The following is a 72,089-nucleotide window of genomic DNA, read 5'->3' on the forward strand; positions in this document are numbered from 1 at the left end:
CTAATAATTCAAAACAGAAATTCCCTAATCAAATGGCAAAATCAAAAGCTCAAACACGTCTAACGAAAGGATAACAACTGTCATATTCCTGTCTTGGTTTATGTGTAATACCACCAAATCATGGTACGTCACATTCGGTTGTATACGAAAGAAGGTAGAAACAAATATTCCCTTGATTTTGACAGTTGTAGGTAATTAATCATTCATCTTATTGCAGTAAAAACATTTTTGTGTCCATAAACATATGTTTTGAGTATTTCAAAACACCGTTATTTTTTATTTGGGAATTTATAGAACACTTTGTAATCTTGAGGTTACATGGTGACTTAACCTTGTAAACAGATAAAATAAGGGGAGACATTTGATTGGTTAACTTCCAAAGATGTTTATTTTCATATATGCAATGAAATTTTATGTGAATTTTTTTCTATAGTTCTTGTCAGGTTAAACGTTACTCATGCCAAGTATTTCTTTATTTGAAACAAAGATGAATTCTGCACTTTTCTTTGAAAAATGCAAATTTAACAAAGACTAAAAGGGGGAAATCAATGGTGGTATATTCACCTACAAGCCCTTTCCCATATAGGATTGAACTTGGTTTTATAACTAGCTAAACCTCTCACTTGTATGACAGTCGCATCACAAAAACAAGCAGCAAGATAAATGAAAACCATTCAAAAAATAAAAAGCCGTAGAAGTCGAAAAATATCTATAACAAAAGTGTTGGACAGTACGTGCTCCAAACAAATAGAGTTTGTAGTTAGATGCTCAATAGAAATTTACTGCAGCGTTCATATTAAACGGTGGAAAGAACATGAAGAACTTTGCAAAACATGTATGTATTTTGAAAGAACAAGATAACCCTTGTGTGTAGCTATCATTCTTTAAGAGAATAAAGTAAGCAATAAATTTAGTAAAAAACTTAAATCAAGGTACATTTGTATTAGTTTTTTTATAGATAATTTATTGCTAGGCTCTCCGAATCATCATACGTGTTGCCTTCAATGAATAGTTATGTCCTTTCCAATGTTTCCAATTGATACCAATAGCAAGACCACTGTGTTTTCCCTTTAGGTACATTCCGTTAAGATTTGAGCTAAGACAAGCACTATACCACCATCCTCCCTTAAACATCTCAGCACAGTTATGAGGGTAAACATCATTATCTCTGTCCCTTGTAGTAAATTTATATCCATTATGAATGCCGAATGAATCACCTGCATAAAATAAAATGTTTATGCTTTAAGGATGTATATAACACTACAGGGAGATAACTCTGTAAAATTCAGCTTTACGTTTTAAGGGCATACCATACAGTTTTGATCCTGTATTTACAAGTTCGTGAAAATTTGCATATAGGCTATTTTTTACCTGTTTAAATGAAATTTGTAATAAAAAATATACCTTCATGTGCCACTTTTTGAGTAAAATGAGGTCGGAATTTTGTATATTTGCTCAAAATTCAGATCTGTGACCGTAATTTCTTTTTCGCAAGAAAGACATAACTTTTTTTGTTATAAGAGATAAACACAAATTATTTTTGTTTAATAATCGGTAATTTCTGTATTTTATAAGTTTCCTACATAATTATGCATTTTTTATTCAGAAATAACTCATATTTATCAAATGTTCATGAATTGAGGATAATACGTCCTTTTTTTCGATGCATGTTTATCATAATTAAAAAAAAATCCTCTATTCACAGTTTTATAAAATTTTGGTCACATAATCTCCCTGCAAAATGAAACAAATTGCTGTTTTGAAAAATAGGGATCCATGAACTCGTTTTAAAATTAAATCAGTTTGAAGGATAAAAATCAGTCGAAAAATGCATCTTTTCCCGATATGTCACAGTTTGACGTCGCGAAAATACCATTTTACGTTAGCAACGTCATTATCTCCCCTGTAACTGTATCGTATACCCTTAATTATGTTCTATTGATAAGGAAATAAGCTTCTAAATTATTTAAATAAGTAGTTGGCAAACTGCAATATATCCAATGAAATTTAACGAAAAAGTTTGTCAAAGTAAATATTTGTAAACTTTTATGAAAATTAAACGAGTCAACTTAATTTTAGTTAAGGTGTACCTCCTTAACTAGCTAGTTGGTGCCTGAAAAATATTTTTTGAACAAATACATTATGTATTTATATACAAACCTGTACCGTATTCCTCCTGAATATTTCTAACTGATAATATAACGTTAAGGTCGTTACAGTTAAAAAATTGTAGTGTACACTATAATTACAATTATTATAACTAGTATCCTCTTTTGAACATATACAAGATTACAATATGTGAGCAATAGAAAAGATTTACTGTTTAAATGATAATAACGAAGAAAAGAAAAAGAAAAAAACTAAGAAGGACATTGAATGCCATAATGTAGTTAGTTTAATACATTAAAAATGTTAGATAAAAGCAAATTAGGACATTCGAGAAAGTAGTGTTTACATAGGGGGAATGATTATTTAAATTTGGGTAAGGTAGGGGAATCGTCTATTCTTTATTTCAAAAATGTTGTTCGTATCACGCAATTAACATCAAACTCTTTTTTTTCTCTCGCACGATTCCCCCTCCCCAAATTTTAAAAAGTGAATACTCCCAAACAAAAGTATTGTTTTTCCATCTCCTTGCTAAATATATTTCTTTCCTTCTAAGTTGAAAATATTCTTTTCAAAAATTACACAAACAACTCTTCCCCTCAGACTTAAATGCTCATTCCCAAAGTTTTCTTCTTTAAAGCTGAAAATGTGGCCTATACATATCCCAGTTAGTATACTACGTACATGCATTATAATATATATAATTTATTTACAAAGCTGCGAAAGCAATTCCCTTCAGCAGGTTTGTGCGAAAGGATGATTGTAATTTACACTTCACAGATTTTCGGTTCACAATCATGTTTCATCAAATTTTTAAAATGACTTTCAGCAGACATGCGCAATTTAAAGCAACATTATGCCAACAAGGAATATTAAGTTATTTATTTAAAACTTGTGTCTACCATATATTTTGAAATACATAATACAATTGTCAGTTGAGAAAACTGCAATTTTACCATTGAATATTGTATAAAAAAATTTAATTACTTTGTATTGTTAATTATACTTGTAGTATCTATAACGTTGTATTACAAATTCCAATATTATTCTACTACACTCATCATGAAGTTAATTACCTGCGTTTCCGGTGTAACCTGTTACCTCCAGCTTGTATCCTGACCTCTCGTTCTTAACAACAAATGTATTGTAGATGGCATATCGATGGTTATTATCAAAGTCCCACATATCTATTCTTAGTTTGTAATATCCTTGTTCTGTCATTTTGTTCAAATATTCATTCCCTATGGTAAAAAATATACAATTTACTGTCATATTACAAAAAAAAAATGATAAGTGTCATGCAGTCTTACACAGATTTTATTTTATAGCTGACTATGTGATATTAGTTTAGCTCATTGTTGAAGGTGGTTCGGGGATCTATTTCTGTGTCATTTGGTCTTTTGGCAATCCTATCACATTTTCTTTTTCATAGTTAAAAGTTTTACAAAAAACATTTACTTCATCAATTAATAACTTATAAGAACATCGCAAGAGTGTTAACAGATCACTTACATCTCCTTGTTATTCATATGCAAGAAACACTTAGATATTGTTAGAAGTGTAAGAAGCATAGAATATTATAAGCAATACGAGTTTTACCTTCGAAGGCATGAATGGCATTACCAATATTTTGTACATTTGTTTTGGTTTTCAATTACACTTCAACGTCGTACCTGATTTGGCTTTACACCTTTTTTTATTTTCAATTTTAGCGCCACTGATGAGTCTCGTGTTGACGTAACGTTCATTTAGTCTTCTAGAATATGAGCCTGGAATCTTTGATGAGGTTTAAGATTTGTATCTAAATTCATGTGTCATATTTTTTCAGTCTGATAGAATGTTATCAATTTAGATAAACCTTACCCAACCAGAAATCTTCTTTTAAATTCCCAAAACCATTTTTATACGACTCCCAGTCTCTGTAAAAGCCAACAAAACCATTTGTTCTTCGTTGGAATAACTGTAGAATATAATTCTTTTATATATCATTTCAGAGATGAATAGGAAAACGCTTAATAGTCATTTCAGAGATGAATGAAATTTAACTTCGTTTCATCTATCTCTATTACTCGGGGAATATTTTCTATATCTCCAGGGAATACTTTCTTTATTTCTTATGTTCTACAATAAATCTGTTTATTACTATCATATCTCAACATAGCATGTCATACTCATAGTGTGGTTGCGGTGATGGTTACATTTGTTAAATATATAGCAGTCCTTTCATGAAAAGTGTTGTCGTTTATCATACCGGTATAATGAAATTACATTGTAGATAGTTTTTCTGAGATAAAATTTCATTTTCATTTTGCTTTTTAAACTTTATTATAACATGTATAATGATCGAAATCTAAAATGAGGAGAACTTGATTCTAAAACAATAAAAACCACAAAAACCACACAATTGTGTTTAATTGGTTGTCTTAAGATTTGTTGTGTTTTCTTTTGAATCTGTAGGTGTTTTATATCGATATGATCTTATGCAGTCGTTCATTGATTGAGTTGATGCCTTCTTAACGTTTATAGTTTATCTGAATTATCATAACATAAACTTATTCGTGTATTTTCAATTTTTAATGACATTTCGAGAACGCACAACTTGTAGTATATAGATATAGGAAGATATAAAAGAGAAGATGTGGTATGATTGCCAATGAGACAACTATCCAAAATGACACCGACATTTACAACTATAGGTCGCCGTACGGCCTTAAACAATGAGCAAAGATGCAAGGTATGCATGCAAATGAGACATGGCTCCATCCAAGTCACAATTATTAAAAGTAAACCACTATAGGTCAAGGTACAGCCTTCAACACATAGTCGTTGCTCACACCGCACAGCAAATTATAACGGGCCCAAAAAATTACTACTGTAAAAACCGAGACACGAGAAACTCATCAAGGACTACTTCAACAGACGACAACTACTGAACATCAGATTCCTGACTTAGGATAGGTACAAACAATTGCAGCGGGTTTAAACATTTCAATGGTACCAAACCTTCACCCTTATTTGAAACAACAGTATAAGACCACAACATTGAAAGATACACTATAAAATAGTAATCGAAATCGCTTAACTCAAACAAATGACATATTAACACAAGTGAATATACACTGATATCATACGTACCGTCCAACCACCCCCGAAACTCTTCATATCACAAAAGACGTTGAAACCGGAACTGCCATCTGGGTATATCTTATAGACTCCACTTTTCTTTTCTGATTTTCTCAATTCACCACAGTCGGAAGGCCGGGCGCCAAAACCTATATAGTATATCAAAACAAAGAATAATGATGATATTACGCTATAATATTCCCTATTTTATGTATTTAATAATTCATAAACGAAGGTTTCAATCCCCTCTAGCAAAGTTGAACTTACATGCAGTTGGTTATACTTTCTCTTTGGTCATATAATATAGCGTCCCTGACCAATCAAAAATGTCTGTCCTGATGATGGTAAATCCAGTGAGCACTTTAGACGCACACAATGTAAAATTTCTACAGTTCATTTTCAAAATTATAAGTAATTTTGTTTTTAACACCTGGCAAAAACTGTTAATTTAAAGTAAAATATTTTTCAAAGACGGAGAATATTTATTTATCCATAGACTTCAATTTATCTTTTTTTTATCATGCCTATAGTTCAAGCTGCAAAATAATTCATTTTTTTATAAAATTTGACAAAACCAACCCAAATAAAACGTGCAAGCTTAGTTTTAATTGTAGAACATTACCTTTGGAAGGAGAAACTATACACTGATTAGTTGTTTCTGCGATAAGTTTAGCCACTTTATCGGCTACTTCCCTGACACATTTCTCTACAATAAATGCATGAAGACATCTTACTCAATTTTAACAAAAAAGATATACTAGAAATGAACTCGAAAAGTTCAAACATTTTCGATGTAAAAATATTTTTATCAAATTTTCATAGAATAAAATATTTCAAACATGTTTTATTTATAATGTGTAAATATTTATTACATCATATATTTATATTGAATAATAACTTGCTACTTTTGTAAATTTTTGTTTTCTTTGTCAATATGTGTATTGATTTCAAATCAATTTGTTCATAAAATCAAACATTATATTGCATGTTCCTACCTTTGTTAATTTCCTTGCCATAGGTTTGTGCAAAAGCGAGAAGAAATGAAATTAACAATAATTCCATATGCATTCTATTCCGATATTGATTGCTGAAATAAAGAAATACATGTGTATATAACTACTACTATTTTGACTACATATACTGCCATGTAATTATATTATAGACTTTTACAAATGTTGCTGCGTGATGTATGTAATACGAGAGGCATCGTTTTCCTGATCATTAAATCGACTAAAATCAGTTTTTCCAAAAACAGGTTTGGCATTCTAAAACATTCTTATATGTTTAACATGTCATTGACTCTTCATATAACTATGTTAATTCAATACATGTACCAACGAAAAAAAGAGAAGTTTGGAAATGAAAATTCTAACTAAAAATTCGAAGAAAACAAAATAACCATCAACACAACTGGTTGTAATGTATATTCGTATTTTAGTGCAAGAAAATTGGTACAGTTAATCTTATTAGCACTTCAAATGTAAGTAAAAAAAATATGTACGGAAGAAAAATAAGCCATGTGGCACCGTTAAAGTCGACAATTCATCTTAAGTCCACAACACCGATAAAGTTCACAACAATTTTCTTCTAATTCAAAAGTACAATATCTTTCCGCTTAAGTCCACAACATAAGCTCTGTTAAAGTCCAAACAATTTTCTATTTATTTAAAAAAAAAAAAATGCGCCTTTTTTAACCCGGTAATGTCATAATACGCATGGTCTTTTGTTCTTTTCAGTTTGAATTATGTTTGATAAATTACAGTCGATTTTAACCCCATAAATTAGATCTTTGTGTTGTAATTTTCTGTGAATAAAATAGGCAACGTTTATGAAAGCTTGCTCACTTTTTGAATTCTTTATTGACTATTTGTACACCGAAAAGGAAGTAGTGTTAATTCAGGAGCCTGTAATTCAGTGGGTGTCGTTCGTTTATGTGTTACATATTTGTTTTTCGTTCATTCTTTTACATAAATTAGGCCGTTAGTTTTCTCGTTTGAATTGTTTTACATTATCTTATCGGGGCCTTCTATAGCAGACTATGCGGTTTGGGCTTTGCTCATTGTTGAAGACTGTACGTCGACCTATAGTTGTTAATGTTTGTGTCACTTTGGTCTTTTGTGGATAGTTGTCTCATTGGCAATCATACCCCATCTTCTTTCTTATATTAACTTTCTTTTTGCCCATCTTTCTACAAGTTTCGTTAACACTTTTTCAATATTTAATGTTATACACCCTTTTTTTGTCATACCCAAAATATATTCCAAGCCTTTTGATTGGTTTGTTGGTCCAATTTATATTTTCATATTTATCTTTTAAACTTTTTAGTCTTTATAACCATACCCTTCCGTTTTATTTCTATTAAGCTTAAGTCCTGAAAGACTTCCAAATGGTTCTATTATACTGAGAGCTAAACTTGTTTCTTTAATTGACTGCAGAAAATGTGTTGTATCGTCAGCTAATTGACAAATTTTTAAATTACAAGATTTTCCATCTAATGTTATTTTTATACCTTTAAAATCTTTATTACTTCTAAGTCTTATTGCCATCAATTCTACTGTAATAACAAAAGGTAATGCTGGAATCGTACACCCTTGTCGTATTCCTCGATATATTTTGAACGGACCATTATTTAAGATACATCCCTTAATGTCGTTATACATAGTTTTTACCCATCTGTTAAAGCTACTTTTAAATCCAAACCGTTTCAGTGTTTCTGTTATGAAAGTCCACTCTATTGAGTCTAAAGCTTTACTTTTAAAATCTTAGAAAAGGTTGGTCTTCTATATTAAATTTCTCAGAATAATCTATTATGTCTTGAATTTGTCTGATGTTAAAACCTATGTATCTATTTGTAACATATCCTGTTTGATCTAGACTAATAATAGATGGTAGTACTTTTTTAAGTCTCTGAACTTACACTAAAGCTAACAGTTTAGTATCAATATTCAATAAAGTTATGGGACGACAATTATATAATGAAAGAGGATCATTCTTTTTAAAATTAGTAAAACTGCACCTTTCTTTTGTGAATTTGTAAGTTCTTTTTTATAATTATAATTAAACACTTTGACAACAATATTTTTTAGACTCGTCCAAAATTGCCTATAAAATTCCACTGTCAGCCCATCAAGATCTGGGGATTTATTAAGCTTCATTTTAAAAATTGCATCAGTGCATTCAATTTCTGTTACTTCCCCTGCACATTGATAACTAACTGAATCTTTAAGCCTTTTTGTTAATTTTGTTTCATTAATATATATTTTAACTTCATTGTCACAAGGATTAGTTTACTCATAAAGTTTTTTTTATAATATTTCACTTGTAGATTTAGAATTTTATCTTGATCAGTTGTTGCGAGCCCATTTTTATCATCCTTTTTTTGTTTGACGACTTTTTTTTTAGTTCCAAGAAGTATGCACTATTTTTTTCTCCTTCTTCAAACCATTTAACCCTTGATCTTATTTTTTGTCCTTTAATTTTGTCTTATATAAACTCTCTAGATCATTTTCCACATTCTAAATTTGTTTTGTAATATATGATTTATATCTGTACTAATATTTGCTTTATTATTGAGATCTTTTAGCTGTTTTTCTAGAATATTTATTTTATCTTTTTTTTAAATTTGACGTTTCTTTTACAATAGTATAAACTTGCATCTCTTTCCTCTATTTTCAAATTGTCCCATAGTATCCCTAAATCATCACAGTTAATTGATTCAATTTTATATTTGTTTATTAATTTATTTATTTCATTTACATAGTCATCACTATTTAAAACACGTGAGTTTAATTTCCAGTATCCACGTGCACGCCCCTTTTTTCCTCTTTCAATATTTTTTTTAGGATACTGCATTATGGTCAGGTACTATAGGTCTAATATCGCAGCTTTTACACTTTTTTTTGTACTTTTGAAATCAGAAAGTTATCAATTATGGTGGCTTCTTATCTATCTTTCCTACACCAAGTAAATTGCCTTAAATTTTGATTTCTTCTTCTCCAAATGTCTATTAATTTCACGATTTTATATGCCCTTTCAAACCTGTAACTGGTTTATCAAATTTTTCGGAGGATTTAGTTTTATTTTTTGTATCAATTAATGACCATTGTTCTAAATTTGAAAAGGAGGAAGACTGTGTTTTTAAAAGAAACAAATTCTATTAAGATCAAATGATTCGTTCATTGTGTGTTTATTTGCGTTTTTCGATTGAATTTGATCCTTTCAACTGATATAGTGTTTTTTCTATGTTGTGATGCTTTTCTATTGTTTCAGAAAAGGAAAAGATTTGGTACCGTTAAAACGTCAACACCTGTCCTAAGTCAGGAATCTTATGTACAGTAGTTGTCGTTTATATATGGAAGTGTTTAACGACCTTGACTGGCTTTTCAGCCCTCGCACGGTCGGCTCGGTACCCGAAGGCGATTGGTGAGCGTTTGAATATTTTGTGCCGTGGGTCAGGAACAGGTAGCAATGGACGCCGAATGGAGGCCGCCATCTTGGTTTTGGTGAGTTGTTTTTTACTTTTTGACTATTTTGTTGTTAGTTGTCGTTTGTTTAAGTCATAGTCTTTTTCAAAAATGATGAACGGTTCTTTATATTGGTATGTAATCATTTTAAACGTTTCAAATTTATGAAATTATATTCGTACATCAATGTTTTTGATACACCAATAACAAAAACTGAAATATATTGAATTGATACACTTTGTAATTATTCAAAATTATATCAGAAACGTAAATTTAATTATAAAATAATGAACTTGTTAAGGGGAGAGAATACTCGCATAATTTTTTCGAATTGACACATAATACATTGAAATGTCACTCTTGCATACGAATGGCACATAAATAGAATATTTTAACTGCGCAATCGTCCGCCACCTCCAATGATGATTCTAAATTATAAAATAACCAAAAGTTGTTAATCTATAGATAGTGAAGACTAATGAAAGCTAACCGACTGTAAAAATATTTTTTTGCAATTTGTTTTAATTTCCTCAGAAAAATGCTCGAGCCACTTGACTTTAAAAGCTCAAAATTAACGTTTTTACACAATATTTGAATAAAGCAGTCAAAGATTTTTCGCTTCTCAAAGTGTAAGACGAAATAAAAATCGTATGCTTGCACCTTCCTACCAAAATACGGATTTAATTAAGTCCTGAACATTTCGACATTTCTTTGTATATTTATAACAAAACCGGTTTTACCAAATCATGAGTACGTGTTAAGATCCGACTAAATACCTATTTCTCGATATGGTCAGGTAAAATTGCTAAACTGTACATACGTATTTCTCGTTTCTCATTTTTATATAGATTAGACCGTTGCTTTCCCGTTTGAATGGTTTTACATTACTACATTTAAGGACCCTTAATAGCTTGATGTTGGGTGTGAGCCAAGGCTCTGTGTAGAAGGCCGTACCTTGACCTATAATGGTTTACTTTTATACCTTGTTATTTGGATGGAGAGTTGTCTCATTGGCACTCATACCACATCTTCCTATATATAAAAACATCTTAATTATCCTTATACCTTGTTAGTTGATGTCTCAATCTCTGTTTATTTAATTATGTGGTGTTTTCTTTTGACTATGTGGGTGTTTGTGACATGATCATCGATAATCTTTCATTGATTATAATGCTAACTAATTGACGTTTCTCACTTTTTTCATATTAAAGCAGTCGTGTGACATGGTTGTTTCATATCGGAAAGGGCATTGATATGGTTATATTTATATTTTTACAGTTTACAAATTTTGATTTTGTTGGTAAAACCAAGGCTTTTCTACCTCAGGCACATATAACCTTAGCGGTATTTTGCAACACTTTTAGGAATTTTGGTCCTCAATGCTCTTCAACTTCGTACTTTATTTGGCCTTTTTAACTTTTTTGGATTCGAGCGTCACTGATGAGTCTTTTGTAGACGAAACGCGCGTCTAGCGTATTCACTAAATTTAGTCCTGGTATATATGATGAGTTTATTTATGAAGGCATCTTATTTCAATTTCAACAAAATATATATTTTAGAAATGAGTTTAAAACAATATCGATGTAAAGTTGCAAAAACATGTTCTCGTTGCAGAAAATGTTTTATTCTTATTTTCATAGTACTCTTTTAAAAACGCCCACTAATGTTTTGCAATTATATCATCTGAGGTGATTTATAGGTCCTTTGGGCCGGGTATATTAATATTTATCATATAGTTTATGTTTATAATCTGTAAATATTTACACATGTCACTATAATAAATAATTTACTTACTAACATACTCATATCATATAAAACCATATCATGCATCTGGAAATAATTTGGAACTAGATTTTGACTATAGTTTTCCTAATTAATGTGTTCATTGATTTTATACAAAATAGTTTATCAAATCAAACATAATATTTCCCCACCTTTGTTTATTTCCTCGCCATAGCTTTGTACTAAAACTAGAAAAAGGCAGTCAAAAACAATTCGTTATGCATCTTTATCCGACATTGATTTCAAAACTAAACAAATACATTTTTTATATTACTGCTAGTGTTTTGACTACATATATTGCCATACAAATTTATGTATAGACATTTACAAATATCGTTGCGTGTTACATGTAATATGAGAGGCATTTTTTCCTGATCATTATATCGATACAATTCTATAATTCTCAAAACATGTTAGACATTCTAAAAACTTATAAATAGATATGGCCTACATGTCATTGGCAGTACTTGGAACTGGTTTTATTCGTTACACATACCAATGAAAAAAAGAGAGATTGAGAAATGAACATTCGGGCTTGTTAAGTACTGCAAAAAATACCTTCCCTATGAAAGATCGTTTAACAGATATTCTGTACAAAATGAAGAGATAACATTTGTACAAAATTTAAAAAAAGTAAGCAGACATAAAGTATCGTTTCTTTTCCTTCATTTACCCATTAATCGATTAGACGTTTTTGTTGATATTATAAGTCCAAAACATACGTTTGAATCAATGGTATCGAAAACCTTTCGAAACAACATCAAAGAAACGCCCTTGAACTAGACATGCTCATCTGAATTATACTTCAGTTTGTTATTGACGACATATTTGTTGAGTTTAGGGGTAGACGTTTTAAACAAAGTGTCGGTATTCCTTAACGACCTCTGCTTATTTTAATATAAATCGGAGTTCCTTCAGACACTTGTCAAAAAGAAGAAGATCAAGGAAAACCTGCTTATGTAATTATACATTCAGATACTAGCTAGTATATTAATTTTGTTCTGTCCATTAACAATCTGAACTTTTCGGATTATGTTCCATTAAAATATTCCCTATAACTCGAAACTAAATGACAGACACAGCTTTCTCTGGCTCAATTTTAGACTTATACCTCAAATTCGATATTCACAGTCATCTCAGTGCCAGAATCTATAACAAACCAGACGATTTGAATTATAAAATTATCAATTTCCCCCACCTTAGTAGCAATTCACAAACTACACCTGCATATGGGATACACATTTTCACCTTATTCGATAGTCAAGAGCTTGCAGCTCCTAAAAAGACTTTGTAAACAGTCAACAGTGTCTGAGCTGAAAGTTGATTCTAAAAGATCATCGGAAGGTATCAAGACCTTGTTGATAAGTTTTCCGTACCAAATACACAAATAGTTCACGATGGTCTTGAAGTATATTCTATGGGTTCTGACGTTGTTTATCATCTTAATAACGTGTTACATTATTTCTTTATTTGACTCTATGAATATTACTGTTACTGTTAAGTCTGTTCTTATTTATATTCATTAAACGTGAATATATATATTTATATCCCTTAATGTGTCATTGTTCTTTTTATTTGTACTCTTGTCTTTCATTTTTGCTAATGTGCATTGTCTATATACTTCTTGGTGTTTCTTTGATACATATGACGAGGTTCTGTTTTTATACATTCTGTTATAATATTATTGTGCTATTAAAAATTAATGTATTCTTGTCTTTAACGTTGGTTAATGTGCTCTGTCTGTATGCTTTTTGCGCTTCTTTGTTACATATTTGTTTGTTGTTATAGTGATTAAGGTTATAACAATATGTTCACGGCTGTACGCTATTTTGACATCTTTACCTATTCTGTCTGTTTGTTTATTTCACAAACTATTGTCAATATCATATAATGGGATGCGGCATTCATACAAGTGAGAGGTTTAGCAAGCTATAAAATTAGGTTTGATCCACCATTTTCTACATAAGAAAATGCCTATACCTAGACAGAAATATGACAGTTGTTATCCATTCGTTTGATGTGTTTGAACTTTGATTTTGCCATTTGATTAGGGACTTTACGTTTGCACTTTCCTCGGAGTTCAGTACTTTTTTTTTTATTCTTTACGGTCAAATTCAAACTTATTCACGAACCTGATGTTCAGGGTTTGTTGTTTGTTGATGTAGTTCATAAGGGTTCATACCAAGAACAAAGCAATAACTAGGTATGTCTTTTGTGGTCAATTTTCTCGTTGACAATCATACCACGTCTCCTTTTTAAAAGTTAAACTCACATTATCTTTTAGTCAAGATACCGAGGCATTACATCGATCAACTAATTCAGCATGATGACCGTAAAAATTATGTAGTGTAGATTGTATTCTTTTTTCCTCAAAACTCTGTTCAGGCATATATTTTGTTTGTATTAGGAGCACACCCCTGTTAATGAATTCCTTATTGAAAAAAACGAGATTGTTGTATTTAAAGGGATATTAAAACGTTTTACGAATAACTAGAGTATGTGTTGCTGAGTTTTTTAATATTATACCGTATTCGTATCATCTAAGAGATAAATACTGCTATTCAGACGATACTGAAATGATTCTTCATGGAAATAGAAAGATCACCATCGGAAACAATAAAGTAACCTTTTGTCGTAAAATTTTGTTCTCAGTCCACAACCAATATCAATTTCTGGATACAAATCAAGATTTGAGACAAACCTTACATTATCTTTGGTATTCTTAATTTCTAGTTCGAAAGGTTAGCTTTATACAAAATACACAGCTACTTTAGTACAAGTAATCTTGATGTACAATTCTAAAGATGCATATAATATGTGCATCTTGACAGCTGTATATAAACTGTAGAGCTGTATATAAATTGTATGGTTTTATAGCTGAATATGAATTGCAACTCAAATTATATAACCATTATAAAGTTCTTTTACTACAGTTATTCTATGTCAAAAACCTATTATATGTCAAATCTTTAATTACGATTCAAATTCAGAACTGTATCAAGCGTAAATATTGCGTCGATTTTGGCACAACTTTTCAGGGATGGACATATGTGATCTTTTCTAGCTGTGCTCAGCGAAGCAATTTATTAAGTGTTAACAATTTAAATATTCTTCGCATATATAAGTGACCTTTGAATCTTTGTAAAAAGCATTACCTATAGTTTTTACTTTTCGTACAAACACGGGCGTTTGACTATATATTTGTCATTTGTGTCCTTGGATTTCTCGTCTACATTAACAAAAAAGGTAGAATATTTTTGTAAAATATTGATGGCCCGGAAAAAGATCGTTTATAAGAGATATCAGCGACACTAGATCCATGTCCAAACTAAAGATTTATTTCCTTGATTCTTGATTGAAATTATGTAACGTGAATGATGCCATTTTGTTTATTCACGTCTTTGACGTCATGGGAGATAACTGGCGTAAAAGAAACACAAAAGGTTATTCCCCGGTGAAAAGAAGGGTAATTGACCGCTGGTGTAAATTTTAAGTGTTATTCGTCCTTCCTTGCAATACATGAAAATTACCTAAATAGTTAAAGACCGACGCGATGAAAGAATAGTTATCAAAGGTACCAGGATTATAGTTTAGTACGCCAGACGAAAGGTATATAGAGTATACAAGTAAAGTAAATGCTAATCTTTGATGCTTTTTTTAATGACTGGATAAACTCATCATAGAAACTATGATAACAATTTTGAAGGCCAGACACCCACGCTGTCTTTGTCTTCATAGAAATATTTATATATCTTCAAACAAAAAAGAACAAACAAGTCCAACTGTGGCGTATGTCGCTTTTTTTTTTTTTTTATCTAATAATCATATAAGCAATAAAAAATAAAATTCAACTTGTTCATTTTTATTGATTATTTTATTAGGCTCGTCGTATCATCATGCGTGTTGTTTTTAAAGAGTAGTTGTATCCTTTCCAGGTCTTCCAATTAACACCAATAGCATAAGAACTGTGTTTTCCCATTAGGTACATCCCGTTCAAATTTGAATAATGACAATTAGTATACCACCATCCTCCGTAATACAACTCAGCACAGTTATGTGGGTAAGCATCATTATCCCTGTCCCTTGTAGTAAATTTATATCCATTATGACCGCTGAATGAATCACCTGCATAAAATAATGTAAATATTCAAATACCATGACTGTCTAACATGTATAACTATGTATATAACATGTATAAGTACTATATTGCCAGTTTGTTTCTAAACAAATAGCGGATACCTGTGTTTTTATGAAACATAAAATCTTTATCAACAAAATCTTTTTATCATTCACTATTCTTTAAAATTATATGGAACATGTTTATAGTACTGTTCCAAGTAAAAGTAAGGACAATGGCAGTTGATATATTATAGTTCGTTTCTGTGTGTGTTGCATTGTTTTGGGTTTTTTTTTGCACTTCAGTGTTTCTGCTGTTTCGTTGTTTTTCTTATTTTGTTGACTTTCCCTCGATTTTAGTTTGTAACCCGGATTTGTTTCCTCCCAATCGATTTATTACTTTCGAACAGCGGTATACTACGGTTCCTTCATTTATTGATTTGTAAGTATAGAATTATATCATAGGCAAAATGACTATAGCAGGAAAATCAACGTTATAATTTATATAAAACCGAAGACCGAGAAACACTTATGCACCAAAACAACAAACAAAAACCAAGGAACAATAGGCTATTTCAGGTTTTAATAATTAAAACTGATTTACGCGTTTAAACATCTGCCTAATCGTTCTTTTATGTCGAGAAGATACACCGACGTCATCTTAGCATTTGCATGATCAATTATAAATGGCTTTATTTGCTTTAATGGTTATGCGATTAATTTAGGTATAATCTACCTATTTAATTTATTTTGAAACTTTAACTATAATGCAAGAATCAATTTTCACTGATAAAATTCGACATGTAATAAATCATTTCAAAATCATGCAGTATATATCTCTATTACTGGAACTAGTCTAAGATATAAAAACGAAGTCAACAATCGACTATAAGGTTTTTGGCATAAGAAGAAGGGAAGACAAATAGTGATAAAACATAAGACAAAACTCTTATGAAAGTCGGTTAAAAATACTTTTTTTGGATTTATTAAACCGATAAATGTTTATACAGAATTTATAGTATTCAGGTTATTTTTAGTATTGAACACTGAATAAAACTCATGAAAACTAAAGTTACATGTCAATCATCGCAAACGAAATAATAATATTTCTCGTAAAGTAAACTTTAGTTTTGGAATTAGAATAAAGGTTGCAAATGTAGTTGTGTTTTAATTAAAGGAACATATGAGAACAACGATTGTAAAACAAATCCAGAAATCCTTTATTTCATTCTAGACCTTGCTTTCACGTGCTTATATAAGCGATACATTTATGTATTTATTAATACGATGAATGTTAATACAAAATTTGAAGAGTTCAGGTTATTTTCAGTATTGAACACTGAATTAAACTGTTAAAATTCAAATTCGCGCAAATGCACGTCGCCAAAATAGTGTTTTTAGGAGTATTGTGCAAGTTAAGTTTTGGTAAATTAATTGACTTTTATCAATATGACGATTATTTTAAGCAAGAAAAATAAAACGTAAACATTTATGAAAATATATATTTAAAGATATGTACAGCACAAAGATTCGTATCAAAATCATAATATACACTCAAAGACAAGAGGAGAGCTAGACTGGAGCCATACAAATCGAAAACAGACAACCAACATTATCGTGAAAAGAACGAAAACAATGACCCAAAGACAAGCAACTGCATAAGAAATACCGTACAAGCTGGTATTGATCATACGACCACAATTGACATCTAACATCAATTCCTGATGTAGGGCAGTTATAAAAACATGTTTCCTAAATAGTTTGGAAATTTAGTGTATCCCTTCCTCATACAGGTAGAAGTTGAATTTGGCACTTTTGTAAACTCCATGACTGTTTAGAATATTTGTCACTATATTTTCCACAAGAGCATCATTGATGCATATTTGTTTTGTTATTTAGTTTTACCTTATATATATTTGTTTTCTTTTAAGTATTAACCTTTCGCTTGTTTAATTATTCCGTTTCAAATATAATTTTCTAACCTGCATTTCCAGTATAACCAGCTACCTTCAGCTTGTATCCAGACTTCTCGTTCTCAACAGCAAATTTCTCATAGATGGCGTATTTGTGATTATTTTCAAAATCCTCCATATCAATCCGCAGTATGTAATATCCCTGTTCAGTTATTTTGTTCAAATATTCATTCCCTGTAATTAAATACACAAAACTCTTACATTTCTTTAATATAATTGGCAGTTAATTTTTATATGAATATAGTTTATATTTTACACAACATTTACATGTATGCTAACATCTAATGAATCCGAGTGGTCTTGCATTGGGAATTAGGATACAATAGAAAAAAGAGATTAACTTCATACTTCGTATCCAGGATATGAACTCAGACGAAGGACACTCTAAGTAGAATCTATGAAAAAAACGTATTGCTTGTTTAACTGTTATTTTTCAGCAGTTAAATATTTAATTTGTACGGGACTGACATATATCAGTACGTACATTATGCTCATCCATGTTTACAAAATATGAAAATCATTAACAGAGATATGCCTTTACAAAACCTGTTTAACAAAAATATCTGGTGGAACGACTGATATTCACGCATGAATTGACTGATACGATGTGTCGGTATTCAACTCACTAACGACATATTTACAAGGTTACGGATAAGCATAGATACCAGCATAATCCATTTATCTGTAATTTTAGCGTGTTTGTCCTATTCCTGATTGTTTCATTTAGACTGAGTGTGAATTTGATAGGTTGGTGTTTGATATATAAAAAAGAAGATATGGTATGATTACCAATTAGACAACTCTCAATAAGAAACCAAATGACACAAAAGCTATAGGTCACATGTACATAAGTGCTTCAACTTCGTTCTTTATTTGGCCTTTTTTAAGTTTTTTTTTTGGATTCGAGCGTCACTGATGAGTCTTTTGTAGACCAAATGCGCGTCTGGCGTATTCACTAAATTTAGTCCTGGTTTCTATGATGAGTTTATTTACAACAACTGGGTCGATGCCACTGATGGTGGAAATATTTCCACGAGGATATCACAAGCCTAGTAGTCAGCACTTTTTGTGCTGACATGAATTGTCATTGATATAGTTATATTTATAAAGGAGTAGGTCCAGTAAGAGCCCTTTTTGTCCCCAAAATATAGCAGTTTTACAAAATTGTAAAATTAAAATGTAAACTTCGCAGATCAATATTCGTTCATTGTGTAATCATACGTTTGTTGATTGAGTTAAGTCTGCCAACTGATATTTTATCGTATGTTTTTCTATGTTGTGATGTTATGCTATTGTTTCGGAAAAAGGGAGAAGGTTTGGATCCATTGGGGCGTTTAATCCCGCTGCAAATGTTTGCACCTGTCCTAAGTCAGGAATCTGATGTACAGTAGTTGTCGTTTGTTTGTGTAATATATACGTGTTTCTCGTTTCTCGTTTTGTTTATATAGATTAGACCGTTGGTTTTCCCGTTTGAATGGTTTTACACTAGTAATTTTGGGGCCCTTTATAGCTTGTTGTTCGGTGTGTGCCAAGGCTCCGTGTTGAAGGCCGTACTTTAACATATAATGGTTTACTTTTTAAATTGTTATTTGGATGGAGAGTTGTCTCATTGGCACTCACACCACATCTTCCTTTATCTATTTTAGTTATTTATTGGATAGTAGAATGGTTCTGCTACATGAATATGGGCTGTTTTTCACAATACAATGCACATATACTGGGTACTAGCACCATTAAGTCATGCTAAATTACTGAAATCTTCACAATACCAGCATTTTAGTTAAATTTTAGACGGTTTCCGTGTAAAACGAAAGTGGCCGCATTCGTATTCATCCAAAATATTGAAATGGAAGTTGTATTTGATGATACTACATAACATATATAAATATTGAGGATGAACACAGATGCGACAACTTCCATTTTCGACAAAAATCATCTGAAAAGTGATATTTTGCGCATATTTGGTAGATTTTTCATATTTTTGCTTGAATCGGATCGTTTTTTTAAAATGACTAAATGAGTTAAAATCTTTCACAAAAAATAATTCAATCAAATGAAACAGACACTTAAGTGTTTAAAAAGTGGTCAAAATATTTCGTCAGATGAAACTGAAATTTGAGGCCAAAATCGGTCCTTACCGTACCTACTCCTTTACTGTTTTAGAACTTTTTGAAATTCTAAGGCTTTTCTACCTCAGGCATAGATCACCTAAGCTGTATTTGCCAAACCTTTTAGGAATTTTAATTCTCAATGCTCTTCAACTTCGTACTTTATTTAGCCTTGTTAAGTTTTTTGGATTCGAGCGTCACTGATGAGTCTTTTGTAGACGAAACGCGCGTCTGGCGTATATACTAAATAAAGTCCTGGTATCTATGATGAGTTTATATATAGAATTCCATACAGCATATTTAGTTATTGAAGTCCCCGAAATCACAAATGAAAATCAACTGAAATGAGAAAACTAACTGCCAAACTGATGAACAAAAGTATAAAAAAAAACAAATATGGACACTAACAATAACCACTGAATAACAGGCTGTGGACATGGGTGTCAAATATATACATATTACGGCGGTGTTAAACTAGTTTGTTGGATCCAAACCCTCCAGTTACCTCGGACAATTGTGAAACAGTATATAATAGGAACAAACTATAAACTTTTATTCAAAATGGCTTCTCTTATCACATAGAGAGAGACGTTTGTTCTATCGGCAAAACCGGTCAACGTCCTTTTGCAGTTGCTTTAATTCCATCGGTGTTTGTTTGTTACTTAAATATTTCTACTTCCTAATTGATTATCGTGATTGGATTATCACAAATCACTATCCCTTTAATTTAACATTGAGTAAAATATATATATATAATCATAAAGCTGTTAATGCCATACTGAAAATAAAACCATACCTAACCAGAAATCACTCTTTAGATTTCCAAAGCCATTCTTATAAGATTCCCATTCTCTATAAAAGCCGACATAATTGTTTGTTCTTCGTTGAAATACCTGTGAAAGTACATTGAATACGCTGATTATTTCAAATTCTAATGCAATATGACATTCATGGCTTGTCTGTATTTTGTTTTATTTTATGTTGCTTGTGATCGATCAGAACGTCAACGATTTGTTGAGATTTTGATTTTTAAATAATTCGGCCTCGACCATTAGTGAAAAGACATCAATTGTCGAAATGCACATCTATTAATCAAATGTCACAATAATTTTGATTTGTTGATTTATGTATATATTCAATATCACTTGTTCCTTACAAAAAGGCATCCGACTTAATTTCAGAAAGGAATGAAACTTTGCAAAATATAAGAATAAAAAGGTGTAAAATTATTGCCAATGACACCACTTTCTTACTGATACCAAATGACGTACAAGTTTGTAACTATAGATCGCCTTAAAGGCCGCAACAATGTGTGACTTCGTACCGTATTTATATAATAAAACCCCGAAATGACAAATCTTAAACAATTCACACGAAAAAACTAACGGCCCGATTTATGTTCACAACAATAAACGGAAACCATATATGATACAGAGCAACAGACAACAATAACTGAATTCCAGGCTACTGACTTTGCTAGGTATATACATGTGCAGAATGTGACGGGATAAACAATGTTTGCAAGCACCCAACCCGCTCTCTTTTATACATGTAATTTATAGGGCCCAATTATCTCCAATGAGTTAACATACAACCTGTCGATAATTTTCGATCCATGAATTTTGTTATGGATTACATTTACATACAGCTTTAATATTCGCAACACACTTCCAGTAATTATATATATTAGTTCTACTTTACATATAAGACTGAATGAAAGACTATTCCTGAAATTTCAATTAAGGAACTTGCGAAATGTGCTAATTTACACAGTAGACATTGACGAAATATGTCGGGTGTAACCATTCCAAACACTCGTTGTTATCCATTACATGAAAACAAAACTATTTTGCCCCATTACTACAGTATTTATCAACGGGATGGTGTGGTAGAATCTATAAGGTACCTGGAATTAATTTGAAAGTTTAATTTGACGTTACATCGTTACTTCAGATAAAATTTATAATCAATATCTTGGTACCCACTACAATAGGTTCCCTGTAACCCCAGTGCTAAATGCATAAAATACGTTTTGTGCATTACTATACATACTAATTCTAATTAGCTAATTCTTTTAATATAATTCCTTAACCGACAAACATGTCAATATACATACGAACCGTCCAACCACCTTTGTCAGTCTCCATGTCACAAAAGACGTGAAAACCAGAAGTTCCATCCGGGAAAATTTTATATACTCCATGGCCACTTTTGTATTCTGATTTCTTCAAATCACCACAGTCAGAGGGTCGGTCGTGATCATCTAAACCTTAATAACATGATAGAGATGAAAAATAATGATTTTATTGCTCTCAAAACTGTGCTATATAACAATCGCATATGAATGATTTGATCAGTGGTACATTGTGGTAAGTGTTTCGACACTGACATGATTTACAACAATATATGCTAAGCCAGTAAAATTCTGCTATTACCTACCCACGACAGGTAGTTCTAATTAAGTGGTGATCATTTTTGGCTGTTTATCATGGTTTTTTTTTTATCGTTTATTGTTTTGTACATCAATCAAATCGTGATTTTTCTCATTTCAGTTGTTTTATATTTGTGTATAAGAGGGTTAATATAGCTTCCTATAAGGTATAAATAATACTCATTGTTGGTTCCTTATGGTGACGTATTGTTGCTTACTATAAAATCATTTGATTCCAGGTGGATATTTTGTATTTTCCTATTTAAACTCATTGTTTGAACAGGAAAATTACTTTCTCGTAATGTGTTGTCATTAGGAAAAAGACGTCGCGACAACATATTGAACTACATACATGTATAATGATATCTTTATATAAACATGGTCGAAAATATATCAACTGCAATATATTTGTCTTAAATTATAGAACATATTGCGATTCAAGCGACTTTCTAACAAGTGAGAGGTTCAGCTAGCTATAAAAGCATGTACAATTTATCTTTGTCGACATATGGAAAAGCCTGTATCTAGTAAGAAATATGACAGTTGTTGGGGTTTTATTTTTTTCGTTTGATGTGTTTGAGCTTTTGATTTTGCCATTTGTTAATAGACTTTCAATTTAATTTTTTTTTACTTTCCCTTGGAGTTTGATATTTGTTAAATTACTTTTACCTTCGGTAGGGGTGATAATGCACTGACTCGTAGTTGTTGTAATTAGAGTAGCCACTTTGTCGGCGACGTCCCTGACACATTTCTCTACAATGAATATTTGAAAACGTCTTATTTATAAACTACTAAATCAATTAAAAAAATTACAAATTGTAAACCAAATACTATTACTCGAACTTAAAAACAGTATCGATGTCAAATTGCAATTGAATGGTCTCGTATACAGAATTTAAAATATTAAAAGCTTCCTATATCAAGTCAGATGGACATCTTGTTTAAAAATTATCCACTTCATTCCAAATAATTTACATGATATCGACGTGAGGTTGCATTTATAAGTCCTCTCTGACGCAACTTTCTTCACCTTGTCAAATATGTCAAAGATAGATTGCGTAACTGATTTTTAAACAGCGCACGCCTTGCTTTCCCCAAAGAATAATAATTTGATTGTTTCACATGCTTATATAATAAAAGCAAATTATTTTAGCCATATATTTAACTCTTCTAAGTTAAATTGTAACGGTACGTCTTGATAAATACATTTTCACCAAAACTGACAGTGTAATATGAATTCAGAAAGATTCCATGAATTCGATGAGAATTCTACCCTCTGAACAAGTTTTAGTTGACTGTTATGGTTTGCTTTCATTGTTCTGTTCTTCCCTATATATTTTGCTCCGCAGACTCTTTTATGCATTTGTTTTCTTAATAAACTGTTCTCTTACGTGCTCTTTAAAAATTACTAATATTCCTATTAATACTAAATAAGGTTTAATGGCGACTTCCCCTGTGGGTATTGAGCCAGATTACCTTATAAGAAAACATTTCGGGTAGATGTTTTAGAATTATCATTATCTAGGTATTTGCCTATTAGTCCATCAGCTGGTAGGGCAAAATTTCAATTCTGTGTTACATCCCAGGGTACCGCATTTTTTTGGCATAAATTTAAAGAGTAGTATCTGAAGAATATGTTAAGAGGTGTTAGACTTTTGAAAAAGTGTCCAAAAGGGGTTAAAAGGGGACTTATTTAAGGGTATATCAAAAAATTTGTTTTGCACATATTTACAGAAAAAAGTAAAAAATAACCAGGTATTCAGTACTATTCTTTTTATTAAATGGAACATATCATATCTTATTAAAACGCAGGCTTATTTTTAAATCGTAGAGGACCAAGAAAAAGGGGGAGGGTAATTTTCAAAAGTCATGATTTTGAATGAAAAGAAGCATACGTACTAGTTTTCTTGAAAAAACGGTACATGTTTTTACATTGCAACATAGGGCATAACGTAACTAAAGGCTGTTGAAAAACAAATTTAAGTTAAGAAACAAAAGAATAGAATCAACGACAAACACAATTATAAGCAACCAGTAATGGACGATTCTGTCACAAATTTATACTTTACATTCATGAAATAACTCACAAATTAAAACACACAAAAACTGTCAGGGTTTCTAGAACTCTATTTTTTTTTTAAATTAACAAACGAATCGCCACATTTTAAGGTCACGCAGAAAATCAATCCATATAATCATCATCAGTTTAATTTGGTCACCTGCATCTACCGAATTATCATTATCATCATTTCCATCATCTTCGTTAGCATATGTATCAACGATTTGATAATCCTTATATCTAAAAGCTTTCGAGCAATAACATACAGCTATCTGTTCAGGATAAACCTTGTTGAACACATGAACATCTTTTGTTGGCACAACCAGCTTAACATGAATAGCACATCAAAATTATCAAAGCATCTAACGCTGGTGGTTGGTCTAGCCATTTGATACTGATCAAAACGTTCTAAACAATTTAATCATAGTTGTTTGGCAACAGACCAGTGTCGTGTTTAAGAGCAGATTTCCTAATCTTTGTCTGAAAGTTGGCTTGTTTAATATGCTTTAACATCGCATATAATGCATTTCAAAACGCTCTGATCTTTATTCAACGATATTTTTTATTTCGTAGCCATATATAGAACACGAAAACCTCTCGAGTGTTTTGACAACTCTTCGCCCACCTCTTCAAAGGTTTCACCAAGATAGAATAGACCTTCTGAAAATTCCACATAACATGTCAAAAAGCAGAATGCTTTGCTTTTTTTTCTTTACCAGACAAAACACTAACTGAATCACAACCTGTCTTGGCGTGAAATCCTGCCAGTTTTCTACAAACTTTCTCACCAAATTTCGCACACATTGATTGCACATTTAATAATCTGCATTTGAAAGATGTATCTGTCAGACTAACAATGTGAGAATTGATATGCAACTATGAAAATAGTAAGCCAATACTTCCACATCAGTGTCAGAAGGTTTTTTTCACAATTGAGTCGTAACCTTTGTCAGCTGCATTTTTTTGGATTAAGAAACCTTATTTTATCGGCTTCTTCCTGTTTGATTATAAGCTATAACCATTCTAGGCTATTTCATTTTCAACATATATTTTGTGGCACATACTTCCATGTGATACAAATAGATCAATACATTCAAGTTTAAATCTAAAGGATTGTTTACTCTTTTCCAAACCAAAGTATTCAACAAGAGCAACTTTGTTTCCCCCAACTTACACACATTCTTTCCTTCCTAAAAACACAATTGTGATGATCTAGAACTTATCGTAACGATTTGCCCTCCCAAGGACCTGCCGTTCTAATTTCTTTATGAATATTATGGGATACTAATCAGTGACAAAATCAATGCGGGACCACTTTTCAAAACTAAAAGGAAGGTTTTAAAATAATAATTGCCGAATCGAAAAAAGTGCTTAGTATCCTAGTAATGGATTGAATAACTGCCATGTCATCAAAAATCCACATGCTTTCCTAAGGAATTAACCTTTTCTTAAAGACCACCCAGTGGCCCCAGGACAGATTTTAATTTTTCATTACATGTGTACCATCAAAGTTTGCAAGATACATTGGAAAAAGACCTAATCAAACCGGAGAACGTATCGCATAACCAACTATCTTGTCTGGGCTATGACAAGCAGTCGACATTTTTTTTTCATCTGCTCTCAATGTTTTGTTGTTCTTATCAGCCATTAACTGCTTGCCTTTTATTTCCTTTTTCTTTTAAATATAAGCAATGATTTTCTTTTGAGTGTTTTGAAGATATTGGTTGACGTTAGAATAAGCCGTTCCGTAATGAAAATTTCTGAAGCAAAATTTCCCTTTTCATACGCGTTTTGAAGGTCGCACATTAATACCGAAGAAGAAGCAGAACCAAGAACAAGCCATATATCTGCTCAGGTGTTTCAAAAGGATTTGTCCAGCTTTGCAGTGTCTAAAACAATTTCAAACATTAGTTTCGTCTCGCTTCATTCGAGTTTTTCTGAGTGTGTATTGGGCGGATGTTTCAAGGTTAACCATTCCTACTAAATCTATACATTTTAAGGATATTGAAGCTGTTTCATGAGCATTTAGCAACCAACGTCTAAGAAACATAAGAAAGTAAAAAGTTTTGCCAAATCCCACAACTGACTATTTGACTATCGTTCAAAGCAAGTTGTGTCGATTGAATGACTTAACAATTTTAAGTCAATCACTACATAGCTAAAACACAAAATTTTATCAAGCACACCTTTATTGAGTTCGATATAGTGCACCTTTTCGGAACGGAAAAAAAAATCACCTAAATTTGTATTTTTTCATAGATATTTCGTTACACATTCACTTTATAAACTAATTTGTCTCACAAAAACATCATAAATCGACAGTTAAATGTTTGTTTTCAGTTGCAAATTGATAATGCTTATGTGTGAATACATTGGACATGTTGTATACTGAATCAAAGACGGTAATGTGATGATTTCCGGTATTTCTCGAGTATTTGCACGTACACATATTTTATTAAATAATTCATATTTTAGACGACATATAAATACTGCAAATTTTTTAAACATTCCATAATGATTAATTCTCAAGTTTAATTAAATAAAACGGGTAATTGTATAACAAATTTCTTTATGAAAGGAGAAAATATGCCTTAATTTGAACTTAAAAAATCGGATTGTTTGTAATGTAAAAAAACATTTTTTTTAAAACAAAAAACTTTCCGAGTTACATTTAATATGATAGTTTTGTGTCTGTTTAAGTTGATTAACCCTATACTTTATTTTTTTTAACCGCTTTATTTTAAAAATTTTAATTGAAAATTACTAAGTCGTCATTGCTTAATGAGGGGACCATTGAAAGGGACGTTTTTAAACCTCTTTTGGACACTTTTATTTTAGTCTAACACCTTGTATTTTATCAATAAGATATGAAGTTGAATTCTATCCAAAAAAAATCGCGGTACCCTGGGGTGTAACACAAACTCCTTAACTAGAGCGCTTTTGAGAACTAGCTGATGGACTATATATTATATATCATATTATAGAAATTTGTGAGGTTTTTTTTTGTTTTTTTCCCTTAAATTTGATTTTGTTATTTAAATCTGAACTATAGTGTTTATTTTAATTATCTTGATAATCTTTTTGTTAATTTATAGTGTGAAAAAATATATATATGTGAACTTATTATTCCGTCATTTGTAACTTAGCCTTCTTTGTTTATAAATATTAAATGATTTGGTTAAGAGGGCTCCTGGGTATAAATGATTTTTTTTTTCTAATATAGGATTTTGCTATATTTTTTCATAAATTAACTTTATCATATACTTAAAAGAAAAGTGAAATAAAAAAATGGGGTCACCGTTCATTTAAGCTAAAATCTGCCTCTGGAAGAAGCATACATTTTTGTTAATGTCCCTTTTTTCTGTTGAACTAATAAGAGAATAAGAGGAAATATCGAAATAAAAAAATAACCTAATATAAGAAATCGCTTATATTTTACAATTATTTAGTTTATGTACAGCTTATTTGAAAACAGTAATAAAAAATATAGGTCACCGATGAGTTAAAAAGATATTTCAAATTTAAGGCCAAAAAATGGCATTTTTGCACCAAAGGGAGATAATTTGGAGCTTTTTCAATATTTAAAGTCATCTAGGGCCAAACCAAATATTTTTTTGGGGTTGTTTTTTGTACCATATCATAAAGTAACAACTAATAGTGTAATAAATAAAATTTGTAATGAACAAAAAAAGGTTTAATTTTTTGCTAAAATTTTTGTACCCATGAGCCACCTTAATAGGTGTGTTTGTTGTTTATACATGAAAAATGTAGGTATCTTATACTCTTTGATAGACATATTTGGCTTTTATATTCCAAAATATGTTTTGATTATTTATAACGTAAATGTCCAAATTTCAAGGTAACAAGTCATTTTAGTAAAGGAAAACACTTTATACAAATTCTATTGAAAAACACATGTTTGTTCTTTTACTAACTTAATTTTTAACGTTGGATTCATGGAGATGAATATGCAAAACAGGTTTGTTTGTACAACCGCATGTACCTTCAATATGTAATTGTACGTATACAATATTCATTTAGTTTGTTTATGTTTTACTTAATTTCATATTCATTTGTTCACCATAACAAACATTTATATGAACACCGTCTTTCTGAATATGCACGATATAATTGCCACTGAACGTAAAACAACAAACAATCTATTAATAACATATGAAATTCTTACCTTTGTTTATTTTATGGCCATTGCTTTCCTTAGAAAAGAGGAGCAAACCTGTTAACAAAATGTTCATGTACATGGTTGTACACTATTCACTTCAGATAAAATCCTTACTGAATATGCTTGTTATTTTGACTACACGTGTCAACATATCAAATATAATTTTCAAAGTTAGTTTGCGTGTCACATGTAATAAGAGTCATATTAGTTTCTTAATCAATATGCAAAATATATTTTGAAATGCCAAAAATAAAGCTCAGCATTTTACGTTATCATATGTATCAAATTTAAATGAGTGAAGGTATAGCTTCATTTTATACAATTACCGATCAAATTATCCAACTATTCATTTCTGTACTTTACAAAGACATCTTTTAATTATTCATTTTGGTTTATTTTAATGGTCTTATCTACTTGTTCAATAGCTTAAATACACCATAAGGGTAATTTAGGAATAGAAATATGGTCATTTTGCTCTCTTGCAGTAAAAAATCTTGCTTTAATGGGGTATCAGTCTGTTACGAATGGAAAGGTACGCAAACACGTGATGTCAGTATGGTGATGTTAGATCCGATGTTTTGTGAATAGGGAGTAGCATATGCATGCCCTCTGCACGTTAAGAATTCTAGTTAGAACTCTTTAAGTATGAAGTTGGCCTTGTTGCAATGTAAAATTTCTGTCCTTATCCGTAATGTCATTTTCTATTGGCAGTCATAATTTTCCAAACTTTCATCCCGGACAGCATCTATTACAGGACTTAACAAAAAAAAATGTATTGTTAACTTAATTTTTTCCTAAACATGCATGAAAGTTAAGCAACTGCACGTTCAGCAAACGCAAATCAATCAATCAATATAGAAAAACAGTATCACGATGTTAATATTTCCTAAGCAAACATAAGCTAAACAAGACACACTGAGAAGTATTTTAACGAAAATCATGACATACATTTTGTACTGTAACAATTTCTATTAATTATATACGTTTGAACTAAATGCAACCTGTATGTATCCATGACAGTTGTGACATATTTGGACAAGGAAAAGCAATCCTATCTGAATCCTTAGTATATGATACACTATAATATGTTAATTATATGTGACGCAACATGTAAAACACATGTAAGCATAGATCATAAGACTTATCACTTCAACCAATGAGTCAAATTTACAACTTGACAATTGGTAAATGATGCTTCTATGATAAGCGCTAACATAATTGAATAAGTTCAAAGACTGATCGTTTTAGAGTCAAATAAATTAAGTTCCGTTGGGAGATATGTTTTTTGGACGGTTATCTTGTTAGCTAGCATACATAAAAAAATAGTTCATCACAGTATCTCGACTGGTTCCCGATCGCAATATTAAGTATGTTACACATATACCAATATATACCTCGTGGAACGTAGTCCCGGGAACCAAGATACACAGTATCTAGCTCAAAACATTATTTCAGTCATAAAATGTTCTTGTAATGATATGAACTATTTTCACAGAAAAAAATATTGCTCTGTTAACTTAAAAACAGCAGTGTATAGCAGATATGAAAATAAACTTACACAAAAACGACAGAACAATTTGAAATGCATTTGCTTTTTAACCTGTTCATTGACGTACTATTTTAAGCAATATAATATTCTACGTTGATATCGCAATCACTGAACTAGTATGTATGATGGTAGACTGTAAGTACGTTATTAATGATATGATTTTTATTTTAATCTGATAATTGTCCTAATATCAATATTAAAACTTTTTATTGTAAAATTATATCTTATTCATTGAGACGAGGATGACTTTTATGGTTAAGTCACTTTGTTTTGTGTCTAGCATACCCAAACAACGTGTATGTATGAATCACTATCAATAGGTTGGTACCTATGTTGGTTAACTGTCGCAGCGGGTACCTTTCAACGGCAAGTAGGAAGTGGTATGGCTAGAACGGTTAAAACAATGAAGGTTGGACATCCTGTTTGTATGGCGGTTTTCTTCATTTAAAGTCAAACTGGCTAAACAAAATATTGTTTCTGTGAAAGAATTGTAGTGAAGGTTCTAAGTAATCTCTATGTTTACCTATACCTTGACCACTTATTCAATTATCTTAGCTTTCCTGTGTTATTCTGTAGCCATTTCCACTGCGAATTTGCGTTAAATTGAGGAATGGAATGTACAAATACGCAATGACCATTCAAGATAATTGAACTCTACATAGAAACATCATGATGCACTTTCTGTACATTGTTGCATAAATGTTAAGACAAAAAATATGCAATGAAATGTGGTGATTGAATTCAGAGTTTCGTTGAATTTCAGCGATGTACAATAACGGAATCCGACTCTAAAACAATAGTTTGTTGCCACCAAAGTTATCGCTCTTAGCCTAAAAAGTTATAAAAATGAGTGCAAACAAAAGATGATAAAACAGAAATAACAAGACTGCAATGATAATAACATCACAATACAAAGTATTAAAATGGGAACAACACACGAGTTATAACTCAAATAGCAATAATTATTCGCATATTTACGTCCGTTCATTTGCATTATATATCTGTAAACAAAGATCGATCGAGGTATTAATAAATATTTACACAATACACAAAAGTGATAACAGCTAGAAGCGACATTTTCATGAAACGAAACAATGAACATAGAAACAAAACTTTTTATTAAAGAGTTAGTTAAATGAATACTTTTATTTATAAATATATTTGGGACCAATTGTAACGAAATGTGGTTCCTCTGAATGTAACTTGTTTTACCAAAAATTGTGTGATGACGTTAATTGACTGTTCTTATTATATATATTTTCTATAACTATTTCAAACATTGTTAACTATAAAACTTTTTATTTTTCTTCCCTAATAGTTATCAAAGGTACCAGGTTTATAATTTAGAACGCCAGACGCGTGTTTCGTCTACATAAGACTCATCAGTGACGCTCAAATCAAAAGATTTATAAAGCCAAACAAGATAAAGTTAAAGAGCATTTAGGATAAAAAAAAATCCAAAAAGTTGTGCCAAATACGGCTAAGGTAATCTATGCCTGGAATAAGAAAATCCTTAGTTTTTCGAAAATTCGAAGTTTTGTAAACAGGAAATTTATAAACATGACCACATTATTGATATTCATGTGAACACAGAAGTGTTGACTACTGGGCTGGTGATACCCTCAGGGACAAAACCTAAGTTTTTTTACAATCGGAGCACCTGAAATGTTTACTTCAAATGACGTCATTACCCATTTTGGTAGTCACCAAATCCAGTTTTGGTAATATAGGTATTTTCCGAAATGGCTGGTGGTGAACTTTGACCTAAACATAAATACGGGGGGAAATACCGATAAGCCTTCAGTACGACTTGACCCTGGCCAAGTTACACACGCTATTTACAAGCTATTTTAAAATACACGTACAGATACCATGTACAAGACCAAGAAATAACCAGACAGCCAACACTTTTACAATGTCCGAGGAGCGAGGAGTTCCGTATATTATGGATTTTTTTATTCCGTAACAACTTGCATTTAGGGAATACTTACAAAAAACAGGTCCCTGGTATGTAAAGAGTACTAGAAGCCTTATCGTTTGCTAAATGTAGAGGCAGGATAATATGGAACTCTATTTGTATATTATTAAACAAGCAACTTATCATTTGCATACCTGGGTAAATCTGTTTGCCAAATACAAAGGAGCAGTGTCGATAATGTATTTCAGTTTCACGATGCACCAGGTTTGATCAAACGACGTGACTTACTAAAATACATCTATATTTCAAAATTCTGTCTTCAGCAATAAACAAGCGATAATTCAATTACCTAATATAAAAATAAAATGCCTATTTGACAAAAACTTGACATGATTAGGACAAAGAAATAAAAGCAGTGCCAAAATACAACTACTACCAAAAACTTCACAATTATTTACTTTTTATGAAGCCTAAGATTAAATAGTGATTGAAGTGCAATTTGAAAATAACAATGTTAACGTGTCATTGCACTTATCTATCCCAAATTCATGTATTTGTTGTTGATGTAATAAATTGTTATTCTCATAGGACTTTGTCTTATGCTTAATCCGTTTCTGTGTGTGTTACATTTTAATGTTGTGTCGTTGTTCTCCTTTTATATCTAATAAGTTTTAGTTTGTTACCTTGATTTTGTTATTGTTTGTCCATGGATTTATGAGTTTTGAACAACGGTATACTACTGGTGCCTTTATTAAATGCATATCTGCTCAGAACGATGTTAGCATGCATTTATTAATTACTTATTCCTTCAATTGCATACATAATTCGTATGAGGATTGGTAATAGCATAACAATCACTGACTATATTATATTCTTCTGATCAAAATCGCATACTAAATTCATTTTCAATTCAATGTTAAAGAGTTACTTTGTTTTGCCTCTGAGAAGGAACTTTCAAAAAGATAATACTACACATCTTCCAGAAAATCACAAAATCCATCCTTTTTTAAATAGTTGAGATTGCATTTCTACTTGGTATTATATTCATCGTGAGTGAAAAAAACATAAACAACCACAAAGAATGACAACTGGCATGTATATAAAGATCAACAGATGGTTTTTAGTTGTAAGTTGTTTTAATTAAAGTTTATCAAAAGTTTGTCATCTTTTGTTTACTGGGGCATTTCTAGGTTAATCGATTGTCAGCACTAAAGATTTGAGATTTAATCATATTAACAACTCCTTGTAAACGGTACAATTGTTTCAGCAATTATAAATTTCATTAAGATATCGATAAAAACGTCTTCATCGTAGTTCAGTAGGATTTTAAGATTGACATATGTTTAATTAACTGTTTAGAAAATCTTTAGATATTTAGACAGAACTAATTATCTCGATTCATAAGAAGCATGTAAATATTAGAAGTCATTCATCAATATGCTGTCCAAAGATTTTCTATTTTTGAGAGCTGTTTGAATGTTTCAACCTTTATATGAAGGAAGTATTAAAAAATCATGTGAATTGACTACGGACAACTTAGCAAACTGTAAACAGTAATTATACCATTATAGAATCAACACTTCTTAAATCGGTCGCTTTAATTGAATCATCAAATCATAATGATTATTGGTGCCTTGGTGTGTTTGATTCAATTTAGTTTTGAATAGGTTTATTTGCCAAGTTCTGTAACACAATGATTATAACAAAACTCTTGGCTTTTGCAATATTGTAATTTGTCGCCACTTGGAATCAGACTCCCTCTTTGATATCTTCTATATGTAACCGATATCAAACATTGACGAAACATCGCGGCTACCAATACATTGAAATTATTTTTTTATATTTTAAAGTATATAAGAATGATTCTGATGATCCTGGTTAGGATACACCTGATCGCTATTATCCTACTCGGCCGGCCGACCCGGCCGCTTGACCTTTTGACGCATACAACAATCACTTTTCTATTGTGGCGTCAGATGTTTTGTTTTATGACGTCAAAATTTTACAGGAACCTGTGTGATATGCAGTAATGGCGGACAAATAGCAATAAGGTGTATTCCATTTTCTGTGATTTTCATTTCATTCAATAAATGTAGTATGGATACAAATTTACGTCGGAAAGTTACAGTATGTTATTAAGATTACGTTTAATGACATATTCAGTAAATATGTAAAAGGCTAGATGTATTTTGCAACATGTTTGTATATTGCAAGTTGGTAGTCAGTCTCGAGGTTCAGACGAAGTTTATGGTCGATGCCTCTGCTGGTGGACTATTAGTCCCCGAGGGTATCACCAGCCCAGTAGCCAGTACTTCGGTACTGGCATGAAAAAACGGATTTTTGTGTTATTAAAAATTTGCTGTTACAAATATTAGAAACTATTATAAATTAAGGAATGTACCTCCCTCGTGCAAAGCTCTCATTCCTTTCACGGATTTGGCTATACTTTTTGGACCTTTTGGATTATTGCTCCTCATCTTTTATATAAGCTTTGGGTTTTTAATATTTTGGCCACGAGCATCACTGAAGAGACATGTATTGTCGAAATGCGCATCTGGTGCAAGAAAATTGGTACCGTTTATTTATTACTACCACTGGGTCGATGCCTCTGCTGGTGGACTATTAGTCCCCGAGGGTATCACCAGCCCAGTAGCCAGTACTTCGGTACTGGCATGAAAATACGGATTTTTGTGTTATCAAAATTTGCTGTTACAAATATTAGAAATTATTATAAATTAAGGAATGTATCTCCCTCGTGCAAAGCTCTCATTCCTTTCACGGATTTGGCTATACTTTTTGGACCTTTTGGATTCTTGCTCCTCATCTTTTATATAAGCTTTGGGTTTTTAATATTTTGGCCACGAGCATCACTGAAGAGACATGTATTGTCGAAATGCGCATCTGGTGCAAGAAAATTGGTACCGTTTATTTATTATGATTAACATGGTAAAAAAAATCGACTGTGTGTTTCACATGTGTTTCTTTAATTTTTCTTTATCCACTTTTCAGCTCAAAGGGCCACGTGAGCTTTTTTCATCACTTGGCGTCCGTCGTCCGTCAATTTTTTTACCATTTTTCGTAAATTTTAGTTATCTTTTATAAAAATCTTCTCTACTGAAACGAACTTAACCAATGTTGTAAACAATCAGCATTAGAGTATAAAATTTAAAAAGTGTGCCTGATGTTCCAGCCCACAAACCAAGATGGCTGACATGGCTTATAATACCAAAGGATAAAATGCGGTTTGGCTCATATATCTCAACCCAAAGCATTTTGAGCAAATCTTTCACAAACAAAATTGTTCATTAGGTCAAGATCTATCTGCCCTTAAATTTTCGGGCAACCTGTTGTTGGGTTACTGCCACTAAATTGATAATTTTAGGAAAATTTTCAGCTTTTGGTTATTATCTTGAATATCAATATAGATAGAGATAAACTGTAAACAGCAATAATGTACAGCAAGGTAAAACCTACAAATAAGTCAACATGACCAAAATAATGGTCATTTTACCCCTTAAGGAGTAATTGCCCTATGTAAAATTGAGAATGGAAATGGGGAATGTGTCAAAGAGACAACAACCCGACCAAATAAAAAACAACAGCAGAAGGTCACAAACAGGTCTTCAATGTAGCGAGAAATTCCCGCACCAGGAGGCGTCCTTCAGCTGGCCCCTAAACAAATATATACTAGTTCAGTGATAATGAACGCCATACTGATTTCCAAATTGTACACAAGAAACTAAAAATTAAAATAATACAAGACTAGCAAAGGCCAGAGGCTCCTGACTTGGGACAGGCGCAAAAATGCGGCGTGGTTAAACATGTTTGTGAGATATTATTAATCAATTTTAAACAATTTTCATAAAAAAATTCCACTGAAACTTGGCCAAGTTCATTATAAATAAAGATAATTGTAAGCATCAAGCATGTTCAGTAAAGTAAGATCTACAAACACATCACCATCACTAAAACACATTTTTTTTCACGAATCCATCTGTGTCCTTTGTTTAGTATGCACACAGATCAAGGTGAACTTCTAGTTCTCATTTCAGTGTTTAAATGACAACGAAACCTTTTCTCTGTTTATTGGTTTAGTATTTGCTGCTTAACGTTTAAATCTAAACATATTTTCCGATTAATAAATGTTTATCTTCACAAGTTTATAAATAATGATTGTAAATAGGAGTTAGGATAATAGCCTGTTCATTCTAGAAATTCAGTTTTATTTCTTTTTATGATGTTCTCCATTCGATGATTTCTCACTTACGAATATTAATATCTGAATCATTATCTTTTAAAGACAATTTGTTATCAGTGTACTTCAGTGTTATCACAATGATATAAGTCTGTACAAGTTTGGTTTAAAACTCAGTAAAATAAAGGCAACAGTTTTAAACCGCTGTTCACGCAAACTCTGTTTTTGTAAAAGATAGCAACCCTGGCAATAATGAGTTTCTCTCAAAATAAATATATTTAGACTTAAAATCGGCCTTCTTTTACTTTAAGGAACCCTATACTTTAGAGGTAGGGTTCATTCATGGTAATTGTTAGGTTAGAGGATGTTTTAGGTTAGGATTAGGTTTTATGGTTAGGGCGAGTGTTACGCTTAGGTAAATATACTTAAGTGACAGTCAAACTCATAAATCTAAAACTAACTGACAATGCCATGGCTAAAAATGAAAAGACAAACAGAAAAAAAATAGTACACATGACACAACAAAGAAAACTAAAGAATTAACAAGACGAACCCCACCAAAAACTAGGGGTGGTCTCAGGTGCTCTGGAAGGGTAAACAGATCCTGCTCCACATGTGGCACCCGTCATATAAGTATTGGGAAACCTAAAGTAAAAGAAGGCTTTAAAATCTACTGATAATATTTCTTACCGGTTGAATACCATAATTATAATTTTCAATAAATCTATAGCTAGTGCTGTGATGTTTATCATAGTTAATCATTTCTTGTAGTTTAAAGATCACCAACGTTTCCTCTGCTTATGAAAAAACCACAAAAAAATACCTGTAGAAACATTTACTACTTGTTCTTGTAACTAAGATTGTTGAACTGTTTCAGTTGAAATTGATCCTAGTAGAAATGTGATGTGTGAATAGATGTATTTTGCGCGTAAACTGTATTTTTTCTTTACACCCTCAGCCTCCTTAATTAATTATTTTTTTCTATGAAAATAGTCGTGGGCATTGACATCAGTACCAATTTTCTGCAATATAAAATCTTGACAGACAGCTTTTCAGTAGGGAACAAATTTACAGATAGAAATAGTTATACATTTATGAAGGAGAAATCCTTCAAGACTTCAAAATGTTGTAAGCAGATTAAAGATTAACTTGACATACATAATAACTATTGGATGAGTCTTATGCATTCAGACATACAGTTTACATGATCATTGTCTGGTTTCCTTTGATAGTTGTGTCAAGAAGTAATTTAGACCACATCTCATATTATTTTATACATTTATTTATAAAACAGCGCATGCCAAGTAAACTTGGTTGTTTTGAATTTATGGAGGTTCGATAGTTAAAGAAGAAGGTCCAGTAAGACCCCTTTTCGGACCCAAAATATAGCAGTTTTACAATATTGTTAAAATGTAAACTTTAGTTATTTATTGGATAGTAATATGGTTCTGCTGTATAAATATAGGCTGTTTTTGACAATACAATGCACAGATATTGGGTACTAGCACCAATAAGTCATGCTAAATTACAGAAATCTTCACAATTCCAGCATTTTAGTTAAATTTTAGACGGTTTTCATGTAAAACGAAAGTGGACGCCTTCGTGTTCATCCAAAATATTGAAATGTAAGTTGTATTTGATGATATTACATAAAATATATAAAGATTGAGGATGAACACAGATGCGGCCACTTTCGTTTTTGACAAAAAAAGATCTGAAAGTGACATTTTTTCGCATATTTGGTAGATTTTTCATATTTGAGCTTGAATCAGATCGTTTTTAATGACTAAATAAGTTAAAATCTTTCACATGAATTAATTGAATCATATGAAATAGAGACTTAAGTGTTTAAAAAGTGGTCAAAATCTTTCGTCAAATGAAACTGAGATTTTAGGCCAAAATCGGTCCTTACCTACTCCTTTCAACAAGCATCATTTTTATGAGTAAGGTATTTTTTCAATAAACAATCGAATCTTGATAAATATGGAAATTAAAACATGCCCGTGTATTAAGTATTAGAGATACATGATATGAAGCAAATTCAGTCATCTGACACTTTAAGTAGTAATACATATTACTAATTTGTCTTATAATTTAATTGAAAATAGTAAAATTGAGAACATAAAAGGGGAATGTGTCAAAGCGACAACAACCCAACCATAGAGCAGACAACAGCCGAAGGCCACCATTGCGTCGTCAATGTAGCGAGAGAAACTCCCGCAACCGTAGACGTCCTTCAGCTGGTCCCTTAAAAAATATGTATACTAGTACAGTGATAATAGACGTCACGCTAAGCTCCGAATTATACACAAGACACTAGAATTATATGCACACTTGAAAAGGATTATCCCATTTTGGTAAAATTATACATTTGACAGTAACCTTTCTACATCTTTTAGTAAGTAGATTCTTTTAACTGAAGTGTGTGATACTATTTTACAAGGAATTCAGACGATTGCTATACCTAGGTCTACTCGAATGCTTGACGGGTGCAAGATCTGCTTTCCCTCTAAAGCAAATGAGATCACCTCCAGGTGTTTGTTGGGTTCGTGTTGCTTAGTCTTTAGTTTTCTATGTTGTGTTCTGTGTACTATCATTTGTCTTTTAGGATGGCGTTGTCAGTTTCTATTTGATCTATGATTTGAATGTCCCTCTTATATCATTGGTCCCTATTTGATAACTATATCACTGAATTATTCAGTTAGCTGGCCTTTACGTGAATATAACACTTGGTAATGGTCGGCGATTTCATTTTTAATTGTATTTAGTATGAATCTGAATAACAATGTCTCCGTCTTGGCTGCAATACTGAGAAAGTGCTTAAAGTGTTTGTTCTTAGTTGAAACATATTTATTTATAGTAGGTAGGGAATCACGTTATTACTACAACTTACATTATTCTCTTTTAACTTTGTTGGTGCTAGTGATGCATTGTAGCGGCATTAGCCTGCTATTATTCGAATTCTACAAGGCCTTCATTTAGGTGGAAGAGATAATGGTCTCTCTTAACACGGGTCTACCCTTTATCGTCCGCTTCCGACGGACTTTTTATATTTCTCAAGACCACACTCACAAATGGTGTCAATGAGAGCAGAATATTCAGTCCAAGAGATATTTTTTTCTAGAATGGCGATCGAACAAGGAACCATTGTGTTTTTAGTCCAATGTGCCTGACTCTGTTTGTTTTAATTGGTCGTTTATGATTTTTATTGGTTTCTTGGATCGATGGTGTATGTTGTCACTTTAACAACTATTAAATTTTAGTCGTGATCAGTTATGATGAAAAGATGACGAAAACTTCGTGATGTCGAGTTTCTCCCTTACTAAATGAAGTATGATCAACACTATATAGTGTGTTACATTCAAAGGTCATCATAAAAACTTAATTGATAATATTTCGTCGGGCACGATTATTCTTCTAATGATCTTTAATAATAGCAGAATGCTCTCGGTTTTGAAGCGTTTTGCATATTTTTTTATTTTTCGCAGTTGAACAAGTCACTCAGGTTTGCTACTTAATTCAATAACCCAAAATAGCTGTATAGAAGACTTGTAAAAGAGAGCCGTGGTGTAGTGGTTAGGGCATCGGACTACTAACACAAAGGTTCCTGGTTCGATTCCCGTTTGGGATGAAAATTTCAGGAGCTCAATTTTCGGCTCTTCCTTGACACCATTTGCGAGTATGGTCTTAAGGAAACGATGATAGTCCGTCGGAAGGGGACGATAAATGGTTGACCCGTGTTAAGAGAGAGCCATATCTCTTGCACGTTAAAGACACCCTTGTAGATACCGAAAAAGAGTAGGCTAATGCCGCTACAAGGTAGCACTGGCACCCGCAAAGTGGAAAGGGATAAATATAAGTTGCAAAACTTGTTTCCCAATCCACTATATAGAAATATGTTTAAACTAAGAAGACTTGTAAAAATAAAATAGTTCCATTCACGGTATCATTATATAAGGTTACTGAACTCTTTCAGACACAATTATACCTTGTAGACATTTGCTGTTTGTATTGATATATTTCAAAACATGCAAAATGTATTTTTGGCTCTATAAGCCTACTTCTGAGAGATTTTCCAGGAACAAATCGTAAGCACTGAAATCAGTACTAAACGTCTGCATTATAACATCTTATTGACAAACAGCTTTTCAGTTGGGAAAAGATTTGCAACTTAATGATAACAATTTTATGAAAATATGAGAGAGAAATCCTGCAAGACTTTAAAATGTTGAAAGCAGATTAAAGATAAACTTGACATACATGATAACAATGGGATGAGTGGTATGCACTCAGACATAAAGGATTATTTCTTTGTCTTTTGGTCTCTGATGGATTATTGTGTCATTGACAATCGTACCACATCCCATTATCTTCAGAACATTTTTTTTTAAACAGTGCATGACAGAATTCAAAGTACAACAACGATGCAACGATAATATGAACTCCAACAAATTTAAGGTGGTATGGGTGTCTTTCGCCATCTTGGATTGTAAAAAACAGAGAATCTAAGGTCCGTATTTTCTATCAAGTTAGCAAAATTTGATGCAGGAATGCAGATATTAAATGTGAATTTTCATTTAAAAGAATCAAGTTATAAGAATATAACTTATAAATATTAATATTTTTACGAGTGTAGATTATTTTTGGTTGTTTTTGAATATTTTCAAATTGGCAATTTAAGGGGAGGTAACTCTAAAACAGTACATTTTCTGAAGGTCTCTACATCAAATTTTCCTATTTTGTCTTTTAGCCGGAAAAAACGTACGGTGACCCTATCTTTTCTTTTGATATTCTCAAAGCATTGTCGGAAAGCAATCTTTTCCTAATTTATTTAACAATTCTATCATTTCGTTTAGTTTCTATTCACACAATGTTGTTTTTTCCTGTATAATCCAAACAAAATTTGTCATTTTATCACAACTTGTAGCTTGAGAAAATGCGCGGTGACCTATCATTTTTATAATATTTTTTAACATGTATCAATAGATACTACATTTTGACAAAGTATGAACAAATTCTATCATTTTTATTTAAGACTCCCATACCAACCTAAATCCAACATACATTGAAACGGACTAAAACAACAGCCATATTCCTGACTTGGTACAGGGCTTTTTAAAAACAAAATGTTTATTAAACCAGGTTTTATGGCAAGTCAAACATTCCGCTTATAAGTCCATGTTAAAAATACCACTTAAATTACAACACTTCAGGACACGACTACAGTACAAACAAAAACAAGAACACTTCGTACAGAGAAATAAAAGCGTTTGATGAACTTAGAATTTTGATGAGGAAATAAGGTTTCTAGAATTTCTAATAAGAAAATTTCAATTTTAGTTTCTCGTGTACAGTTTGGAAATAAGTATGGCTTTCATTATCACTGAACTAGTATATATTTGTTTAGGGGTCAGTTGAAGGACGCCTCCGGGTGCCGGAATTTCTCGCTACATTGAAGACCTGTTGATGACCTTCTACTGTTGGTTTTTCTATGGTCGGGTTGTTGTCTCTTTGACACACTCCTCATTTCCATTCTCAGTTTTATTTTATGAAATAAATGTGAAATTGCATGAAAAATATACTGCAAATATCTAGAATTTTAGTTTTGAAAACTGAAAAAAAGAGAGTTGCTTTAAACAGTACAGTACAGGATCAGTTACAGGACCTAATCAATCCTAATTTTTAAAAGTAAAGTACTATAAAAGAGGGAAGAAAGATACCAGGGGGACAGTCAAACTCATAAATAAAAAATAAACAGACAACGCCTGGCTAAAAATGAAAAAAGACAAACAGACAAACAACAGTGCACATGACACACGAGAAACTAAAATTGAAATTTTCTTATTAGAAATTCTAGAAACCTTATTTCCTCATCAAAATTCTAAGTTCATCAACACAACATAGAAAACAAAAGCATAAGCAACACGAACTCTACCAAACACTACATATGTACGGGTGATCTCATGTGCTTCGTAACAGATGTATACGTAAAACGAAATTGTTTCATTTATTTTTTTCTGTAATAGGTCGTATGATTCAAGTTTACAACTGATTGGATATAGACTAACAAAATTCAATAGATTGTGTTTTAACTAAGCAGCTATTTTTCACTCTCTTTTAACAAAGTATACAGCATAATTAAAAGACAATTTGATAACCGTGTTTGACCTATAATGGAATGTGAAATCTCAAAATTACTGAACTCCGAGGAGTATTCAAAACAATAACTCCCTTATCAAATGTCAAAATAAAAGCTCAAACACATTAAACGAATGGATAACAACTGTCATATTGCTGACTTGGTATAGGCATTTTCTTATGTAGAAATGGTGGATTGAATCTGGCTTTATAGCGCTGAACCACTCACTTGTGCAAGAGTTAAATGTATTTTCTTTTACCAATTGTAACTTGGATACAGAGTTGTCTCATTGTCATTCATACCGCATCTTCTTATACCTATTATCTAAGGTCACATCATCAAATTGTCTTTTATTTTTAAATAAACATGTTTCAAGCCCATTTTATTCTGTCGAATTTGGAAGGAACTAGAAATTACGATCCAGTCATTATTATGATCACCAATACTGTATTTGACATTTAGATAACGCTTTATACTCTTTTTAAAAGCTGTTACGATTCATATGGCTTATTTGTAGTTAATTAAAAATCCTTATGTGTAATTAATTAAAAATCATGATTTGCACTTTTATCTAATTTAATAAGCTTTCGGAGAAACGAAGATAATGATATTCCAATTTAGATATCCTTTAAATTGTTTGAAAATTGAAATACATTAAGTACGCTTAATCTTACGATTACTACGACTTCGTTGATACAGTACAAAACAAATCTGAGCATTGATGATTTCTGAAGAAATGTTTTAATAGGAATCCAGAACTTGTCTAACTCAAGTTATTTAATACATTAAAGAGTTTATATTTTAATGATATGCAAAATTTCCAATTTGCATCTGATAAATTCTTTATAAACTATACGGCTTGATTGTGAGGCACAATATGCATGTAAGTATTGCAAAGGCTTTAATAAGGATTTCATCCTCCCTCTAAAAGAAATTCACAATTGCTATCTGATGAAAATAACTAGCCAAATATTAAGTTTATAGCTTCAACACCACCTATTCCGTTTTTTTTTTAGATGAAATAGATTAAATCACTTCCCTAGAACTTTGGTTTAAGCAGAAGGCAAAATATCTGCTTTTTCTGTTTTCTTTTGATTTTGGCTGTTTTCATGGAATTTCCTGATTTGCGAATTGTTCCTATATCGTATTTTCAATAGAATTGCGAAATGTCTTTCTCAATAGAAATTTTATTTTAATTTCATAGAACTTAATGATTTGTAGACTGTTGTTTTCTTTTCGTCTTTTTCATGAATTTTTGACTTAGTATTGTCAGTTCTTTTCGACTTATGAGTTTTAATTACTTCCTTGTGTTCGTGTTATCGTAGATATGTAACATTTCTTTTTTTTTTATTTGATTTTGATTTCAATTTTCATGACAAAAAGAATATGTTGGCTCCATGTTTTTATAATTACATCTTAGATACCAGACTTAAATTGTACGCTCTAAACGGACCTCACAGTGACGTTTGAATACAAAAAATTCAAAAGGCTTAATAAAGTACGGAGTTGGAGAGCATTGAGAATCCGAAATTTCAAAATGTTTTCCCAATTACTAGTTTATTGTCAACTTATGTATTTGAATGTATTTGAATATCTCTCTGTGATCTTTCGCCTATCTTTTAGCACCTGATTAATTTTTGGTATTAATAAACGACGACGGTGAAATAATCCGGACATTTCTCCTATTGTTGCAAACTAAGCTTAACTAAAATAAAGACTTTTAAAAAATTAATGATATTTTCAGGAATTAATTTACATGTGGTTTTTCATCCCCAGTTTCTATAATAACATTACTCATGTAGCAAACATAAATGTATTATGTGTTTTGTTTTGAAAGACTTTTGAATCAAGTTTGTTTTATGTAATTTCGTTCAATCTCTATTAATATGTCTTCGATGATGTATTCAATAGAAAAGTATACAATGCATGCAATTATAAATTGTAAATTATTAATGTTTTACATTTGAACAAAAAAGTAATCCAAAAATATATTATTCTTCACAAAATTGTATGCAAATCAATTTGCCATTATGCTTGAGAAAAAATCAATCAGTAAATCAACACATCTAAGTAAAAATAATAATTCATTTGTTCCTTGTAAAGTTTGAAGGTAGATGAAATAAAGAAGGACTTACAGTGATACCAATATTGACCTTTCTCTACCAAGTCATTTCTTATATAATATATATGTCATAGCAACGTCATAATTTATAATAACTTTACACCCAAATATTTATTTGTTCTGTGCAGGAAAAGAAGATGTTTAACAAATCTTTGAATAATTTTCTCATTTTTTCTTTGATTGAGACGATAAAAAGAAAGTCAAGGGCTGTTATGTTTCTTTTTTGTCAATGAATTCAATTTTCAACGTTTATTTGACACAGCGAGTGGATGATAATATTGAATTTGTCTCCTGATATTTTTACATTAAAGTATAAATCTTTTATCCAAACAATAATAAGAGACATTCAAGTTGATTTAATCATTGTACAGTCGTCTTTAAAAATGTCGAAAAAAACATTTTAACGTGTCGATAAGGTGTTGTAGTAAATTGGGAACCCATGATAGTTCGAATACAAAAAAAGGAATGCCAATTTTGTAATTTATTTTACAAACCCCGATTGAAACGAGAAAAAGTCAAAGTAAATTAAACGTAATCTACTATAAATGTATTCATTTAAATTCAATGTTTATTAACATCTTATATCTCCACAAGAAGTATATTGAGTAAATAATGTTGTAAACCAAAACAACACAATGTCCATGTTTGCTGATTTTTTAAGTATGAGAACCAAGGAAATCATTTTAATTACAAAGTAAATTAAGAAATACTCAATTGCATCATTAAGTATCCTTCAAGATTTGATTGAATTCCATTCAACGGTTTCGGAGCTGTGGATGGCAAATCTATGGCCCTAATGACCAGGAAGAGGCAAAGTCCATGAATTTGTATGCTAAAACAGAAATGATATAAAACGCTTCCAAAAAGTAAAATGAAGATGAATAAGGACATTATATGCTTTGACGAATCCGTGACAGTTTGATTAAAATTAAATCCATTTACTGGTTTAGAAAGCGTCGAATTAGCACCCCTCTTAGATATAAAATACCAAAGCCAATGTTTTGAAAGAAATCACTTGAAATTAGAAGTTAAATAGAAAATGCGCAAAAACTTTAGGTGATGACAACGATGTTCATTCTTTGGAATGACAACGATGTTCAATCTTTGGAATGACAATGATGTTCATTCTTTGGTTTAGAAGAAGTTGGTTCAAATGGATGGACAATCTTATTACTTTATACACCACTTAGAAGACGTATAATGTAGTTTCAACATCCGATAATGTAGTTTCTTTATCACAAAATGGCCAATACATTGCATATAATAAGAATTTCAATTAATATGAATATTTGTCATAATAAAAAATACATGGTAAACACATGCCGTTTAATTAAACTGGACACTGAAAATGTTGGCATCCTTATAAGCGAGCCACAGACAGCCAACATGGGGCCTTTGTGGTCGAATGGTGTAAATCAATCAAGAAATACATAAATCATAATACTGTTTCACTGACAGTTCATTACTAAGATAGGTGGTTCAAATCACCCAAAGTGCAGGTCGTTCGCCTCCTGTCTTAATTGCCTAGGATTGACTGTTTTCGCAGGTCAGTGGTTCTGTCAGGCTTCCTCTGCCAATGCATACAATCTGCCCGCCATGAAATAGCACAAAAGTGTTGAAACTGGCGTTTTACAACAATCCAGTAATCAATCTACTTTTAGAAGTGATAAAACTGATGTAAATAAAAGTAAAATTGTGTGAACAAAACAGATACTAAGTAAATAAAACACATCATTTGGAAACATGTATTATACGCCATTGATATAGTCATAAGTCTTTTGATTTGTTTTTTCAAGTTAGTTGGCTTCAATGTATATGAAATCTTTTTTGCACATTTGAAAATTCTAATTAACTGAATAATGATGCATATATTTTTAGAAAGAAAACAACATACAAATGTAAAGTGCATACATATAGTTTTCTTATCAAACTAAAACAGTGAACACACATTATCTGTGGTAATTAATAAGATATAGTTCTCGGTCTCTCCAATGATGTCTCCACGTTGTCTCGACTCAGCTTGCACACTAGAGTTAACTTCTACGATTGTATGCGAGATAACAAAAAAGTTCGTGTAGTGTCATCGTTATATCAGTTTTAAACATTCATTTTAGTCTGTGATAATATGACTTGTTACATCAACTGTCTGTGTTCTTGATTGTAAAATATTAACTTAAATTATTGTCTCCTGATCACATGATTCCATGAGGTTTTGTTTTGTACATTTGATAACTATCATACCGTCACTACGCATAATCAGTGACAGTGCATCACATAATTAAAGACCACAGAGTACAGTTTTATACTTTACGTATTTCTTCTTTCGAAGATAAGAACAAACAAGTTTATATTGACAGTAATGAATTGCATGAGTGTAATACTTTTAGATGCTGCAAATCTATCATATTTATATATGTTATGATTCTTATGAATATGATACGTAACTTCACTTACAATTGAATAACGACCGTTTTTCATTTTATGATTGAAAGTTGTAGTTATTGGCAAAAAAGTAGTGAAATCGCACTTATTGTATAACTTGATATTTCATTTGTTTAAATGTTTTACGAGTATTATTTCAAAACAGGATTTATAAACCTATATTAAAACAGCAACCGCCGCCTTTCGTGTATTTAATAGTTGTAGCTCTTCAAATAGGAATACCAATGCCACTAGACTGACAACACCGATGTTGTGAGTTCATGCCCGAAACGCAGCATACGCGATGTATATTTAATGATGGACGGCTGGATTAATGACCTTACTACTTTAGATGTCAATAAATCAATCAATCGCTGTACAATCTACATTGTTGTCTATGTGTTTATACCCGCGTCAGCATACACACAATTCTAAATCCTTTATAAAGTGGGGAGTGTTATGTCGACTGACGTCCGAGTGTCAGTATCCTAGGTGTTGGATAATGGACCGCTCTTTCGCTGTCTGCTTACGACTTTATTAATGATAACGATTCTTGTTATCGTTAATACTATTTCTGAGATTCATCTACCAGTATCTCATCATCGTGGTTAGCGGGCTGCACCACTGACCAACTTGGTCCTAAAAGCAGCCGTTGTGAAGGCAGCAAACATCAACAAAAAAGATGGCACCAAAACCAAAATAGCAGCCATCCTTTTCGACTTTCTATCGTCGCGCATGAAAATATTGAAACGCTCACCAAACGTCTTTGGAAACCGGGCCGACCTTGCGAGGGCTGTATAACCAGTCAATGTTGTTAAGGGCATACGATACAGTTACAGGGGAGGTAATGACGTTGCTAACGTAAAATGTTATTTTCGCGACGTCAAACTGTGACATATCGGGAAAAGATGCATTTTTCGACTGATTTTTATCATTCAAACTGATTTAATTTGAAAACGAGTTTATGGACCCCTATTTTTCAAAACAGCAATTTGTTTCATTTTGCAGGGAGATTATGTGACCCAGATTTTCTAAATCTGTAAATAGAGGATTTCTTTTAAGTTTGATAAACATGCAGCAAAAAATTACGTATTTTCCTCAATTCATGAACATTTGATAAATTTGAGTTATTTCTGATTAAAAAAAAATCATAATTTTTCTAGGATACTTATAAAATACAAAATTACTGATTATTTAACAAAAAACAATTTTTTTTATCTTTTATAACAAAATAGTTATGTCTTTTTTTTTAAAGAGAAATTACGGCCACAAATCTGAATTTTGAACAAATATACAAAATTTCGACCTCATTTTACTCAAAAAGTAGCACATGAAGGTATATTTTTTATTACATATTTGATTAAATGTTGTAAAAAATAGCTTTTATGCAAATTTTCACGAACTTGTAAATACAGGATCAAAACTGTATCGTATGCCCTTAAACACTTCCATCGTCATACAGCTGAAAATGTCATCAAACACTATTAATCAATTAATCAATCAATCCACAAAATCAATACCTAATTTTATTCTGAATTCATTTGGCTCTTAGGCACATTTGCAGATCAGTCATGACCTTCAATAATAAAAACAACCCAGATGGAGAATAAATTCTTTGTGCATATAGTTTTGGTTCATACTTTTATATATTTTATCATATTACGAGCTTCCAATACTAATGTCATACTGATTGTAGTTCACGTGAAGTTACATCAGATGTTGCAAAGTGATGATTAGATAACTACCGTTTGTCCTTTTGTATTAACTGCCATAAAGATGAAGAAGCATGGTTTTAAATATTTAAAAACAAATATGAATATCAGTTTTATGTGTCAGAATCAGATTTAGGTTTTTTTTCTGTCGCTCTGCCTAATGTCATTGTTCCTCAACGTTGAATTAAAATGATGCAAAACTTGATTGATAGACCCTTAAGAAAGAAATTTTATGTTTTGTTTTGATAATTGCATTTTACCCCAGTTGAATATATAAAGTTCGATTCGTTACGATAATATTTTAATTGGATAAATATTGTATTTTTCTTCGAATTGCCATATTCTACTTGCTGGTAGGTTCTAAAAAATCCGCGGTGAAAACAATTGCCAAAACATTGTTTTAAGTTTACAAACATCATAATGTGAAAGATACTTTTGAATTGTAGGCATGTGTATGTCTTAACTATTTATATATTTCAAATGTAATTAGAAATAATCACTTCCTATACATTTCATGTGTACAATTATGTAGCTTGCTAGAACAAACGTTTTTGCATCTAACTATATGTATTTAGTTTAGTACGTACTTTTCTTTGTATTTTAGTGTCTATTGTTCTTTCTTGTGGTTGCAAGTATTGAAAACCTAAAAGAACACAAGATACAAAACATAAAGGCTATTTCAAAAGAGAATTCATTTTAAAAAGCAAAGAGTTTCGTTGTACTTTAATGATACAGTAATCTTTAAATTATAACCATCTTTTTGCATTGAAATGCAATTCAACTGGGTTTAATGCCTACTATGCAGATCGTTTTGCCTTTGAAGTCACAAGCTACATTTGGTATTCAAATTTGCTTGTTAGGATTGAATGCGAACATTTCTTCATTTATATGTTTATGTGTAGTTATTTATTGAATAAAAGCGTGTTGTAATGGCGGTTAATTGTAATAAATTACTCTAAATGAGTTTTAACAAAACTTAAAGTTCTTTTTCAACTGCACTTTAATATTGAGTTTAACTTGAGTTGGCTCCTTAGCTTTTAATTTTCCTCAATTTTTGAAACAAACATTGTATAAACATAGAAGCGAAGAGCTAAACAGCGCAATCTATATTTATTTACATTGTGTAAGGATGCAGTTGATATTTGGAAACTGAAATGCTTATTTCTGTTTAATTTTGATACGGTTAATTATAATCTTTATAAACAGTCAACAAAATCAATAAATAAAGGCAAATGTAGTAAATTCCTAAATATATTGAGAAAAAACAAATTCGGGTTACAAACTTAAAATGACGGATACGTATGAAATGTGAAAAAAATATAATTAAAATTAGTATTCCTATGACTTGATATAAAATTCTTTGTTTGCCTCAATTTGATAATTGAAATCGTATAAAATATCTGTCCTTTTATTAAATGACTTTTATTTATGTAAGATCATATTATTTATAAAGACGAAGCCTCGATATCAAATACACATGTTTTTTTCTCTCATAGTCCTGACATAAGACTTATTTTTATCTAATCCAAGTTTGCCAGTTTAGCTTAGGACAGTGATAAAGATATGATTTTTCATTATCAATTATGAATATACTTTTAGCTAACCTCTTCTACACGTCCTTGTTCATGGTGTTGAATTTTTAAGTTCATCAATATAAATACTGTTATAGATTGTACATTCAACGAGATTATTTGACTAAAAGACCTTTGTGCCCTGTCCTACAAATTCGTATAGATTTTTCAAGTGATGATCTGGTAATATCAATGAAAAATATTAATGACTTGACAAATGAAAGAAAAGAGTAAAGAACCGAATATAATCCGGTTATTTCTTAGAAGTCATCATTGAGACAAATGGCATTTCTATGAAGTACAGGAATTATAGTTGACAATTTGCTTATTAATTGGCGGGATGGTCAGCCAAAGGTCGTGACGAGTTTTGTTTTGCTTAAGCATCGATGATTTGAATTGTGTTTATCTTTTTAGACATCCAAACTGTCTTTCAGAACATTTTTTTTAAAGCCATATTTGAAATGATCGAAAATTATAATTATAAAGAATATAGAACGCGGTAAATTAAAAAAAAGGATCATCTAAAGATAACAAAAAGGACGAAAAAATTAAAACAGGAATAAAATGTCATTTTGAACTGGACCTTGCCTTGCAGTTTAGTGGTAATTTAACTTCTATGTAAAACAATAAAAATAAGCAATAAATAAAATCGTTCCTACAAGCTGTTTGCTATTTAAGATGTATACATACGCATACATTAAACACATGTGTCGTTACTCAACAAGCAGTCTGTGCAATTTGTATCTATTATCTGTCAAGATTTTATTCAAAGTAAAGACTTTTACTTGCAATAAGTTGTGCTGTATTTAAAACAGCATAGATTTTCATGAAAATGAAACTTGGTATATAACAATTAAAAAACCAATGAATAAAGCTAAAAAATGTTGGTTCCTACCTACATATATATTAGTGTTATCTAGGACTCATACATACGTATATGTAGTATACAAATAAGAAGATATGGTATGATTGCCAATTAGACAACTCTTAACTAGCGACAAAATGAAGATACAAGAGCTATACAGCAGTCTTTTTCATTGGTTATGAGTTACGTTTTAAAATCTGTCAAGGTTTTATCCGAAGTTAGGACATCGATTTGTAGTGTATATGTGTATACGTTCATATAAACACATTGATTTCATCGAACGCAAGAAGGACTTTAAAACAAGTCTCTCACATAACAGACGTGTTCAATAGTTACCTGTGGATCTGTTTCGTTTTATTGCTGCGTGGTTTGTAGCGTTATTCTTCTAAATCTAAACTTATTATTAGTTTCAAATTAATTTAAAAGGTAATAAATATTTTTGTATATTAATTATACATTTAAACTGTATAAAACAAAACATAAGACACAAATAATATTGAACTACATATTATATAAAAATTTAACAAACTAATTATAATCTAGATATAGTCGGTAAAAATCATTCCATGTTTTTGAGTGAGTTGAATTCGAAGTGTCACGGATTTATTCTTTCGTAGGCAAATCTCGTGCATTTTTCATATAAATACGGAGAATATCAACTTTATTACTACTGCTTAAAAAAAGTGTGAAAATGAATAAAATACGAAATTCGAATATATCCTAAAGTTAGGACCATCCTAAGACCATCTTAAGACACCTAATTTGATACCCTAAGAATAGGACAATTCCTAGGATTTTCCTAACTTGTGACATGTTTGATAAACCCACTTAGGACTAAGATGTATCCTAAGTTGGTCTTAGGACATGTCCTAATCCTAAGAGAGCTTCGATAAACAGGCCCCTTACTGATAAATAGCATATCCAAAATTCAATCGGAAGGGTCTCTGATGGTTTGTAGCGGAAAATTTGCCTCTATTGAATATGTTCTCAAACAGAGTGTATACGGGTTAAAATATTAATGACGTACAGCAAACAGCTCCTTTCATTCACATAAGACACAAATAATATTGAACTACATATTATATAAAAATTTAACAAACTAATTATAATCTAGATATAGTCGGTAAAAATCATTCCATGTTTTTGAGTGAGTTGAATTCGAAGTGTCACGGATTTATTCTTTCGAAGGCAAATCTCGTGCATTTTTCATATAAATACGGAAAATATCAACTTTATTACTACTGCTTAAAAAAAGTGTGAAAATGAATAAAATACGAAATTCGAATATATCCTAAAGTTAGGACCATCCTAAGACCATCTTAAGACACCTAATTTGATACCCTAAGAATAGGACAATTCCTAGGATTTTCCTAACTTGTGACATGTTTGATAAACCCACTTAGGACTAAGATGTATCCTAAGTTGGTCTTAGGACATGTCCTAATCCTAAGAGAGCTTCAATAAACAGGCCCCTTACTGATAAATAGCATATCCAAAATTCAATCGGAAGGGTCTCTGATGGTTTGTAGCGGAAAATTTGCCTCTATTGAATATGTTCTCAAACAGAGTGTATACGGGTTAAAATATTAATGACGTACAGCAAACAGCTCCTTTCATTCACAAGGTCTTTTTTATAAAAAAAAATTCATAGTAGACATGTTCAATGTAGTATGTGAAAGTGATTTCCGGTACCAAGTTAAGAATATGACACTTGTTATCAAATAGTTTGTTCCTATAGTTGTTTGCGTTTATTTTTGTGTTCGGTGTTCCTGTAGTTTCTTTGTTTTCATCTTATAGTTGATGTGGTTTCCTCGGTTACGGTTGGAACCCGGATGTGGGTTCAATCGATTTATGACTTTTAAACACCAGTATACTTCTATTGCATTTATTTTTTAATCGTATATCATAGTTTTATTATAGCTAGATCGTGTCGCATTTTCATAACAATTACTATACTTATTTGTAAATGTATATAAATCAGATCGGTAGTCGCCCATTTAAATATGAAGTTAAGGTATCCGTCTGGCGTATATACTAAATTAAGTCCTGGTATCTATGATGAGTTTATACACATATCGTTCGTGGGAAAATGAATTTGTATGTTATAACACAAGATAAAAAAGAGAGGTAAGATTATAGTAATAATAAATATAAACATCAATGAATGTAAATAAAGTAAAATATAGAATGTATGATATACAAAAACAAACAACAACCACCGAATAATAGGTCAAACAAATACAGAATGCGGTGAGTTGAAATTGTTTACAGGCGCCAAGAGCTGCGCATACCCTGGGACAGATGTGTATGACAGTACAATTAAGTACATTATGTAGTAGAGAGTCAAACAGTACATTACAAATACCCGATAACATACGAATTCAATCAGTTGCTGCAAAAGTACTGAGTTTACGGATAATAATGTTCATTGACTTAAACTTTTTTGCTCCGTTATTTGTTTCTATTGTTTTTACAAAAAAAAAACAATTGAGAAGAATTCCTTATCTTTATTACTGGATATCTGTTTATATATTTAAATTTGGAATCAGAAAAGTGTTTCTGAAATTACATGTATCCGACGGGTCCAATTAATCAAATTGAAAGAAAACAAACTTGAGGTGATGTATTAAACGAGTTCGCCGCCTAAAAATCTTATGTCATAATGGTAAGTTTTTTTCACAGTCGTACTCCTAAAAATTGTAATTGGCTGAAAGCGCCACGAAAAATGGATATTTCAGGTGTGACGCATTGCTATTTTGAATTTTAAATTTCAACAATGAAATTACACGATTTTTTTAAGCAATCGTGGTGGTATCTTTTTGCTAATGTATAACCAATGATTACTTGTTCGTGAAAAAAAATATTGATTTAAGAAACAATTTCACGGAGCTTGAATTGATATTGATTTTACCATGGGTAAGACCTTTGCGCTAAATATTTAACCAGGAAAGATATACTCTCAGAAACCAACAGTTGAGTAGTACAGGTAAAATCAACAGTGGTATTGATTTAAATGGTAAACGGTTCACATTATACAAAACCGACCTTAGTGCATCAAATGGCTATTTCGAAAATAATGTATTTTAAAGATAGACATTGCTGAAAAATTTCAAAACCACGACCTTATATAAATGTTGTAATGCGGAAAGTACCAAGCAGGACAAATGTTAACACGCGAAAAAATAATGAAATCTACGTACATACATTTATACCTGTACGTTTCCAAAATTTAAATCTGTGTTTTCATGTAACAGTCGAAATATTGAGTAACTGAAATACAACTTGGTACTTACATTCAACTGGAAGAATTGTCAACCAGGGGGTATAAATACAGTAAATCGTAAGCAAGTTTAGTATATCAAATATGCATCTGACAAAAAATATCTATTTAGGAATGCACAATATCAGAGTATTACCAAAATCTAATACAATGTCAAATAGTTGATAGTACTGAGCATGACAAACCTATAAACCAAATACATATTTCGACAAATAAAGTCTCTTCAATGATGTATAAGACCCAAAACATGTTTCAAGTTTAAACACGAACGTTAAAGAGCTGACATGACAGTTACGAATAAGGCAAAAAGTATAAATAAACCCGAAAAAGGAATAAGAGCTATGCTTATAATACAATGACTCGTTGTTTTATGCAAAGCTCTTCAGAATTCTTGTAGCAATATCAGTATTTTCAAGTCGAAGTATTGAGTTAATTTAACTGTTTTGAAATAGCTTTGGATACTAACAGTCCACCATTACATGTATTGACCTAGAGTATCAATATAACGTTTAACGGTACTAACCTTACTGCACTAAAAAATAATTTCTGAAAAAATAATGTTTGATTATAATTCCACGGGTCAAAAAAATTCCAAAACAAACACCCTATTACCAACTTTTAAGAGTTGATAGTACTAAACAGGGAGAACAGATATAGCCAAAATCCGAAAAATATTCAGATCTTTGCAAATACAATTGAATTTTCCCTAAAACAATATCTGTATTTATAAGTCGAAATTACAAACCTTAATCAGAGATGTCGACCAATTGGCGATGATATGAATGTTAAATGGTTTCCATTTTACCGCGCGAAATGCACATTTCGACAAACAATATATATGCACGAAGCATGTAGTCAAATATTGCCAAAAGTTTAATACGGAAAAGGAATAAAGGCTATGTTCATACCATTGTACACTTCCTTAAACAATATCATAATTATAGGATAATACATTGGCCATTCCAGTTTAAACCTGCGACATAACCGTATTTTGAAAATAAGGTCTTAGAACTTTCTATACCAAACACAAGTTACATATTTAATCGATAATATCTTTATACAATAAATCATTGTCTTCTATTTTATGTAACAGCAGCGGTCATCTTCGTTCAGAAATAAATGTAAAATTTGAACGGAAACTAAGGACAATTTCCCACAATTTTATTCCAATATCCTTCCTTATCAAAGAAAGTACTGCGCCAATTATAGCTTTACCAAATACTTTTTTTTTAAATACCGATGATATGTCAATGAATCCTCAAACTGTGTTCTTACTGCAAAAATGTGGTATTTATTTCCTTCTTGTCAAATACTATTACAATATTTTTATGTACCTAAATGTACCTAATTTAAAAGTTAGTTATCCTGTGTAAATGTACATTTTAATTAAGTGTGGTGTTCTTTTAGGGTTGTTTAATGTTATGTGTCATTTCAACAGTACGTCGTCACGAATGTTGTTTATATGTACATTTTAATTGCATTGATATTTTGAGGTGGGTTACTGATATGTATTATCTTTACAGTAGATTCATTGCAAAATGCATATAAATCATCATAAACATAAAAGAATGAATTATATTTTTTCTTTTTTTATTATTATATACGTGTACTTTTCTAAGATATCACGAGTTGCAGGTTTTCCAGATGTATATAGATATAGGAAGATGTGGTGTGAGTGCCAATGAGACAACTCTCTATCCAAATAACAATTTAAAAAAGTAAACCATTATAGGTATATGTATATAGGTTTGTGTTCGTACCGGCAGACAAGGCAGCAAATAATGTAGTGGTGGTGTGACGCATATACTACACGAAAGTTCTTCAAAACGAAATAATAAATTCCTCTACATTCAGGTCAGTGCGCACCACAGAGAGTCAAATCGTTAACAAGCATACCACTGCCACTGCCCAGCTTAAAGCATCTTCCGAACATTTGAAAGTCCCTACCATGTACTGGTTACCGAAATTACACAAAAAACCATTTAAATTCCGTTTCATCTCCGCTTTGAGTAAGTGTTCTACTACTAATCTATCAGTGCTTTTAACCACCTCCCTTACTACTATCAAAGAACTGGTTATTAACTTTTGTAATAAAGCTTATGAAAATAATGGTATTAATTATTTTTGGAGTGTTAAAAATTCTTTAGAGGTTTTAGATAAAATACATGCTTTCAATGGTCCTTACAATTCTGTTGACAGTTATGATTTTTCTACTCTGTACACTACACTTCCACACAATCTTATAAAGAAACAGTTTTTGTATTTGATAAAATGGTCTTTCGAAAAATCTCATTGTAATTTTATTTGCTGTAACTCGTTTAAGGCCTTTTTCTGTAACGAAAAAGGAAAGTATGCTAGATACACTTACTGGAAATGTGAGGATATGATTGAAGCTTTAAACTTTCTGCTTGATAACATTTATGTACGTTTCGGCGATAAAGTGTATCGTCAGGTAGTAGGTATTCCTATGGGCACCAACTGTGCCCCTTTAATAGCAGATTTATTTCTATATTGCTATGAATCTCAGTTTATGACCAAACTCAGTAAAGACCCATCATTGTTACATTTGGTTGATACATTCAAAAATACCTACCGTTATCTGGATGATATTTTTTCGTTGAATAATCCAGAGTTCTCTAAATATACTTCAGAAATTTACCCAAACGAACTTACTTTAACTAAATCTAACATAAACAGCAGCAGTTGTCCTTTTCTAGATTTAGACATTTCAATTTCAAACGGGAAACTTCACACTAAAATTTACGACAAAAGAGACGATTTTTCATTTCCTATTGTTAATTTTCCTTTTTTAGACGGCGATGTGCCTTTGGCTCCATCATACGGTGTTTATATATCGCAACTCGTTCGGTTTGCCCGTGTGTGTTCTGATGTCATAGATTTTAACGAACGTAATCAATGCATCACTGGTAAATTGTTGTGTCAGGGATTTCGATACCATAAATTACTTAAAACCTTTACTAAATTCTTTCATAGATACAAAGATTTGATTAGTAAATTTGGCTATACCTGTAGAAAGCTTATTAAAGATGGTATTTCTCATCCTAAATTTTATGGTAATATTGTACTTAAAGCGAGGAAATCACTATGTGATCCTTGTAAACTCATCGAACCTTTAAACAAACTTATAAGTAAGGGTTATCGTACCAATATTGTAATTAGATCTCTGAATATAGTTCACATTGGCACTAATATTGATTTTGTCATTAGCAAATTAAAACATAACTAAATTTCATTACCTTTTGAGGCGAGATGTATAGGGGACACAGCCACGTTAACTTTTATTTCTATAGAAGTCGCTCTTCACTATACTACTACCTGTCGATACATTTATTTTTGGCATTGCACTAGTCATGTCTTCTTTGACTATTAATGACGTTAAAATACTAAATCCCTGTGATGTGTTTTAGTCGATTTTAGTCTCTGATGCATGATTTTTTACTATTAATTGGTTTTGGCTTTTAACTAGCTGTCAGTAACTGCGAGTACTCTCAAATCGTATTTTCTTGTTAATTCGACCTGTTGATACTGTTTATAATGCTTTTTTGTCATTTTTTATTTATATGGATCTTGGCTGTATACCAGCTTTGATTATTTGTAATATCTTCAATTTTTCACTTATTCTTACAACATTTGTATAAACTTCAAGATTATAAAAAACCGTTTTTTTTCTAAAGTGAACATTGATTGGTTAAATATTTCTCAGTGTGTTTGAATTTGTTTGATAGCCTTTTGGTCATGACTGTTTGTCTCTAATATTTAATTAACTGTGCATTTGTATTCAGATATCGCAGATCAAATTTATTCGTTCTTTGTGTAATCATACGTTTTTTGATTGAGTTAAGTCTGCTAATTGATATTTTATCGTATGTTTTTATATGTTGTGATGTTATGCTATTGTTTCAGGAAAAAGGGAGAAGGTTTGGGCCCATTAAAACGTTTAATCCCGCTGCAAATGTTTGCACCTGTCCTAAGTCAGGAATCTGATGTACAGTAGTTGTCGTTTGTTTATGTAATATATACGTGTTTCTCGTTTCTCGTTTTGTTTATATAGATTAGACCGTTGGTTTTCCCGTTTGAATGGTTTTACACTAGTAATTTTGGGGCCCTTTATAGCTTGTTGTTCGGTGTGAGCCAAGGCTCCGTGTTGAAGGCCGTACTTTAACCTATAATGGTTTAATTTTTAAATTGTTATTTGGATGGAGAGTTGTCTCATTGGCACTCACACCACATCTTCCTATATCTATATATATGATTTATGTTTTACACAATGTAAAATTATGTTCATAAAAGACTACACAGAAGACTCAACAAAACGAGCATCAACAAACACCTTATGGTAATCTTAGTTGAAATTAAGGTGAAGCAGATGATACTCAACTGGAGGCAACCGTCGTGTTTGTCATAGTAGGTACATATTCAGTGACGGATCTTTTTAATTATGTCACAATGACGGAATATAGGACGGGATAGTGGTTACGATATTAAGAACATATCGGCGGTCATTTGTGACCCAGATATTCAATACTAGTCAACGAACTCGTGATGACATTTCACGAATTTGACTATACTTTTTGGACCTTTTGGATTATAGCTCTTTATCTTTTATATAAGCTGTGGCATTCAAATATTTTGGCCAAGAGCATCACTGAAGAGACATGTTTTCTCGAAATGTGCATCTGGTGCAAACAAAGTTGGTACCGTTGGTTTTATTGTAAATGTGAGTTCGTGGTCTAGTGGTTAAGACCGATGGCTACAATGCTGAAGGTCCCGAGTTCGATCCTCACTCGAGATGCTAAAAATGTCAGTACACAAGAAGGGTAATTTTCGCCCTCTCACACACATCTCTGGTACCCAGACCGGAGTTTTAACTAGCATGGGTACTTAGGGGGCTTCGGTTGGTCAAAGTTGCTCCCGACTTTGACCTGGAGATCAATCTGTTGATATCTTTTCGGTTTGTCTGTTCCCGCCGAGCAGCCCGGTGGTTTTCTCCGGGTACTTCGGCTTCCTCAACCATAATAACAGACCTTTCCCGGCGTACTTACACTCCTTGTTGATGGGGTGGGGATTGTCCATGTAAATATTAATCATTGTATATACGTTAGTGACACATCTCCATTAATTCCGTTAGGGAGTGTACATGGATTCCACTGTACCCTCGCAGCTCTCGAGGGGTTCTTCGGATATCGGAGGAATCTACAAGACATACAAAAATACATGTAAACCTTTCGAAGGGAAAACTTAACTGCTGAGTGAATAAAACGTTTCAGTTTTATATTTTGAGCTATTTCATTAATTTATTAACTCATTTCATTGTCGTTTCAATTGGTATCTCTCTCGTCTTTCCTTCTCCCGGATAAAATCGTGTTTTTTTTTCATATTTTTATATTTGTTAAGTGTAGAGCTACATAATTTACAATTGTTCTGCTTGTTTATGAATATGGTGATTTCATAAGGCAATTTAAAGGCAATTTACTAAACTGCTATGATAATTTTAAATATCTGTCCATTTCTGAAAACATTACAAACATAATTTTTGATTTTTCAACCCTGTATACCACCATTCCAGATGTGAAACTATATTTTTTTGGAAAATACTTGAACGACAAAATTATTTTATATTTCTTCCTTTTATATGTGACGTTTATATTTTCTGACGTCATACACGCAAAGCAATGAATGTGGTTTTTGAACTTTTTTCGGATTCGCGCGTCACTGATGAGTCTTTTGTAAACGAAACGCGCGTCTGGCGTATACACAAAGTTTAGTCCTGGTATCTATGATGAGTTTGTTTAAATTTGATGGATGCTTTTTATGCTTTTTTTATGTTAAAGATTTGTTTGTTTTGAGATTGTGGCACAATGATGACTGCTGTACCAAGCATGTAACTATTTTATGTAATATGTCTGTTTTGTTTACACGTCGTTTTAAATATGATAGAATATGATGCGACAGTCATACAAGTAAGAACTTTATCGCTATAAAACCAGTTTCAATCCACCATTTTCTACATTTGAAAATGCCTGTTTAAAGATAGGAATATGATAGTTGTTATCCATTCGTGTGCTCTGTTTTATCATTTGATTTTGCCATTTAATAAGGGACTTTCCGTTTTGAATTTTCCTTAGAGTTCAATTTTTTTGTGATTGTGATTTTGTATGATGCATAATCACATGTTGTGATATATAAACGTAATTAGATGAGAGATAAAGCGGGTGTCACAAAGGAAGCAGATCTGCTGACATTAAATCCTGAAACATTTTAATTCACCCATGAATTACAGTACGGTATTTTTGCTGAATCCCGAACTGTATGTGAGGTATAAAAAGATAATGCTATGTGTCATTGTTCTTATGGTGTTTAATTGTTTGCCCCCTTTTTTTTGTATCATTGCTATCTTCTTTCTATTTTATATACATGCAAAGTCATATCTGAATCTCGATTTAACAAATGTCTGACTTTTACAGATTTTTTATTTTTGGTATTTTTGACATATAGCTGTTCAACGATTTCGGTACTTATACATCTTCGGATTTCAAATGTTTGGCTTTTAGCGTTCCTGATGAAGGTAACTCCAGAAAAGCGCTTCGGACGCAAGAAATTGTTTAACGTGTTGTTTTCGATTTTTTTTTACACATGTTAACAAATTTTTTTTACACATGTTAACAAATATAGTGACGTTAACTTATTCAAGCTTTAACTATGTTTGTTAAAGTATCTTATTGTTTTAAGTAAACAGGTTATCTTATAATCTAAATTACTGCAGTTTTAGACAACATCGTAAAAACTGCTTTTAGTTTACATGATATATTCGTCTGGAAATACCTATCTACATTCAGTTCGGCTCAAGATATCAATGATGTCATGAACCATACGCATTAAGGAAAGGCAAAAGATACAAAAGGGTTGTACAAACTAATTAGTCGAAAACAAACAAACAACGTCATAACAAAAACGAATAAGACCAAAAGACACACCGCTATTATCAAAATAAAACATAGAAAACCTAAGACTGATCAACATTAACCTTTAAAATAAAAAAGCGGGGGTAAACTTATGTGTAACTGCTATAATTGTTAACGTGAAGCCATCTTTCTTTTTTCTTGTTTTGAAAATGCCTCGCAGTTAGTTATTAATTGCATTAGGCTAAAAATGATTTTAACCTTCAACAAGTTAATAAACGAAGCCTATGTCATTGTCGTGAAACTTGTGTAAAATTGCCAGAATTTAAAGAATATATACTTAGTCTTATCTAGATTGTAACAAAGCACATACATGGCTTCACTGTTAAATGAATTTTACAATGAATTATTTTACGTTTTAGCAAACAATAGACATACGCATTCAAAAGCGGAAATAATTAAATTCACACGTATGTTTGGGTTATAAGGTATTTAAAAGTACAGTTCAACATGTTGTCAAGTAACAAACCTGGATAGCAAAAGGAGAGAAACAAAGAACAAATGTATAAGCACTAAGTTGAAGATAAATAAAATGATTTTTTCGAATTGTGATTAACATTATATCCTGTATTGAATACATTTTGATAGTATACCATTATTTCTAAAAGGTCAACGACTACCTCTTCTTAACTTTACATAGTTACACCAACATTTTTTTTTTAGGAAATCAAATATCCACAAGAACCACATGATTGATTGCTTAAGGGACTAAACAGTATTTATATTTGGCAGATTAGTAGCACAGATAGTTCTGAAAGGTACCAGAATTATAATTTAGTACGCCAGACGCGCGTTTCGTCTACATAAGACTCATCAGTGACGCTCATATCAAAATATTTATAAAGCCAAACAAGTACAAAGTTGAAGAGCATTGAGGATCCAAAATTCCCAAAAGTTATGTCAAATACGGCTAAGGTAATCCATGCCTGGGATAAGAAAATCCTTAGTTTCGTGTATATTATTTTTTTGAAAAATTCAGACACTTACCTACAGTTTCAGACAACATCGTAAAAACACCTTGCAAGAAAACTAACATCAATTTGAAGTCTGTTAATTTCAATTTGCATGATAAATCGTCTAAAATAACCTACCTACGTTGAGTTTGGCTCAAAATAATTATTTCAGAAATCATATACATAGAGGAAAGGTAAAAGATACCAAAAGGACGTCCAAACTCATTAGTCGAAAACAAAAATACAACATTATGGCAAAAAAAACAATAAGACCAAAAGAGAGACAACAGTATATAAAATACCACATAGAAAACTCAAGACTGAGCGATACCAACCTTTAAAAAGCCGGATGTAACTTTATGTGATCCGGCAATGAATTTGACGTGAATCCATATTTCTTTATATTTACTTTGAGAATGTCTTGCTCTTAGCTATTCTTTGCATAAGAAAAAAAAATCAACTTAAATTTAACCTTCAACAAATTAATAAACAAAGCCTATCTTATTTTGGTGAAACTTGTTTTCAATTAGCAGAATTTAACAAATATTCGATAAGTCTAACTGTCTTATCAGGAAAGGCACAAAACACATACTTGGCTTCACTATAAAATAACTTTTAAAATGATTTATTTTCCGTTTTAGCACACAATAGACATAATTATTCGGAGAAAAAAAAAAAATTTAACTCGTTTTTGAGTTATGTAAGGTACATGTAAGTTAAAGTACAATTTAAGATGTTCTGAAGTAACAAACCTTGATTGATAAATATGGGAAACAAGGTATTAACACTGAGTAGAGAAAAAATAAAATGATCTTTTCTGAATTGTGTAATTTACACTGCATCCTCTGTTAAATAAATGTTGAAAGTATGTCATAACTTCTGAAAGGTCAGTGACTCCTTATTCTAAACGATTTGAGATAAAACCAAAGCATTTGTTTAAAGGAAACTATATACAGATTTCCGCATGGCTGCTAAAAGGATCATAAGGTATATATAATATATAATGTTTAGCACAGTAACAGTATATTATATTGAAATCGAATAAAATTTCTATGGTGTCCTTTGAGTTTTTATATGCCGATGTATTGCTGTCTCACTGCTGTATACCTCATTCAATGCATTCATTCTTAGTCTCATATTATTGTATTGGATATCTTAACAACAAATAGGGGTTCACGAGCTTCTTTGTATTTTGGTTTATTGTTTGAAGATCATTAGGCAAAGCTCATTCTACCAGATGTAAAAATATAATCTCAAGTAGTTAACCAATCCTTTAAAAAGAAAACTCTTTCTTTGTTGAAATTCTGAAGAGTTTTGTGTCATTGAATTTATGAATTCATTACCACGCATGTAATAAAAATCTTAGTTTTACTCTAGGCAAAGCAACATACAGATGATATTTATACCATTTGAAAACAATTGAAAGAAAAATGTTGACATTTAAACGAACTGGCAACAACACGTTGAACCACAATAACACCAAATTGTTACCTTTAAAGTTAATAATCAAAATGTTCAATTAAATGTTCATACATGGAACTGATGCTGAATACTCATTAAGTTTTAACAGAAACACAACGTTTTTACAAAATTCTGGTAAAACACCGTGATGAAATGAACAAGGGCAGCTACAAATGTATACTTAATATGTTGATGCAAAGAAATTAAAAAAGTGAATATGCAAGAATCCAAAAAAATCTATTAAAAAGTTAGTAAAACTTTTAATTGCAAATGTTTTACATTAATATTTCGTTCACGTAATGTCACTGAACGATTTATCCGTATCTGAATAGTTGTCCTCCGGTGTTGTCGTCTGATTGAGATTTTCCACTGTTTCCGGAAATGCGTACTGAAGCTGGAATATAACCTAATGGCTGCCAAAATACTTTTCGCTTACTAATTATGGGCAGACGTGCTCCGGAATCCAAGTCATTTTCAAAAATCTTTTGTACATAACTGTCTTGTAATGCCGATCTTTGTGTATTTTTAGTGTCTAAATACTTGAGAATTTTAGCTAAAACATTTTCTTTTCTAGAATCGTCTGACACAGTGTCGACAGCTTTATACTGTGGATAATATTCGTCGTCAGAAAGGACGGTATCGTCAATTTCAAATGACAATGTCAATGATATGACTAAAGCACACAATACTCCACATATATACCACACGGACGTTGACATCTGAAATGGAAAAAATGTAATGGTTACGAAAACAATTAAACAAAATTGTTATGTTCAAATGCGTTTTTCATAAGAATGCAGAGAGGTGTAAAGTGCTACCGCGATATAGTTGATTTGCCTATGTGAAATGTGCAACTAAAAAACAGGTTTTTCATTCACTCTTGAGATTGTACCGTCAGATATTTTTTTTGTTTTACCAAAGGAATCAATGAGTTAGACTCAAATTAATGTTTGGTAACAGAAATATCCAAAAAAAAAATAATCAAGCAATGATTTCTTTTCTTCATTTTTTTTTTTTTATTAAAATAATTATAACGTATAATTTTGCAGTCGGATGATATCGACCTTATATATATTTTTGTTCGACTTCATCTAGTATTTAAAAGAGAATCTTAGAGGATTTTGCAATTTTACAAATCAATTATGGGTCAAATGTTGTCGGTCACAGAGAGGTTTTGCAATTCAAAGCCTGTACTTATAATAATTCATTTTATATGAACGTGCTGTTTTATGTAAATTGTTAGTGTGCATGAAATGAGAATATCAGGTATTGAAATCAAAGTGGTAAGGATTTGAATATACAGTGTGTATGTCACTGATGTCAGCAATTCATTATATAATGTTTTCAATGATTTGGAAAAGATAATGAAAATAAAAGATTATTGAAACCCTGTATTTTCTTCCTTGAAATGTAATTATTTCTTCTACACTTTGACAAGGAAGAACTTAGTGATTATGATTCAGGTCAAGTTCAAATAACGGATTTAACAAGATATCAAATTCACATCTGACAGTAAAATACGTTAAGTAGGTATAAACATGAACAAAACTCGTTCATTAAAAGCAATATGTCCGGTTGTATGTAACTGTGTTTTACAATGTTCCACAATCAAGAAACCGGATACAGACTCGAAATTTGAGCACGCATATCATTCTAAACGTATGAATGTAACTTCCGGTACATGGAATCAATAGGCATTCTGATGAAACAACATCTCCGTTTTAATGCGTGTAACCACTGAATACCGGATACTTAAACACGAAACCGAATGTTTTTGAAAAATTCCTGTCAAAGACAATATTATTCATTGCTATTGAGTGCATAGTGTCAGTATAAATTTTCAAACTGACATAGTGCTATGGGATGCCATAACTTGCTAAAGAAAACAATCAAGTATCAATTTTGATAAGATAATGAATAAAGTAAACACCTAAATATCTATTATATCTACAAGTATCTCTTTCCCAAATAGGTATTGGATGGTTATTAAATTTTAAATGCATTACATATGCACAGTTTTGTACTCCATATAAGAAACGCTGAATTTCGGAACAGTAGTACTGCAGCATTACTGCAATTTATAAATTGACAAGATACAGCAATGTTGCTTTGCACTTTTATCAAAATTTAAATAACAACTTAAAGTTACTACAAGGGATAGCATTTAGACCTTAAGTGGATTGTTCCTGCCATGAAACATTTGTGAAATACATGCGAATGGTTTTGTTAAGTTTCCATAGAAGATGTTTTATGGACAGTAAATGTTACTTTATTATTTAGGTTGGCACAGAAAGCAACATTTTTTTAACTTCATACAAAAACTTACTGCATGGACCTAAAACACTCAAAATGCAAACATATACAAATAAGAGGACGTAGTAAGAATGTCATTATACAACTCTTCACCAGAGAACATATAACAAAGATATTTTTATTCAAGGCAGTTAACAACACCATATGAAGATCAACAAATGAGCGTATATATTCGTTGTATTATTTCTGTTTGATTCAAACAACAAAAAATAATAATAATCTGGTACATCAACGTTGTATCTGTTTTAAGTCGGATACTGTCGTCGGATGATATATCCTTTTATTATACTTCACGTTAAAATGCCATATTTCGATTGGCTAAGACGAAGGTGTCAATTTACTCTATCACGTGGCTGAGCGGGTGACAATTTTTTTCAATGTTACACTCTCGTCCAGACCAATCAGAAATCGATAATTCAAAGAACAATGAATTGAATTTACATCAAGGAATTAAATACAATGCTTAAGTTCTACGTTTTGACTCAGATTTTATTATCGACTGTTAAAATAAATAAAATAAAACATCTAGCTTGACTTTTTTTTTTAATGCCCGTAACGTTGTGACGAACGTGACGTCATAGGAAATACTTTTAAAATAAAAGTAATCTGTAAAAGGCAATAATGATAGGACATTCAGTATAATAAATTAAATAACACATAGCTGAGAGGGCGATAAAGTAGATTGGAACCCCTCGAAAAGGCATGGTCAACCTTGGCTTCGCCGCGGTTGACAATGTTTTCTCGGGGTACCAATCTGCTCTATCACCCTCTCAGCTATGTGTTATTTATATATTATGCATTATTGTTAAATTACAGCGATTATAGATAACCTTAATAATCTTCAACATTAACAGAACAAATCTAGATTTACTTTTGAAATTGTGTGTGTAGAAAAGTAAGTAAGTTTAAGCATCCACATGGCGTTTTTGCAGCAATACAAATGACGGTGGTATTTGTATGTTTTGTGGATATATGTTGTTCATTCACTGTTAAATATCGCATTGAAGCGTGCTTCATACAAGCAGCCCGGAAATAATTATGGTATCAGAATACTTCAACCGGCTTATTCTGCAGTATGTCTCTGTTGTAGGGCTTTTGTTAATTAAAAAGAGATCATTCAAATTCTCGGTCTGACTAAAAAAAAAGCACACAGGCAGTTACTCATAATCTTTGGTCAGATCATTGTATATTCTAATGCTTATGGTATGATATCATTTGTGTGAGTGTGTGTAGGAAGGTAGAGGATATCCTTTAAAATTAATGTTATACAAATATAGCCTTTGTATGAGGTCGATACTAGGATATATTGACCTGAAAGAAGTATATTGACTGAGGACGAAGTCCGAGGTCGATATACTTCTTTGGGTCGATATATTCTGTATTGATCTCATACAAAGGCTATATGTGTTATATTATTAATTTTCGACCATATTTGTATCAAAATTGTCATTTAGGTTTTTAGAATTTTATAGATACATGTACAACATTGTCTCATTGACAAAAACAACATATACATTTTTTGTAAGTTGATTTTGCATTTTTTTTTTTTTTTTTTGACATCTTATGTATTTTTTTCGTCAAATAATCGATCACAGATATCATGTGTTTCAAAACGTTAAACAATATCCTGAAATTCATTACATGACGTCACAAAGTATATCGGTTTTTAGATATTCTAAAATAATCGTGCGATATGCTTTTTGCCGGTCAATATGCTTTTCGTATCTGCCGTTTTCTCTCTACCTTCGAAAATATAGTTAAACATGTGACTATCCCTAAACTAATCAAATTTGTTAAAGTATACGAATTAATAATATAATATTGTAATGGTTGTTTTATTTGATTTCTCATTTGCATTCGATTTATTGAATATATAAGTGTTATCAAATATAATTATCTTTTAATAGTGCAAATCGAGTAACATTAAATGCAAACGGAGAACGGGTTTTCGTTTATTGTGTATGATGAATGATGTATTGTGTGTGGGACTAGATGTCAGCGCCAGATCAAGCACCGTTAATTTTTATATATTTTAAAAGTTATGATTATTCTGATATATGATCGTAACATTTATAGAGGTTGGGATTTAACTGCTTCTTGTCCAATCTAAAATTTGATATTCTTCATTTATCAAATATAAACTAAAGTCTCTTGCGTTTTGTATTTATTGTTTTAGAAAATTATGGATTACGAATTCCTTCTGTTACTGCACCTTGTAGTAATGGTTAATCAAACAATCACTTCAAACGTAGAAGATTCGGTATATTCGATTTACACAATATTTTAATCATTAGTTATGTACTGAAACAAAACGTTCTAGAACTCATGTTTACCAACGGATTAATTATTGAAATGCGTAAATTAATTACTGAAATGCGTAAGGTACATTGTAGTTATATTAATAGCATTATCTTGTCTGTGGTTTGTATTAGGACTTATAATGGTCTCTTCGGTTTCCAGTCACGCACTTATGCCTATTAAAGCAATGAATAGAATCTAATTTCACAGTAAGATTCATGTATTTGAGCTATCGCTATTATAAGTGAACTATTTTCTAAATTTTTTTAAGACGTCTAAGGCCTTTAAAGTTGCAAACTGTAGGTATTGTCATGAGTTATGATTAAGGCATAACATTACTATAGTTGAAGAGTTGCCACTGTCATTTGTAGATTTGACGGTCGCAAATGCAGTTTTACTGGCGACGCGTAGCGGATACAGTAAAACGGAGATTTGCGACCGTCAAATCAAAATTGACGGTGGCAACTCTTCAACTACAGTACTGTAGGAACTAGATTTCAACTGCAGATTTGACGGCAACTTTTAGCCAATGAAAAAAAATGTTACATACAAATTGCATTAGAATTATAGATATGATGTCCATTCATTGAGATCAGACGACGTTTATTTGTCTGATAAGCTGCATAAATATCTGTGCAGAATATTTTGACTGCAGTGCTTAAATGTTCGTCAAAAGAACAATCTAACGTTTAATGATTACGTATATCGTAATTGGACATGGTTTTTTTCCCAGTATATAGATGGTTTTTATTCCCTACAAGTCAAAAACAATTAAAATAATAAATAAAGGGCTTTTGTCACAGCGTTCACTGACTAACAGTTGGATCGAATTCATATTTGGAAAATTTCTTCAGTCATTTGATATAACCCACGTTTAAAGTCAGTGGCAGCTATCAAGAAAAACAATTTCCGCACTTTAACAAGTCCCCCAACATATTTTTTTCCATAATAACCCCATGATCCAAGCATTAATATTTGGTTGCGTTTTATAATTTCATTATTAAAAATACTTAGTAATGAAAACTTCATTGTTTAAACAATTCTATCAAAGTTCAAACTTTATTTTTTTTTAATCTGAAAAAGACTAAACACACAATCGGAAAAGAATAGCTGAATGTTAGAAGATTGAAAGAAAATGTATAAATTTTATAGCAAAGTGGTTAATAGATTGAAAACATTGACAGATAAACCCTTATGTGTTGTCTCCTTATAAATACGACGTATGTCTTTTTTTTTCTAAATGTGGCCTTTGATAACATTCATGTTGCTTGTTCATCGTAAATGTTAAACACAAATTACAGCTGAATGCAATATTGTTTAATCAGTTACCCAATAAATATACATCGCTTACAAACAGATTGCTGTTTTTATTGTTGTATTGTTTATTTTGCAAATAATGATGCAATAACAGGCACACTAGGTTGTAAGACGTCAATTTAGTTTTGATGTTATATTTGTTATTCTGATCGGATTTTGTCCAATGCTTAGTTCGTTCCTGTGTGTGTTACATTTTAATGTTGTGCCGTTGTTCTCCTTTAATATTTAATGCGTTTCCCTCAGTTTTAGTTTGTAACCCGGATTTGTTGCTTTTTTTCTATCTATTTATGAGTTTCGAACAGCGGTATACTACTGTTGCCTTTATATACGATCACAAATGCAAATGAAGGATTCTATTTCATGGATTTTAGTTTAATATTAATTACTTTTTAAAAAAAAGATTCTGTCCACTTTTTTGGTTGCCTATGGTGTTTCTTTGGAACAATCAAAGTTAAAAAATAGAATAATGATCAGAATAATGTATACCAATAATACCGAACCCCAAGGTAAATTCAAAAAAGAAGGAAGTTAATTATAAAAGCTGACACAATCAAACGTGAAACTGTATCAACCAATTGAACGAATTAGAATCAACCGTCATATTATTGACTTGATATAGATATTTTCAAATAAAATGGCAATTTTAACCCAACTAAGCCTCCCACTTATATTATAGGTGTTTTTATATCCTCTTTAAAGACACAAATGGATTGGCAAGCCAACATAAGTTAATGTGATAATAATTGGGATCAAGCCGTGGAAACAGTGTTTGATGTTGATCCAATAACGATCTTAAGATATTTAATAAAAAAGACAGATTTTTTTTTAAAGTTTTAAATACTGGATAACATAGTATTTGTTCATGGTTATGCATATTCATCGTTTAAAATGAAAACAAATATGTATGAATGACATGCGTCCGACGCGCTATTCTCGATTTACATGCTGCCAATATCAATATTTGGACGTCAATGATATAAGTATCAACACATTATTAAATAGGACCAGACAAATAATAGTCAAATGTATCAAAAGTAAACTTTGCCGGATGAGGTTTAAACAAAGTATCTTTATAAATATATCAAATTGGTAATAGAAAAACAGTCCGGGACTATGGTTAAGTATTCTGTTTACAAGGATATCCATTTGATAAAACTATAGCAATGTATCTGTTTTTTACTCATTGAATGTTTCGATATTTTTGTCTGTCATCAATAGTCAAGAGTACATTATGTGAAAAACGCCAAGTTGCGAGCTCATCATAGATGCCAGGATACAATTTTGTATTTTCGCAAGACACGTGTTTCGTCTCAAAGACTTATCAATGACACTCGATTCAAAAAAGATAAAAAGGCCAAATAAAGAACGAAATTGAAGAGCATTAAGGACCAAAATGGTGATTTACTTCAATTTTGGCGCAGCAGTTTACAAGTTTTCATTGTAATGTCGCCACCGACACAAGATACCTAATTCATTAAAGACAACTAACATAAAGGTTCGTCAATGTATCACACTTATCAACGATTATTAAACCAACGAATCAAAAAAACTTTAATAGCAATATAAACCTTTTTATAAAAGCATTATGATATTCATTTATGAAAACGAGTTTTATTATTACTATTTTCAAAAGCAATTTAAGTACAAAGTTAGACTTGAACAAACACGAAAAACGACACAGAAATATGCAACCTATTACAAAACCAAAACTCGTTCAAGTAAAAAGCAAGGATAGTTACCTAAAGTTAAGATCGATGAGTTAAAAGACATGTTCAATTAAAGAGAGATATCTTTATAAATATAATCCGAAAATGTCTTTTCATAGTGATCATTCACTATAAATTATAGTATTATTCTATCACTGACTAAAACAGCAGACAATACCACGGAAACGCCTATAGACAAACGGAAATATTAGCATTAAACATTTCTCGGTATTGAAATTACTCTGAGATTTTTTCCTCCCTTCGGGACTTCCTCGTCAAGAAATCTAAATAGCAAATGAAAAAATATATACAAACAATAATTTAATGGAATTCTAATTACCCCACGCTGTCAAATCAAAACTTATGTTTCTGCAAATAAATATTTAGTCAGACAAAAATAATTGATTTAATTTTTTTATTGTGACATTAGTGGTTTTATGTCAGTATAAATCTGACGATTTTTGTTTTCGATGTTTTCGGTTTTACATAAGAAGAAATGCCAAAATAGATGCTCCTCTATCATTTAAATTCATTTATTTTATTTTGTTTTGATTTTACTGACACAATTTCCTACAGTGTTGGGATTAACCCACTGCTGATAACGATTTTAACCGTTTTTCTCTAAAGGTTTAACTAATAGATATAGGAAGATGTGATGCGAGTGCCAATGAGACAACTCTCCATCCAAATAACAATATAAAAAGTAAACTATTATAGGTTAAAGTACGGCCTTCAACACGGAGCCTTGGCTCACTCCTAACAACAAGCTATAAAGGGCCCCAAAATTACTAGTGTAAAACCATTCAAACGGGAAAACCAACGGTCTAAATATTTTCTTGCATCCAGCAGTCAAATCCTAGTTTAGAATGCTCCTCGTTTAACTGTATAGGATGTATAAAAACATAGCTAAATGCGTTTAATCCGATGCAGAAAATCATCGAAACGTAT

General features: G+C 31.4%; 2 protein-coding genes across 2 annotated transcripts; both read right to left on the minus strand.

Annotated features, from left to right (window-relative positions):
- Positions 1 to 954: 954 nt before the first annotated feature.
- Positions 955 to 5,931, minus strand: LOC134705375 (techylectin-5B-like). The gene is made up of 5 exons (XM_063564117.1): positions 5,852 to 5,931; positions 5,242 to 5,378; positions 3,970 to 4,066; positions 3,183 to 3,347; positions 955 to 1,217 (listed from the first exon to the last, which is right to left on the minus strand). The coding sequence occupies exons 2-5, from the start codon at positions 5,266 to 5,268 to the stop codon at positions 970 to 972; spliced, it is 537 nt and encodes a 178-aa protein (XP_063420187.1). The 5' UTR covers positions 5,269 to 5,378; positions 5,852 to 5,931; the 3' UTR covers positions 955 to 969.
- A 9,389-nt stretch (positions 5,932 to 15,320) lies between these two features.
- On the minus strand, positions 15,321 to 28,466 carry LOC134705377 (microfibril-associated glycoprotein 4-like). The gene is made up of 6 exons (XM_063564118.1): positions 28,348 to 28,466; positions 22,772 to 22,855; positions 21,792 to 21,940; positions 20,468 to 20,564; positions 17,573 to 17,737; positions 15,321 to 15,599 (listed from the first exon to the last, which is right to left on the minus strand). The coding sequence occupies exons 1-6, from the start codon at positions 28,418 to 28,420 to the stop codon at positions 15,352 to 15,354; spliced, it is 816 nt and encodes a 271-aa protein (XP_063420188.1). The 5' UTR covers positions 28,421 to 28,466; the 3' UTR covers positions 15,321 to 15,351.
- Positions 28,467 to 72,089: the final 43,623 nt, after the last annotated feature.

This window comes from Mytilus trossulus, chromosome 2 (genome assembly GCF_036588685.1).
Source record: "Mytilus trossulus isolate FHL-02 chromosome 2, PNRI_Mtr1.1.1.hap1, whole genome shotgun sequence".
In the NCBI taxonomy this organism is placed as follows: Eukaryota; Metazoa; Mollusca; class Bivalvia; order Mytilida; family Mytilidae; genus Mytilus; species Mytilus trossulus.

Excerpts from the sequence above, each read along its gene's own strand:
- LOC134705375 (XM_063564117.1), bottom strand. The coding sequence starts at position 5,268 with ATGAAGAGTTTCGGGGGTGGTTGGACG. Across the intron at positions 3,348-3,969 it reads AAAAGAAGATTTCTGGTTGG|GGAATGAATATTTGAACAAA; the intron begins GTAAGGTTTATC and ends TTTTTACCATAG. Across the intron at positions 1,218-3,182 it reads AGGTTACACCGGAAACGCAG|GTGATTCATTCGGCATTCAT; the intron begins GTAATTAACTTC and ends TATTTTATGCAG.
- LOC134705377 (XM_063564118.1), bottom strand. The coding sequence starts at position 28,420 with ATGTACATGAACATTTTGTTAACAGGTTTGCTCCTCTTTTCTAAGGAA. Across the intron at positions 22,856-28,347 it reads TGGCCATAAAATAAACAAAG|AGAAATGTGTCAGGGACGTC; the intron begins GTAAGAATTTCA and ends TATTCATTGTAG. Across the intron at positions 15,600-17,572 it reads TGGTTATACTGGAAATGCAG|GTGATTCATTCAGCGGTCAT; the intron begins GTTAGAAAATTA and ends TATTTTATGCAG.